This window comes from Lissotriton vulgaris, chromosome 3_2, assembly GCF_964263255.1.
Source record: "Lissotriton vulgaris chromosome 3_2, aLisVul1.2, whole genome shotgun sequence".
NCBI classification, from domain to species: domain Eukaryota; kingdom Metazoa; phylum Chordata; class Amphibia; order Caudata; family Salamandridae; genus Lissotriton; species Lissotriton vulgaris.
Genome location: NC_141690.1, coordinates 4712311 through 4784399, shown reverse-complemented (window position 1 = coordinate 4784399; position 72089 = coordinate 4712311).

Genomic DNA, 72089 nt, shown 5'->3' with positions numbered 1-72089 from the left:
TCTAACCGCTTTTGATTTACAACAATATGACGGGGCTGAGCACAAACAAATCAAATCTAAATTTCCTCATGTATAAACATAATATGTACAGGACATGAACAATCACTGTAGATCACATATAAATCAAATTCATATATATGATACAATACATATACATGGGGGGCGTGGCTAAGGCGCCGATGTAGGTGGAAGCGGGACTCCGGAGCTCCTCCGTGCCCGCCTCGCACCACCACATATCCTGCGCCCCGACGGACTCCCCGACCCCTCAACAGTGCCCAGGTGGACATCAGGGGCACGCAGGGAGACTCTGGAGGACGGGGGGCCCCTGTAGCTGCCCCCGCCGGACTTTTGGCAGCGAGCGCGGCACACGGGGATGCGAGCGCCCAAAATGGCGGCCGCCGTCCTGCTGTGACGCGCCTGGCGGCGGAGCCCGGGAGAGGAGGAGAAGCCCTCTGGCGCTGTGTTGGCGGGCCGCTGGCCAGACGAGACCCCCCGGGAGCGAGCGGAGGTGAGGGGTAGAGGCTGGCACCCTCGCGGGCGGACTCAGAGGACGGGGGACGATCGGCCTGCCTGACTTCAAAATGGCGCCGACAGAGTCCCGGTGATCGCCTTGGCAGCCGGTTGTGGACCCACTGGACCCGCGCAGAGCACTGGGTCAGCGAGGGGCACCTGACCCGCCCCCCTGGCGGTGACTTAGACGAGGAGCCTGCACCACAGGTGGTTTGGGGGCACACGAGTGTGGAAGTCGACGAGGAGAGCGGGGGATGAGGTACTGGCTACCCTCCCCCACGGGGCATTGTCCTTGAAGGCGGGAAGAGGCGCATATCTGGTCCTGGCGGCCGTTTGCTGGGCCGCGGTGGCCGCGGGGAGTGCTGGGCCTGCGGAGAGCACCTGTCCTGCCCTCCTGGCGGTGGCATAGCCAGGGAGCCTGCGCCACAGGTGGTAGGTGGCACAGGAGCGAAGAGGGCGACGAGGGAAATTCGGGATGTGATGCTGGCTCCCCACCCACATGAGGCGCTGAACTTACAGACGGGAGGAAGCGCCTAACTGGCCGGGGTTGCCCGATTACAGCGGGCCACATCGGGACTGGTGCTCAGTGGCGCACACCCTGCCGGAGCCTTCTAGGTGCCCAGACCTGGGGCGCTGGTGAAGCGGGACCTGGCCTCTGGTCGGCTCCACGGACTGGACCCCACAAGGCGCGGGCCCAGAGAGCAAGGGAGTCGGCGGACCTGAGACGGACAAAGAGCGGGAGTGTCGGCGGCCACTGCAGAGCCATCGGACGAGCGCTGCCCGCGAAGATGGTACGAGGCAACAGGAAGAAGGGCTTTGAGGCCCTGAAGCTGGACGACCCGGGACACCCTGTCGATGACGTCCCACCAGGGGAGGGAGCCGGGAGCTCGTCCCACCCGCGAGACCCCTCCCTGGGAGACATAATGCAGGCGATTGTGGCATCGCGGGAGGCTCTTGAGAAGCGCATAGACACCATTGGGTCGGACCTGACCCTACTGAAGGACGACCACAGGAAGCTGAAGGAGCGGGTGGCGACCTCTGAGGTTACCCTGAAAAGTCTCCCAGGGGACGTGGTGGAGCTGAAAAAGTCACTGGCGGATATGGCGCAGAAGGTACGGGTGCTAGAGCTCCGAGCGGAGGACAGTGAAGGGCGCTCTCGGCGCAATAACCTCCGCCTCGTTGGGGTCCCTGAAAACACAGAGGGGCGGGACGCGGTCACCTACCTGGAGGGCTGGCTGCGATCTGAGGTGGCCCCGGAGGGGCTCTCGCCGTTCTTTGCCATTGAACGGGCACACAGGGTCCCTGCGCGTCCCCCCAAACCGGGGGCGCCTCCGCGCCCGATTGTACTGCGCCTCCTGCACTTCAGGGACAGAGACCATATACTGCGGAAGGTGAGAGACGTCCCGGACCTGAGAATCGACAACGGCAGGGTCATGATTTTTCCGGACTTCACCAGGGATGTGCAGAAGCAACGAGCCTCCTTCCTGGCGGTCAAGCGGAAATTGAGATCGCTGCAACTGCCCTATGCTATGCTGTTCCCGGCGCGACTGCGGGTGGTCGATGGAGAACGCACACACTTTTTCACAACGCCACAGGAGGCCTGGAGCTGGTTGGACGCGAGGGGGGAGCCGGGCACGGCCCACACACCACGGACCCCTCCCAGGAGACACTCCACGGAAACGGCACCGGCGCGACGTTCTGGCTCCCCTTCGGGCTGGCAGCAGGAACGAGCCAAGGCGGTGCAGGCAGTGGCGGCCATCAGCCAGGGGGACGCCAGCCCCTCCAGCAGCACGTCGGAGCAGTCGAAGGCCAGTGCTCCCAGCCCTGGCTCCAGCAGTGGGCACGAGCTGTCAGAGACAGACATGCCGGTGGTGACTCCCCAGACAGCGGATGGTATCCTTGGCTGAGGCGGCTCGTGGAAGACCGGCCACATAAGTAAGGTACTGGGGCGTGCAGGCGGGGGGGGCCGCTTCCGGACGCTATGCAGTGAGTTGCGGGTGCCCCCCGGGACTTCTTACTGTGGCCTTGGGGACGGGGAGAGTCGGGGGACCTCTCCTGTTTGTTGTTAGGGGTGTTGGGGCGGGGGCGGGGGGCTTCGGGCCCGTACGGAGCCGGCATCGCTGCCTCTCCAGTCCTATTTTGTAGTGACACGCTTTCGGATACTTGAGTTTGGATGGGGTTTCCACGTTGGTTGTCTGTCCGGGGGTGTGGGTGTTGGGGTAGTTTGATTATGCAAGTTGGGGGGGGGACAAGGGTGGGACCTAGGCGTGCCGGGGGGGTTGCTGAGAGGGCGAACGGGGCTTGGTGGACACTACCATGGGATCCGACCTAGGCTACAAATGTCTCACATGGAACGTAAGGGGGATGCACTCGATGCATAGACGCCATAAGATCCACTCCCATCTGGTCAGGCGGGGCATACACATAGCCTTCCTTCAGGAAACTCATCTGCTGGACAAGGAAGGGAGGGCACTGCAGAGGCGCTGGAGGGGGCAGGTCTTTCACACCGGTTACTCTGCTTATGCTAGGGGGGTGGCCATCTGGATACGGGCGGGGGTCCCCTTTCAGTGCACACAACAGGTAATTGACCCGGAGGGGAGATTTATAATGGTGAGAGGCAAGCTGGACGGGAGGGACCTTAACCTGGGATGCTTGTACGCCCCGAATGTGGACCAAACTGCATTCCTCTCCCTACTGTCCAATAAACTAGCCCAGTTCCTAGTGGAGCCCCTGCTCCTGGGCGGCGACTTTAACAGTGTGGCCGACGTCGCCCTGGATAGATCCCATCCCCCCCTTCCGAACGCACCAGCTGGTAGACTCGCACTCGCGCGCTCAGCCTGGCAACGACAGTGGGGACTGGTTGACTCCTGGAGGACTAACCACCCGTCGGACAGGGACTACTCATTCTTCTCCGCCCTCCACGAGTTACATGTCCGTATTGATGCCTTCCTGTGTTCACAGGACGTGCACGCGGAAGTGTGCCACAGCGAGTACCTCACGCGCTCGATCTCTGACCACAACCCGCTTCTCGTGCGGCTGCGCTGGTCGCAGATCCGCCCGAGAATACCGGCTTGGAAACTCCGCCCTGAGGCACTGGAAGATCAGCTCTTCCGTACCACGATCGCCTCGGGCATCGAGGCGTATTTCCAAACTAACGCGGGCACGGCGGGCTCGGCCACGACGGAATGGGACGCCTTCAAATCCGTACTACGGGGCCAGTGCATTGCGACGTCATCGGGGGTGCGGAGAACACTACTGGTAGAAATTGAGAAAGAGGACGAGACCCTGCGGAGGCTGGAGAGAGAGAGGCCTGAACGGCCGGACATTCACGAGGCCCTGTTGGGGGCGCGGGAGGCGGTGGCGGCAACGGTGGAGCGCCTCCGATGCTTTGATTACAAGGCCTACCTCACGCGGGCGCACTCGGAACGCGACAAATCGGGGGCTCTACTGGCCTGGCTGGCCAACCCGGCCCGCCGGAGCTCGGTCATCCTTGAGCTCAGAGACCACGCGGGGGCGGCGAGATTTGATCAGCAGGGGATCAACGCGCTGTTTTACGACTACTATACAGAGCTCTACCGCAGCAGGGTCCTCCCTTCGGTGGAGGAGTTCCAGACCTTTACGGAGGGTCTTGACCTGCCGGAAATGGAAGAGGAGGACGCAAAACGACTCGGGGACAAGATCGAGGAGAGAGAGGTGCGGGTCGCCATCAAGAGCATGGCGAGAAACAAGACACCGGGCACCGATGGATTCCCTACAGAATTCTATCTTACCTACGTAGATCTCCTAGCGCCCCGGCTGACGTGGCTGTACAACGAGGCGAGGCGACTGGGCTGTCTCCCTGCGACCACGAGGGAGGCGCTGATTGTCCCCCTACTGAAGCCGGGTAAGCAGCCATGGGACAGATCGGCGTACCGCCCCTTGTCCATGCTCAACCTGGATTACAAGATCCTGAGCAAGGTCTTGGCGACGCGTTTGCTCCCCCACATGCCCATGCTGGTACATGCGGACCAGTCGGGTTTCATCCCGGCCCGCAACACGGCGCTTAATGTGAGACGACTCCTGCATATCCTAGAGGCCGACACATACGACGGCGACGAGGCAGTGGTGTTTGCTGTCGACATGGAGAAAGCCTTCGACAGCCTGGAATGGCCTTATCTCTTCCATGTGCTACGAGCTCTGGGCCTTGGCGAAGGCTTCGTCGATTGGACGAGGCTGCTCTATACAAACGCGACGGCAAGAGTCAGAACAGGGAGGGTCATCTCTGAGATGTGTGGGGTGGGCAGGGGCACCCGTCAGGGATGCCCTCTTTCCCCCTTGCTGTTTGCCCTGGCTGTCGAGCCCCTCGCGGCGCGGGCCCGGCTGGGCCGGGCATATCAGGGCCTGGACGTCTATGGCCAAATACACCACATCGCATTATACGCTGATGACCTACTGATGTTCCTGGCGGACTCGGCAGACTCCCTGCGTGGGGCTAAGACTCTCCTGAAATCGCTGAGTAAGGTCTCCGGCCTTCGAGTGAACTGGGCGAAATCTCACCTATTCCCGGCCCGCCCACGGGGAACATGTCCGCTGACTACGGAAGGCGTGACTTGGGAAGAGAGGAGCCTACGATATCTTGGCACCTCGATCTTTCATGACAGTGCCGATATCCTGGAAGGGAATATCGGTACGGCGATCAGGCACGCTAAAGGGAACTTCGACTTTTGGGGCACGCTCCCGTTGTCGCTCATGGGGAGGGTGGCGCTCCTCAAGATGGTGACCCTGCCGCGGCTGCTTTACTTCTTCGGGACCCTCCCGATCTGGATCCCGGCGAGCTACTTTCGACGGCTGCGATCGATGGTCATCGGCTTTCTGTGGGGGGCGGGCAGGCGTAGGGTGGCCCTTGCCACACTTCTCCGCCCTCGGGCGGACGGAGGTCTAGCTGTCCCGGACTACGAGCTCTACTACTTGGCGGCACAGCTGCAGTGGCTGACGCAGTGGGTGGCGCGGGCTAGGAGAGAGGCGGACGGGTCGGGGGAGCCGGCGGGTCCGGTCCAAGTGTTGTCCCGGATTGTCCTGGGACTTCCGATGGGGGATTTCCACCTCACGCAGGAGTTTGCAACGGCCCGAAAATGCTGGAACAGATACCGCCGGAGGTGCGGTGTCACGGTCCCGTACGCACCTGAGATCCCACTTAGACTCTGCGAGACATTGCCGCACGGGGGCTCGTGGCACGGGCTGGCCGGTTGGGATCAGCGGGGGCTCTCCTCCATGGGCGACCTGTACGAAAACGGGGTGATGTTGCCCTTCGATCTCCTGCAGGAGCGCTTTGAGCTGGCGGGGGGGGACTTCCTCCTACATGCGGCGTTAACGGCGGCGATTCGCAGGCACTGGGGGGCGGGCATGTCGGAGCCGACGCTGTCGCTGGGCTGCCAGTACGTCGTGATGATGACGGGGACGGTCAGGGCGGTCACGTGCCTATCTCGACGCATGCTCTCGGAATCCATCGCTCCACTGTTGGCCTTGAAGGCGAAATGGGAGGCCGATCTGGGGACTGAGATCCCCGAGGAGGCCTGGAATGGCATACTGGAGGGGGCCCGGAATGGCACGCGCAACGCGAGATTCCAGCTGGTGCACTTCTATGTCCTACATAGGGCTTACCTGACCCCTGACAAACTACATAAGTACTTCCCGGCCCACCCGGCGTCCTGTCCGCGCTGCCCGGCGGATCCCGCAGACTTCCAACACATGTTCTGGTCCTGTCCTGAGCTGGGGCCCTTTTGGGAGGAAGTAGTGGAGGTCCTGAGGGAGGTGACGGAGAGGGACCTGCAACTCACCATGGCACATTGCATACTACACTGGTTCCCACACACATCAAAGAATAAAGTCACTAGCAAGTTCCTGGACTTGGGGCTTCTCCTGGCGAAGCGGGCCATTACGTCCCAGTGGAAGGCGTCCCGGGGCCCCGTAGTAGAGCGCTGGAAGGCTGAGCTGCTTAAATGGGCCAGATGTGAGGGTGAACTTCGCCTGCGCGCGGCGCTTAGGTTAGACAATGACATGGCACTGGAGAGAGCCAGGGCGTGGGAGGGGCTGGTCCTAGATCTCACGCTCCTGGATGTGGAGGAGGAGGACTCCCCGGTGCATAGCCCGGCGCCTGCGGGACACCCGCCTGACGGGGGGACAGTATAAGCCCGCGCTGCTATTTCGCTACCCTTGCGTCCCATTGTGATGATTTACGAATGATTGCTGATAAATCCTGGGGCCTTGTTTCGGAGCTGATCTTGGTGAAGGGGTTGAGAGCTCGGTTAGGTGATACTCTGGCACGCCTGGGGGGGTGGGGGGACTGGGCAGGGGTGGGGAGCAGCTGGGGGGGGATCCTAGACGTGGGTGGCGGGGTAGGAATGGTTGAGGGGGTTACGGGGAAGGGGAGGGGGTTTTGTTCATGAAGGGTGTACGGGGACTCCTGGCTCACACTGGTCTTGGGACATGGAAGAGGGAGTGTTAGGACCCAAAAGCAGCTAGGCCATTTCCCACCCACTTGGTGGCTACAGCCATGTACAGTACGATCCAGCGCAGTATCTTTGTACCTATGACTTTGCCGCTCGACCTCCGGGGTGCGAGCTGAATGGCTGTGTGATACTGGGGTGAGGGAGCGGCGCTTTCACTGAGCACCAAGGGGAATGGCTTAAATTTACTGTCTGCATTTCTGATCTTGCTGCAATAAAAAGATATTTACAAAAAAAAAAAAATGATACAATACATATACACAATATATACAACATATACAAAGAATCCAAAAACCCCCTACTGAGAGCAAAACAATTGGAATGTACACTCCTTACTCCGAGTAGTACACTCTGGGGAACTCCCTATTGTGCCAGAGGAAGGCTCTTTTCCTTTTCAGCAGAAATCAAAATAATGGGACTCCTTCTAAATATGTCGACGCAGTTGCCATCGCTTTTCAGCCAATGATGCCTTTTGGCTTCATCAGGACAAGGGTATCAACATATCTATAATTGTAATAGGAACAATATAACTATACACATTATTCTACCGTATCTAAACTACCCCATCAGTGACCATGCAGTGCCCAGAAGGTCAGGTATTATAGGTGCAACACAGCGTAGTATATCCAGACAAGCAACCAAGAACGCGCTCACCCACTCTAAGTCAGTTAGTGCGAGAGGAGACAAGGCTACTCAATGGGCCCTATCGTGAGGTAGGAGGTGGTCCTCTTTATCTTCATAAATCATCTGCAGGGGCTCAGCTGTAAAGGCCATAATGTCACTACCTTCTGCTCCCCTAGGCACACCTCTGATGTGTGTAATATTCTTTGGGCTTCTGTTTTAAAAGTCTTCCTGCTTTGTTTGCAGCTCGATCTGCTGATCTTCTACAGTGGCCACCCTGCGCCATATCATCTCAAGATCCTCTGAGCTAGAGTCAACTGTTTGTTCTAAGTTGTCCACATACCCCCATTTCTCAGAGACAGCTCAGCGAATTTCTTGGATACAGGATTTAAAGTCTAACTGAAGTGAGCCTTTTTCAGAGGAGATTTCCTTATTGGTCCAGCTTTGCTTCCCGGCCCACGCTACATTTCTGCTGAGCCTCAAAAACCTAGGCATCTCTCATAAGCACAACACATTAGAATTCCGGCTCACCACCTCCGGCGAAAACCAGAGGCCCATTCTTGCACAGGCCAGAGACTCCACTCTATGCATCCTTTACCTTAATACCCACTCCCTAGTCAAGCATCAATTAGACATCTTTCTCCTGCTGCTATCAGATAAACCAGACATATTTTTTATCACCAAAACATGGCTGAACGCTGACTCCACCCCTGATATCCTGGCAGCCCTCCCTGACACCTATTACATCTTACATGTTCAAGTTCAAGTTCAAGTTCGGGTATTTGTGTAGCGCACTGCTCACCCAGAGGGTCTCAAGGTGCTTGGGTAAGGGGTTCATTATTTGTCGAATAGCCAGGTTTTAAGTTCTTTTCTGAAGAAGATGTGGTTTTGAGTAAAGTGGAGGTGAGTGGGGAGTGAGTTCCAAGTCTTGGTGGCAAGGAAGGAGAAGGATCTGCCACCCATGGTGGATTTTCGGATGCGCGGGACAGCGGCGAGGGCTTGATTGGACGATCTTAGTTGGCGGGTGGGTTTGTAGAAGGACAGTCGAGTGTTGAGGCGTTCGGGTCCTAGATTGTAGAGGGCCTTGTGTGCGTGGGTGAGAAGGCGGAATGTAATTCTTTTGTTGACGGGAAGCCAATGGAGGTCTTTTAGGTGTCCGGTGATGTGATCTTGGCGAGGGATGTCTAATATTAGTCTCGCTGATGCGTTTTGGATGCGTTGGAGTTTTTTCTGTAATTTTGCTGTGATTCCGGGGTATAGTGTGTTACCATAATCCAGTCGACTCATGACCAGTGCGTGGGTGACAGTCTTTCTTGTCTCGAGGGGGATCCAACGGAAGATCTTTTCGAGAATGCGAAGTACGTTGAAGCAGGAGGATGAGACTGCGTTGACTTGTCTGGACATCGAAAGAGAGGAGTCTAGGATGAAGCCAAGGCTACGTGCATGGTCGGTGGGTGTGGGTGCTGTGCCCAGAGCGGAAGGCCACCAAGAGTCGTCCCAGGCGGAGGGGGGCGATCCTAGGATGAGCACCTCCTTTTTGTCTGAGTTGAGTTTTAGGCGGCTATGTTTCATCCATTCGGCTACTTCTTTCATGCCTTCGTGAAGATTGGTTTTGGCGGTGTTAGGGTCTTTGGTAAGGGAAAGGATTAGTTGGGTGTCGTCGGCGTAAGAGATGATGTTAAGGTTGTGTTGACTCGCGATGGAGGCGAGTGGTCTCATGTAAACGTTGAAGAGGGTGGGACTGAGTGAAGATCCTTGTGGTACTCCGCAGATGACTTCAGTGGCCTCTGATTTGAAGGGGGGAAGGCGGACTCTCTGGGTTCTCCCAGCGAGGAATGAGGTGATCCAGTCCAAGGCTTTTGCTGAGGCGTTGTATAAGGGTGCTGTGGCAGACTGTGTCGAAAGCGGCGGAGAGGTCGAGTAGAATGAGGGCCACTGTTTCACCGTTGTCCAGTAGTGTTCGGATGTCGTCAGTCGCTGCAATGAGGGCGGTTTCGGTGCTGTCTTTGGCTTGAAATCCGGATTGAGATGGATCGAGGGAGTTGTTGGATTCAAGGAAGGCGGCGAGCTGGTTGTTGACGGCTTTCTCAATGACTTTGGCCGGGAATAGGAGGAGGGATATAGGTCTGTAGTTTTTAAGTTCAGAGGGATCTGCTGTGGGTTTCTTCAGAAGGGCGCTGAGTTCGGCGTGTTTCCAGCTTTCTGGAAAGGTGGCAGAGTTGAACGAGCAGTTGATGACATCACGGAGATGGGGTGCGATGATGGAGTCCGCTTTGTTGAAGATGTGGTGGGGGCAGTGGTCAGTTGGCGAGCCAGAGTGGATGGAGTTCATTAGGCGGATGGTGTCTTCAGTGGTGATTGGGTTCCAGGCGGTAAGGTTGTTAGCTGGCGGAGTAGGATCTGAGGGGGGTGGGGAGGGTTGAACGCTGGGAGTATTATCGAAGCTATTGTGGATGTCGGCAATTTTGTTGTAGAAGAACAAGGATAATGCATTGCAGAGGTCTTGGGAGGGAGTGATGTCGTTAGATGCTGCGGTGGGGTTGGTGAATTCTTTGACGATGTTGAAAAGTTCCTTGCTGTTGTGAGTGTTGTTGTCGAGACGATCCTTGAATGCTGATTTCTTGGCGGATCGAATCAGTTGGTGGTGTTTGCGGGTGGCTAGACCATTTCTTCACCTCCATGTCCCCCTTAAACCTCCCTGCAGCAGATAATATGATTATCAAACTTTACTCCAAGGCTGGCTCAATTATCTGTGTCCTAATATACAGACCCCTCAACAGATGCCCTCATTCCCCCTCTTACTGAGTGAGCAGCTGGCCTCTTTGGTCACGGATCACGGATCACGCTAAAATACTTTTACTTGGCCACCTTAATTACTGGTGCAATGATGACACTGGTGGCCCCCATGCCATTGAATTAATGGAACTCCTTCTCAACCTCAATTTTAGTCATCATATCTTCTCTGCTACCCACACTAAAGGCCACACCCTAGACCAAGTATGGTCCACCAACCTCACAGTATCCAAGCCCACTGTATCTCCCTGCATCTGGTCTGACCACCACCTAATAAACTTTACTATCTCTATCCCTACCTGTAGTAAGGCCCCAACGCCCGAAGGGGGTCTGGTCAGAAAGTGGAGCACCCTTGACACCTCGGCTTTTCTGGACATCTTGGCCGGCTCCACCCCCGAAGACACTCTGGATATGGACCTAGCCGAAGCTAACATCTCGGACTGGCTATTAGCAGCAAGCAATATACATGCTCCACTTAAAAAACAAAAAATTGCCCATCGTTCGGATGCCCAGAAATGTTTCTCCCAGGACCTTAGGGCTCGAAAATTAGACACCCGCCAAAAAGAGCGGAAATGGAGGCAGGCCTATGCCCAGGATGCTAAACTCTCATACATGGCCGCCCGCACAGACTATAAAAAAGCCATCACCTCAGCTAAAGCCACCTATTTCTCGGATAAAATTGAAAAATCAAACAAGAAATCAAAAGACATATTTGCCATAGTCAATGAGCTATGCAACTCTGAGAGAATTCTCCCTCAGACCGCGGCAACCCAACAATTGTGCGATTCCCTCAACAAATACTTCCTAGATAAAATCACCACCATCAAAGCCAGTCGCTAGTTCTAAGATGGATTTCCCCGCTACGACACCCATCATTCACACTCTTGACCACTTCCCACCCATAGACAATCACTCTTTACAGGCCCTACTGTCTAGGGTAAAGTCTGGCTCTCCCAGGGACTGTTGCCCCCACACATTTTAAAGGAAATCTTCTCGGTCCTCTTGCCTCCTATTTTGACCCTCCCTAATGAATCCCTGTCCCAGGGCAGGGTCCCCATTGCCTTTAAGGAGGCAGTCATCGTTCCCCTTCTGAAAAAAACAGGTGCAGACCCCTTAAACCCCTCCAACTACAGGCCCATCTCCCTTCTCCCCTATTTGGCTAAAGTCCTTGAAGCGCACGTAACCACTCATCTCTCCAACTTCATAGAACAGTCCAATTACCTAGACTCTCAGCAAGCTGGGTTTCCCCCTTCCCACTCCACCGAGACAGTCATCACCGCAGTCATGGACGCCCTGCGAGGAAATGCGGATAAAGGAATCCCACAGGCCCTGGTCCTTCTGGACCTCTCGGCCGTGTTTGACATGGTCGATCATACCATCCTATTGGACTCTGTCAAACAGGCCGGCGTCGGCAACTCGGCTTGTAGTTGGATCAGGTCCTTCCTCAGTGATCGCACTCCAGCGGTCCGCTTAGCCCCTTTCATTGCTCCTAAGCTCCCCTCATCCTGTGGAGTCCCTCAGGGATCCTCACTGTCCCCCTTATTGTTCAATGTGTACTTGTCTCCCCTGATCCAGTCCCTGAAGGAATTCAAGGCCACTACGTTCAACTATGCCGATGACCTTCAACTAATCTCTTCTATAGACAACTCCCCTGACTCCATCCGGGAGTTCCAGGGCACTCTGCTCCATATCCGCCAATGGATGGATCTCAGCCATCTAAAGCTAAACCCCTGTAAAACCGAGTTAGTCCTTATTGGTAAAAGCCAGACACTCTGGGGCCCACACTACTGGCCTCCAGAACTCGGCCCTGCTCCTACTCCCTTTCCCTCTGCAAAAAGCTTGGGAGTGATCATCGACATCGACCCTAAAAACCCAAATAGGCTCGGTTGTGTCCTCCTGTTTCTTCCAGATCCGCAAGATCAGGAAGATCAGCCAGATGCTCACTCAATTGGCCTTGATCCAGGTGGTAATAGCCCTGGCACTATCACACTTGGACTACGCCAATTCCATCTACTTAGGCCGTCCACTCTGCCTTATCAAGCATATCCAACTGGTCCAGAATCAGGCGGCTAGATTGATCCATCAGCAACTGCGTTGGCAATCAGCCAGGCCTCTGTTGAAAATTCTCCACTGGCTCCCAATTCCCCAACGTATTGCCTTTAAGACGGCCTGCATCATCTTCAAATCCCTTCACGGCCAAAGACCCCAATTCATCAATAACCTCCAACTCAGGTACATCCCCTCCCGCAACCTCCGCTCCGCAAACCTCCATCTCTTGACCAACCCCTCCTTCAAGCTTCATCGCCAGGGCGGGTGCAGGTTTGCGACCCTGGCTCCCAGACTTTGGAACTCCCTCCCCTTGGAGATTCGGTCCTGCAACAACCTCTTGAATTTTAGAAGGCTGCTTAAAACGAGGCTATTTACATAGGCCCACATATAATCCTACGCTGGCCCCTGTACATGCTAGACTCAGCGCCATGAAACCTTTTGGTGTACGTGCGCTCTATAAGATACTATTAACATAACATAACATAACAGGAAATGGCTATGCTCACTTGTTTTTGTGTGAAAAGCAGCAATTGTCCCGGTGGTTTCACATCTTATTCCTTCCACCTACCGTTGTCTTCCACAGCTCATTTATATGCTCCTGTAAGAAAGAGTATAATGGCGCAGTCATACATCTATCCATGTTTGCTGCCCAAAAGATTGTCTTTTTCGAATAAGCTCCTTTGTGGATGATTCCAGCTAAGTGGTGTGAACTTTTCAAGTGGGAAAGAATGGTTTAAAGGATCCGAGCGTTGATAAAAAATACCTATAAACGGGATTGTGATAAAGCTCCTCTTACTTGAACAGTTTAAAAGCTGTGGTTTATAAAAACTGCAAAAAAAGTTGGTTTGAAGTGAGCACGTATATGATGGTGTACTGGGTAGCACTATCATTTGGGGACTGTCTGTTTTGTAGACATTTATCGGGGCAGTATTATATGCTTTGCAATAAGTAGCATTTATGTTTATACCTACATTTATCTCAACTTTAGTTGCTAATGTGCTTCTCTTACATCATAGTTACCCCCATGAAGGACTTAAGTGTCCGAAATGCATTGAGTGAATGAATAACTGGACGGATGCCCAGTGAAATTGAAACATGTTGCAGGATAAGGCCTGGATCAGCATGTCTACAGCTTTAAATGATTGAAATCACGCTGCCTCCGTGTTGAGTTTAGAGTATTTGGACTAAATGGATTACTTTGAAAACATTTTCTCCACAGGTTAAGTACTATTGTCTTTTGCCTACAAAGCAGTGCATCTTAAATCTGGTGCGCGCTGTTGAAGTGGGAAATTCACATTTTATGGGCGTGCAACTGGGGTAGAGCACGCTAATATTCTACATATTTTACCATAGAGCATTAATCAAATGGGATGAAGGTTAAAGTAGGAGTGCAGTCGATCATCTACAAGTATATGTAATAAGACCTTCCAGTGGTGCCAAATTCCAGAACTGACTGAGGTTGCTTTTGACTGTTGGTGGCAGGGTATAAACTCAGACTATTTGTCGACCTCTACTGTGGTCCTACTTAAGTGTAAAAAGGGGACGGTCAAAAGATTTGTCCAACTTTGCAAGTAGATGGCAGTTCTGTAGTATGATTTTCTTGGAATGGTTATTTTGTGGGAAAATGTTAAGACACAACCCAAGTGTCCAGAAGTTGTTTTTTCTTTTTTAGTCAGTAGTGATTCCTGGGGAGTGAACCCATGTTTTTTAATGGAGTTTTTAAACAATTTTCTGTGGAACTTTTGTTCTTTCAATTTGACAAGCAACTTTGATGCCTGATGAAAATAGTCCATTTTATCAGAGCAACTGCACCTAATTCTTACAAATTGCCCTTGGGTGATGATTTGTGTAGTGAAGAGCTTTATTGCGGTCATTTGGTTTTGTATGTAGTGTAGTCCACAAATTGCCTTTATTTGGTGATCTCAATATCCAAAAATGTGATGGTTGTACTGTTCTAGTTCAGACTGAATTTAATGTCTGGAGATCTATTTATTTATTTTTTTATTTTGCAGATTTATACAGCGCGAACTCGACCCAAAGGTATTGGAGCACTTTACATGAGCAACAGTTACGTTACACAAGGACTCATTCAATCTTTTTAGTAGGCACGGGGAGATTAAGGGCATGATGCATCAAGCTATTTTGCGATCGCAAACAGTGCGATTTGCAAAAAAATGAGAGTTTGCGATCACAAAATAGCAATAAGCAATGCATCAATCGCAGAATACCCAAGTATTCAGTAAATTTGACGATTACCAAATTTGTGTTTACCAAAATCTGCCAATCCCTATTTGTGAATAGCAATTGCGAAATCGCAAAGCAACGCAAGAAAAATAACAAATTGCAAAAAATTAAGGATTCCCAGTTTTGCATTTCAAAATACCACCAAATCAAACTAGGTGGTAACAGGTGAAAAAACTCAAAACAGGTGGTAAACTTCAGGAAAGTATTCAAACAGGCCCAGAAGGTCTCAGAACGTTTTACAATGGCAGCGCTCTATGTCATGGCGAGGAGGATGAGGCTAAGAGCAGCAGCACAGAGGAGATGGAGGAAACAGGAGCGCATTTTCAGAGTGCGCGTTACTGTGTTGGGGCAGACAGAGGAGGAAATCTATGAGAAGTATAGATTGAACTCAGCAATGATATATGATCTAATTGCAGATTTAGACCCACTACTGCAGCGCTAATCTCGCAGGACACATGCCATCCCCACCCATGTGCAGGTCCTGCGTTCCCTGGACTTCCTAGCGTCTGGTAGCTTCCAGCGGGTAATAGCTAAAGCTGGTGGAGTGTCAGAAATTTAACTTTTGCGTTTCTTCAACGATTTCCTGGACGCTATGTTGCTGGGATACACCAATACAGCATATTCCCAACTACCCCAAAGGAATTGTTTGAAACTAAAATGGACTTTTATCAGATAGCCAACATCCCCCATGTAATAGGTTGCATGGATGGGACACATGTAGCCATCTGTCAACCCTCAGTGAATGAGTATATCTTCAGGAATAAAAAGTCATATCATTCACTGAACATACAAGTGATATGCAATGTGAAGTACATAATCACAGACATAATGGCAAGATACCCAGTAGTACGCATGATTCCCATATCTTTAGGCACAGTGGCATACATACACGTGTACTTGGCGGTGAATTTGGAGAAGGATTCCTGCTTGGTAAACACATTCCACTGTCTCATGCGTATCTACATTTTATGGTGAAAGATCACAGTGACTAATATATATGCTGTTTCTTCCAGGTGACAGCGCATATGCTGTGCGTAGTTGTATCTTGACACCATACCTACATCTCACCCCACCTATTGAACATCGGTTCAATGCAGCACACAGGACAACGCAAAATGTGGTAGAGAGGACCTTTGGGCTGCTGAAAAGTCACTTTCGCTGCCTCCATAAAACTGGCAGAACCTTGTAATACAGGCCAGACATCTGTTGTAAGATAGTTGCCACATCTGCCATGTTGCATAACAAAGCAACTGCCAGAGGCGTACCACTTGAAACATCGGATAGTGACCCCGATGAGAAAGAGGATAACATACACCCACAACGTGCAGTAAGTGCAGCGAGTGCAGCTGAAGGGAGAACGCGACGTGCAGAAATCACACCGAATTATTTTTTATGTGAGTAATAATCCAACACAACACTGTTACTTTCCCAACTAGATTTATTTAAAACAACTTAAACTGTTGTGTTAATGCACACTTGCATAGCCTGAATATAATGATGTCTACACATAATGGTATGTCATGGTACTTCACTTCAGTCCAGACAAAAGTAGTTACTGGTTGCTTCACCAGTAACAATTGCTGGGCTGTGGGCATGGCCACACTATTTCCTGCATTCACTCACTCCCATATCCTGTTCTGGGGGTCAAACGCATCCTTTTGTGAACTCTCTGATCCTGCTGTATTCCATGTGCTGCACCTCCTGGGGTCTGACACTGGTGCCATGCTGCTACTGTGGCTAGAGGCATTCTTACTCCCCCCCCATTAAACTACCGCCAGCAACAGCATTGGTCTGCATCTGCTCCACAGCATTTGTGACTTGGACCAGTCCCCTGGCAACATCTCCGCACCACTGCCTCATTTCCAATTGCATGGCTATTGTACGTCGGGATAGTTGTGCTTTAACAGTACTAAGACGGTTCGTGGCTCTAGTGTACCCATCCAAGCGTCCAAGTAATTGGGTGTGTCTTTTGCGATGGGACACCTGATCCTCCTTTAGAACCTTGCATAGGACCCTGAGTGCTACAGGCATCCCTCCAAATTGTTAACTGCTTTCCCTGTGACCTTCTTGCGCCGCAGTTGTTAGATACTTGATGCTGTCACTCATGTCCCCCATTTTGCATGCTAAAGTGGAAAGATTTCCCTGCATTAACCACATGTGTTTCACCTGCAGGCGCTGTGCCCTTAACATGGCCCTCTCTAGACCATCATGCGATGTTGAACTCTCGCCTTCGCCAGATCTCACCAGTGCAGCTGCCCTGCTTCTCCGAAATGGCATTTTCCCACATTGCAGCTGTTCGCGTAGTCTGGATGTGGGTGTATCCACTGATTGTGCAATTGTGGGCTCAGGTTGTCCTTCATCCTTTGTTTCCAATGCTGGCAATGGGGCTACAGTGGTCCTGCATATTTTTGGAGCTGGTGTTGTGGGTGCTGGTGAGACTGCTATGTCCTCTTCTGACTGAGACTCACTCTCTGGTGGTGCATGCCCATTCACAGTCCTCAGACTCTTGGTCACGTGCACCTGTGATGTGGAACAGTGCATGATGTTTTTTGTGGATTTTTTAAAACGTTATTAACATTTTGAAATAACCAAGGGATCTGATATGATACAGCATAATGACCAGCTCATACAAAAGAAAAACAGTCTTCAGCACATCATACCGCAGTTAGTCTCGACTACTGTTACATTATAATTTCTATTATCCACAATGACAACCAAATTTTGCGACCATGTTTGTAGTCTAAGTCACAACATAGTCACTTCTTATTGTAATTCAAGATCCCCATCCACCTCCAATGCCTGCTGCCAAAGAGACAATCAGCAGTCTGGCAGTTCGGCCCTTAGCATCCCACCTAGTGGTCTTTCAGAGTCATCCCACCTGCGCCTCCTCAACTGCGCACCTAGCAGTATCAGTCCTAGCATTATCATTGTCTTTAGTCATTAGGTATGTTTAGAGCAATGTCCAAACGTTTTTAGGATGACTGCGCAGTGGGAGTAGTTCACTATAATTCTCAATCTGCGTGCTGCAATACATCATGTCTCTATTCCATTCCCCAATGGTTGGAGTCGGGCCTTTAGACCAGCACATCGCCACTTTGCGTCTAGCAATTAACATACTCATGTCAACCAACCTTCGTATTGCCTTTGGCAGTGGTTTGAAGTACCCCAGCAAGGAATCAGGTACAAGGTATATATCTATCACGTCACCCAGCTCTTGGAATACCTTGACCCAGAAGTTTGCAATCCCAGGGCATGTCCAAGCTAAGTGGAAAAAGTCTGTCAAGCTTTCACCGCACCGTTCACACTTCGCCGTGTCATGCAGTCCATATCTGCATAACCTCTCAGGCGTGTAATATACGCTATTCAAAAATGTTAAATGAATGAGTCTGTGTCTCCCATTTAGCGAAATCCGCTTCATGTTTTCGCAGCAATACCTCCAGGTCGCATCATCTAAGTCTCTATCCAAATCAATTTGTCATGCAAGTCTATCCTTGGTGTAGAAGTTCTCCTGGTACCCCAGTGCTAATTTGTAAATGCTTGACACAATTTGGGTTTGAGTGGTAGCTTTTATCACATATGTCAGGGGCACTACTTCCAGTGGTTCCTCCAACTCACTGCCCATAATTCCTGCCAGAGTCTGTCTTGTTCGATGAAATTGAAATTTGTGCAAGAGCGTTATCTTTTGGTCAGGCTTCTCCAGCTCTTCCCATGTCTTAACTTTCCCCTCGATAAACAAATCCCCAATTGTCATTATGTCCATGGAGCTGAGCGCTCTCGTCAAGTGGGTAGCCAGCGGCACCACTCCAAGGTGGCGTGCAGTGAGTACAGTATCGCCCCAGCTTGCAGTTTCAGCATGTGTTGGCATGCATGTCTAGTCGCATTTATGGAGTCTAGAAACCCTGTCCTGCGATCTGAAAGGGTAAACAACATAGCAGGTAACGCGAGAGCTGACGCTGCCACCTTTTCAATCTGAATATGGGGAGTGTCTGGGAGCCCATGGATCCAGTAATAAGCATGTCCCCCCTTTTCCGCTCTATAACATAAGTCAAGGTCCGGGGCCTAGTCCTCCCAGACGATAAGGGAGTTTGAGGACGTCCAATCGAACCCTAGCCTGTTTCCCCGCCCATGCTAGCTTTATCAGAAGCGATGTGAGTGTGCGGAAAAAGATCCCTAGGAACAGGAATCGAGGAAGTATTTCCATTTTCATGATCGACATCCAGCCTACCAGTGACAACGGCAGTCTGATCCATTTCTCTATGTCAGCCTCCAGTCTGCTAATTGCCACCCCATAGTTCTCACAGAAGACCACCACTAGTTGGCATGTAGGACATGTTTCCTTTTTTGTACAAAGTTTTGTTTAATAAAGTTTTTTTTAATTACAGTGTGTATGTAGACTGACTTCCCTGGCACAATGGATTTGAACTTATCTTGTTTGCTAGACACCACACTTCCTTGTGGATTTTCTGACTGCAATTCCCATAATGCATTGGTGTGTCATAAGTAAAACATGGACTGGAATACTATTTCCTGCACAAGCCAGATCTGATTTACACTGTCTGTTAGCTAACACTGAAATGTGGAAATTAAGTTGCATGCATCTTACCTTGGGAGGTACTGGGTGGTGCAGAGGAATCTATTGTTGGAACTTCAACTACTGCCTCCAGCTGCAGGGTAGACTCCACAAGGTCCTCCATGGCTGTGGTACTGGCTTTGGTTGATGGGTCACCTCCAGTTTTTTTTGCTTCCGCAACCCTTTATTTGGCATGACTACGCAGGTCGTACCACCTTTAGCGCAAATCTCCAATGCTGCGGTGAGCAACTCCCACTGCATTAATTTTCCTTTGCATTGCCAGCCACAAATTTCGTTTTTCAGATTAAGGGACTTGCAGTGACAGTTTCCTAAACAATTTGTCATGGCCCCTCAACACATCTTCGATTAGTAACTCCAATTCCTTTTCACTGAACGTCTTCTACCTTTTTCTCTCCTTAAGAGGTGTTTCCTTAGCCATGCTGCTGTCTGGATCAGTTTAAAAAGCACAAACTCTTCTTAATTGCAGTTCTCCAGTAGTCTGCCTCCTCCTCCTCACTCTCAGCACACAGGTAACTTCAGGGGTGTGGCCACTTCCTGGTTTTGACATCATCATCATGGTGAATAGTATTCTGGGAATCGTTATTTGCGACTCCCAAATAGCGAGTTCGCAAATTTTGTGAGTCAGTATTTCTATATCGCAAATTACGGTTGCGGTTTTGACCAAATCGTTAAATTTGTGTGAATTTTTTAATGCATTGCATTTTGCGACTCACAATTTATGATTCGGTAAAAATCGCAACATGCGAGTCGCTAAAGAAAAGTTTGATGCATATGCCCTTAAGTAACTTGCCCAGAATCACAGGATGTGGGTCGACCACGAGATTCAAACCTTGGTTTCCCAGCTTCAAAGTTGTCAGTCTAGCCATGAGACCACATTCTCTCCCCATTAAATCTATCATCTCTCCCCATGAATCTGTCATTTAACCAGGTGAAAACTGGTCTAAAGAATCTTCTTGTCCTATCCAGGTACAAACAACTTCATCTCTATGGGCCATATGTATGAAGTTAATTCTGCGATTTTCGGCCTTTGCGAATGCTAATTACCTAAATGGTATGTATCAAACATTTTTGCATCAAAATAAGGAATCATAAAATTTGCTATTCCTTATTTTGCGATTGCACTTAAGGAATCGCAAATTTTGCGATTCCTTAAATGCAATGTATCAAAGAAAAAATATGGAAAAAATGGCATTAAGGAATCGCAAATTACCACCAACTTCTAGTTGGTGGTAAGTTGCGAATTCTTTTAATAATGCTTTTTTCCAAAAAAACAAAGGTGCCATATGACGCCCATACATGCCCTTAGGGCATGTATATGCGCCTTATGCCCCCAAATGTCTTTTTCAGGAGTGCAGCAGGGTGTTCTTGAGACACCCCTGCACCCTTGAAAAAATTCCTAATTTGCGATTAGCAAATTGCTAATCGCAAATTGCCCCTTCATTCCTATGGGCCTCCTGCCCATAGAAATGAATGGGTAATTTGCGATTAGCAATTTGCTAATCGCAAATTAGGAATGGTAAGGAATCGCTATAAAAAAGCGATTTTGTTCATACATACCATTTTGCATTTCCTAAATAGCGATTCCTTAAAATTCGCTATTTAAGAAATGCAAATTGGTTTGATGATACATATGGCCCTTTGTCTCAACTACTTTGTCACTTGATTTTAAAAATAATGTTGTAAGTAAATGGTGATCACAGTAATTGAGTTGAGTGATCATGAATATAAATCATTGTTTTGTAAATGGAAAGTCAGTACTGGTATTTGTATGTTCAAACTTTCTAAAAGTGTCATCTTAAAATCCGATTTCACCATAGGTTAGGATTTTTAATTGTGATTCTAGAGACATCAAACATGAACTGGTTATCTCTTTCCATTTGAAAGTTATACTTATAAAATATAATAAGGCAACTAATGTTATAGCTAGAGATAGGCCTTGCAGTAGTGAAAACGAATGTAAGAGTTTTTAACTAACAGGGCATGTAAAACCTAAAATTACATGTTCTAATTTTTTTAAAACATGCACCCTGCCATCTGGGCTGTCCAGGACCTATCCTAGGGATGACTTACATATATTAAGAAGAAAGCTTTATTTTGCCAGGTTGGAATGGCAGTATAGAACTGCACATACTGGCTCTATGTAGCCCCTAGTAGCATTTAATTTACAGGCCCTGGGTACACGTAGTACCACTTTACTAGGGACTTACAAGTAAATTAATTATTGCAATTGGGGATACACCAATATTACCATGTTTATAGGAGAGAGCACAAGCCCTTTAGCACTGTTTGTAAATGGCCGCAAAGTCCGCAGAGTCCAAAGACCAGCACAAACTAGGTTAAGAGAAATAGAGGATGAAGACAAACATTTCAGGGGGGGAGACCACCCTAAGGCTGAAATGTATAACAGCCCTCGACCTTTAACCTCACATGTCACAGATCGCTTTACAAAAGAAACATTTTCTATGAGAAATCAAACCCACTTAAGATCTCTACTAGGCTCAGCTAAGAACTGACCTAAAAAACGTTTTCAATCTGGTCAAAACCTCCAACAACTCTTTCATGTCCACGTCGATCAAATTTGATGACCCAACCAGGAAAGCAGAAGAATTTGCACAGCTCTTTGACTCCAAAGTGAAACTGCTTTTGCCTCAAGACCTCTGTGCTAACCTGACCACTATGTGCAAATCAAAGTATACTTGGCAACTCTTCAACTTAATTAGTGATCAGGATTTACTGAAAATCATTACGAAAACCAAACTATCTAACCACTTTGTGGACCAGATTCTAGGTAACATTGCCAAAGTCCTTTACATGCACAAGATTCCCTATTAGACTAAATAGGCAAATCTCTCACTCAGCCAGGGAATATTTCCTGACCGTCTCAAGGCTGGACAAGTTTCCCCATTCCTCAAAAAATTCTTTGCAGATGTCAACTACCTCAGCAATTTTCGCCCGGTCTCCAACCTCCCTTTTTTGGCAAACAATAATCGAAAAATGAGTAGAAGATCAACTCACCTAGCACATTCCAAGATAACAATTTCTTAGATGAATGCCAATCTCACAATAATCAAGCCCTTTCGAAACCTCATCTAATTGTCACAAAAGGGAACTTTAATTTGTTCTAACATGACACCTGAAGGAACATTATCTATCATGTCCCGCAGCAGCTGAGAGGCAGGGCTGACATATTTCCTTGTTCAGCCTATCCCCCCAAATTTCTCATCAGTGGAGAGAGTCTGTTCCCACTCTCCCTGTCCCCTTATACACTTTGTCCGATTTAAAATCTCCACAGTTGTGAAGCGTTCACTCTAACCTCAGAATAACTAGACTAAGGTCATGAACAAGTTCATGTTCTCATTCTGTGTATTTTGCATACCAAGTTCAAACATCGAATGTTTACAGAATCACCAATGTGTGTTTTTAGTCAACAGTTTTCAGCCATGTGTCCTCCTCATTCTCTTGTCAAGTCTTTCATTGACACACACACCTCCGTTCTTTAACCTGAGAATTATAAACTCATCAAAAATTGACTACTTGCATTTTTTTTTCTTACTCCAATATTCTGCTGCTGTTGTGTACACAAGATCTTCAAATATGATAATTGAACCCAAGGTAAATGTATTTATTTAATTATACAGTTTTCTACAGTTTGAACTTGGGCCAGGGGCAATAGAGCCGACCTAGGTACATGAAAAACGAACAGAAGTATTAAGAAATAAGCAAATGTACAAGTCACAGCTTGTATCTGAAAAGAATAAAAGTAGGGTATAAGGCAAGTTGCATAATTAAAGGTTGAGACCACTTCCGGATAACAGCCAACCAGAGCAGCCTATGGGGGCTTGAGCAGTTGATAAACAGGAAGTTTGGTGAAATCTATATCACTAACCACGTCTCAATCATCACACAAAATGTGGAGCAGGAGAATTTAAAGTTCCTTTTTGAAAAACGTCAACCCGCCACCTCATGATTCTTTCTGTATCTTGAGAACGTTCATTCGTTTTCAGCCCTCTTATCTTCCCTTGGCCCCTCCCCCGCCTCTAAGACCCAGCTTCTCAGCCCCTCACTTCCTCAAGTCTTACTTGATGCATTTCCTGTTCTGTGGCCTGGGGTCTGTGTGGTCTGTGTGGTTACTTTGCATCAGGGCAGGGTGACTGAAGGCGGAGAGAACGCAGCTCCAATCGTTCCTTAGAACATTAAATCTTAAGAAATGTGGACATTTGTTTAAAAAAAAAATACTTTTTACTAACTTTTTTCTTCATACAATGTACAATCCACACTATATCAATTGCAGCCTGTGGGGAACTTCGTCCAAGAATGTGTGGCCTAGTCAGGAGACCCAAAAAATGAGAACCCAAAGCAGAATAAACATTTAACATAACTTCAACTACAAAGCGAATAAGGGCGGACTAGTGGTTCGGTGAAAAGGGTGCATGGGACATCCGACTCCCATGTAGAATAATTGCCATATTGTTCTCAAAAGCCCCATTAAATTTGATTTTTGTGCATATATTTGAATGCATATGTGCATAAATCCATGCACGTAGTAATGTATACGTGTTTCTAAATATGAATGCAAATATGTATTTCGGATTTTGCAATGGCTTATACAAAGATTACTCTGTAAATAAAATCTTTGGGCGATGTAGTGTCCTGCTGGCCACGTTCTAGTGCTCAGCCATATGCTGTACCCACACTTAACACCCACCCATCACAGGCGTCACCGGTCAGGTGACTCTGATAATAAAAGGGGCCGGCACACGTTCCCAGGGTCAGTTATCAGTACCATACCACAGTGAGTGCGTGCATTATTTCTAAGTTTGTGGGCTGTAATGGAGATATAGGCATCCAATAAAAATCCAGACAAATCAGGAAACAGGAAAAATAAGGTAAATCCAAATGAGATTTATTCTTATAGGCAGATCACAGGAGTGCTGCTGTTCCCCAGAAAGTCCAACTGCTGAATGCCAGGTAAACGACTGTGGACTCAACTGGAGAACCGCATCACAAGAGATGCATCTTCAAACATAATCATGTTTGAAGATACACTCTCGCAAGTAATGTTACAAATGACATAGAATGTGGAATGATTGAGCGATGTTAAACATGAAGGAACATGTGGAAGAGTTGTGGCGCAGTGGCCAGGGCAAGTGACACCGTATGCTGGGGATCACAGTTTGATCTCTGGCACCGGCGGCAGGGGTCTGCCCAGCACCATGTGATTCTGGGCAATAGCTTGCTTAATCTACCCGACGGCCCCCAGCACCGGGAAACCTACTACAGGTAGCTGTGCGCTTTACAAATACAGGATTATCATTGTTATTATTATTATTATTATATTATAAACAGATAAAGAAACTCCTTTACATCATCTCTCTTCCTTTAAAATGAAATAAAGATCTGAAATAAAAAGGATTGTTAAGACATATAATAATCTTTGAACCTTACAGGAATAGAGCAATTGCGATGAGATTTATGTGACTCAGAAGTCGTGCTTGAAGAAGATACAATAGGTTGACTCACAGGTGACGCTTGTGAAGAAATAGATGTGACAGCGTTGTCAGAAGAAGAACCTATGGGAAAATGTGAACAGTCATAGACATTTGTAGAAGAATTTTTGCACATGAGTATTCTCTTGGCTTGTTCATGAGAAATTTTGACAACTGCTCTCTTTCTCCACCACCCTTTTCTTTCCAAGAAAAGAGACCCTTTTGAAGTTTTTACCACTTGAATGGGTTTAGAAAATTTAGAGTCCCCTTTTTTGACCTTGTTGGGAATTTTAAACAGAACCCAATCTTCAATTTGAAAATCCTTTGTGATTGAGGCAAAGGGCAAATCAAAATATTTCTTTTGAACATTCTGTTTGATGAATACATTTTTCTTAAGAATGACTTTGTCTTGACAAGCCACACAGGAAGTATCGTCTTTCTTGAGAAGTTTTATCCAATTAGGACAGATATTTCCATTTGGATTTCTGTTTTTGAGGAGTCTGAAAGGAGAAATCCCTGCTGTGGAGTGAGGAGTGACTAGGTACGACCAAATTTTCTTTCTTGCAAACAGCTCAACAGGGATGTTGCAAGCTAAAGCCGATTGTATACCTTCTTTTATAAACCTGTTAATCTTTTCAATTAGACCATTAGATGATGGAGAATAGAGAGCTACCTTGAGATGTTTAATATCGTGAGCTTTGAAGAAGTCCTACATGGTTGTTGAACAAAAATGTGAACCATTGTCTGTAACAACTTCCTTGGGAGATCCTTTAGATTGAAAAACCCTATTAGGAAACTTTATAACAGCAAGAGAATTAGGAGAATCACAAAAGTCAAAATCAACCCACTTGGAATGATAGTCAATCAGAGCAACAGTGTATCGTTCGCTGCTAGAAAGTCAATTGAATGGGCCAGCAAAGTCAATTACAATTTTAAGCCATGCTTCCTCAGGTACGGGTACCGAATGAAGAGGCAGTTTGTTGATCTTCCAATGTTTGTCGGAGAGTAAACAAATATCACAAGCATCAATACATTGAGTGACATCTCTATTTAAAGCGGGCCACCAAAAATGTTCTTTGAGTTTACTGGAAGTAGCTCCTATTCCCAGATGCCCTGCATGAGCAGATTCTATTAAGTTCATGCGGATTGAAAAAAGAGGGATACACTGATCTCCACGCATTAAAACATTGTTAACAATAGAAAGGTCATCTGAAACTTGAGCATATGACTTTAATGAAGCAGGAAGTGAATGCTCTTTGGGCCAGCCAGCAATAATCATGTTCCTGACTGCTTGCAAAATTTCATCATTATCGTATGCTTGATGCCAATCAGATTGTGACAAGGAGGGAAAAGTAGACATGGGATCATTGATGGAAGCGACCACACATTCTACTTCAGCAAATATTGGGTCAGAATGGTTGTCTTTCAAGGGAAGTCTAGAAAGACAATCTGCTCTGACGTTGAGTCCACCACAAATATGTTTAATAGTAAAACTATATTTGTGTAGCCTGGAAAGGATGCGTACCAATCTTGCTGAGGCTTTACCAGTCCTGTTCCCGTTGAGTAAATGTAATAGAGGTTTATGATCACTCAACAAAATGAAATGAGAACCTCATATGTAACTTTAACATTTTTCCACAGCCCAAGAGCAGGCAAGTACCTCTCTCTCTATGGTACTGTAGTTCATCTCAGCAGAAAGACCATGCTGGTGAATCAATGATTAATTTTTTGATAAGATTGATAGAAGTATCCAATTCAGGGGACCATGCAAACTTCACATTTTTCTTTAAGAGATCACGTAAAAGTTGTACAATCTGTGAATAGCTTTGAATGAACCTAGAGTAGTATTCAATCATACCCAAGAAGGATTTTAAGGCATCCTTATCTTTGGGTACTTCTACATTAGAGTTGGCCTGGGTGAGTGAAAATGTTGGCTTAATACCATTTGAAAATAGAATGACCTAAGTAATCTGCCTCTGACTTGGAAAATTTACATTTGTCTTGCCCTAAAGTGATACCTGCATCTTTGAAGCGTGAAATAACTTCTTTAAGTGTCTGAAAATGTTCATGTTTATTTTTTGAAAAAATCAAAACATCGTCTTGGTAAGCCTGAACGAATTTGATATTTTTAAGTAAACAATCCATACATTTTTTAAATACGCTGGCTGCCGAGGCTAAGCCAAATGGTAGCCTTAGATATTTATAGGCCCTGAAAGGGGTTATGAAAGTTGTCAAGTTGGTAGACTGTGGAGAAATGGGAATCTGGTGGTATGCACTGCGAAGGTCAAGTAAGGTGAAGTATGTAGAACCATCAATGCCAGTTAAGAGGTCTTGAATCTTGGGGAGGGGGTGGCAATCAATGAGAATATTTTAATTAAGGGAGCGAAGGTCAACACAGAGACGAATACTGAATCTTTTTTTCTGACAATTACGATGGGACTAACCCATTGAGAAGAATCCGTTGGTTCAATAATACCTTCTGAGACCATTTTGTCTAATAAATTCTTCAGATCATCTCTTACGCTAAGGGGAGTGGACCTTAGTTTAAGTGTAACAAGTATAGCACCTGGCTTAAGTTTAATTAAATGCAACAAGACCCGGAGGCCAATATTATGCACTTCCCTTTATTACTACTCAGGCAGCAGCAACAAAAAAGAATCAGAACACACAAATACTTCTAGAATACAGAACATGCATATCCTCTCAGAACCTGCAGCCATCTTCCTCTTTTGTTGCTGCTCAGGCTTGAGATAAGTCACTTTTAAAACTGTTGTTTTTAATGTGTGAAATAGTTTACTTATAGAGATGTTAATTTAGGAAATATAAATGTTTTGTGTATAGAAAACGATTTTAGAAATGGATTTGTTTAGTTCTTAAGTAATAATAAAAAAAAAGTGTTTATTTAAATCAAGAGAAGGGTCGAATAGTTTTTAACTGAAACGATTCAAGGATATGAGTGAGTTTATTTAAAAGATATAGATGGAAGTTTTTTATTATTGGTTTTTGAAACGAGAGTAAAGGGAAACTGTTTTTTATTTAACATAGTCAGGCTTGGGTCGAATTTTCGATCGTATATTGGTTGTAGCTGTATTTTATTTAAGACAGGCTGGGGTTGATTTTCGGATCGTATCTTGAGTCTTAAAAAATATGAGAAATAAAGGAGGAGTGTGAATTTACTTTCTGGTGGCAGTTGGTGTTTTGATTCATAGCACGAGGAAGCGCGAGGAGGCGCGCGTGTTGCGAACGCGCGTCTTGCCTTGGTGTAGGTTTACTCGTCGGAGAAGTCCTCTGTGTGACGTTTGTTTTGCGCATTGTGTTCCTCAAGGGCCGCCGTACTCACGCAACGTGCGGCTGCCATTTTGATGTTGGAATAGATGTGGCAGATATGCGCCAGTGGGTGCAGAGAGCAATTTGCCTTCTGGGAAATGCGAATACAGCTTTGTGTATTGAGAGAAGGAAATCTATCTTGTTCAAGATTGATCCTAAGTTAGTGGATCTGGCTGGCAAAGATCCAGGAGAGCGTTCAGAGGGTTTGTTATTTGGGGATGACTTTGTGAAGGACATGTCCCGGTATGTCAATACCTTCAGTTCCTTAGAAAAAGCGCAGAAAGACATCAGGCGTGTTTTTGGAGTGGCCGGGCGAATGCGGGGCCGGTTCCCCGGCCGTGGACAAGGAATTTCTCGAGGAAATTTCGGAAGAGGCAGGCCCTATGGTTCAGGTTTTGGATCAAACTTTTATGGTTCGAGAGGAGGACAGGGGAATTTTTTCCCTCAAAGGCAGAGAAGCAGAGGAAGAGGCATGCGCTCTGAGCGGAGAACAAGAGGGGCCTCAGGTAAGGAATTTACAAGACCATTCTTCTATCCGAATAAAGTTGGGCGGCAGACTAGGCCTATTTGTTTCGAGATGGAAGGAGATTACTCAAGATCTATGGGTCTTGCACGCTGTTGTTGGTTACAGGATAGATTTTGTAGAGAATCCTGCTCAGGAAAGAGTTCCAAATATTTTGAGGTTCTCAAAGGAGATGGAGGATATGGTTACGGAAGAGATAAATGCTTTAGAGGAGAAGGGGGCTATAGAGGAAGCAAGGTATGTAAGAGGAAATTACATAAGCAATATATTTTTTGTGGAAAAGAAGATGCGTCCTGTAATAAATTTAAAGGGTTTGAACGATTGGGTTGTATACAATCATTTCAAAATGGAAGGCATCCATTTGTTAAGGGATCTCTTAAGGAAGGGAAATTGGTTAACAAGGTTAGATTTGAAGGATGCTTATTTGACAATTCCTATGTGCGAAGTGCAGAGGGATTTTCTCCAGTTCAGGTGGAAAGGGAAGTTATGGAGATTCAAGTGCCTCCCTTTCGGATTGACGTCAGCCCCTTGGTGTTTCACAAAGGTGATGTGTCCGGTGGCAGCTTGGTTGAGATCGAGGGGAATTCGTTTGATTGTGTATCTGGATGATTTTTTGATCATGGCAGAGGAGGAGAATCTGGCAAGGGAGAGGACAGAGTTTGCGATCAGAGTGATAGAGGATCTGGGGTTTGTAGTAAACAGGGAGAAGTCATGTGTTGTCCCTCAGTAGGAGATGCAATTTTTAGGTTTTCAGATTCAGACATTGGATTGTGTTTTGAAGTTGCCAATGACAAAAGTGAAGACGATCAAGAAGGAAGTGAAGAGGGCAATGGTTTCAGAGTGGATCACATTGAGACAGCTAGCTCAGTTGTTGGGTCTGTTGTCTGCATTGATTCAGGCGATTTTTCCAGCACCTCTTCATTACAGAGCATTACAGAGGTTGAAGGGTTTTCACTTGAGGAAAGGAGCAAAATATTCTCAGAGGTTATGGTTAGATCAGGATTCAAGGGAAGAGTTGAAGTGGTGGATGATGAATTTGGAGGCATGGAACGGAAGGGCAATTTTTGGAGTAGTGCCAGGGATAGAAATAGAGTCGGATGCGAGTCTTCAAGGTTGGGGTGCAAAGTGCGGAATGGTGTCAACAGGGGGAAAATGGTCCAAGGAGGAGACGCAGATGCACATATATTGTTTGGAGTTACTGGCAGGGTCTTTTGCGGTAAAGAGTTTCATGAAGGATCAAGTAAAGTGTTGTGTGCTCTTGAAAATGGACAATCTGTCTGCAGTGAGGTATGTAAACAAGTTAGGGGGTCCACGGTCGAAAGGTCTAGCGAACCTAGCAAAGTATTTTTGGAATTGTCAGGTGAAAGATTTTTACAGTTGGAGACCAGATCCAGAGGCGAAGGGAATAGATGCTTTTCTACAGAGTTGGAGTGCAGGAAGGAATTATGCTTTCCCCCATTCTCTTTGATTCAGAGAGATTTGATGAAGGTAAGGAGAGAGAAAGCGGAGATTGTAATGATAACTCCATTTTGGAAATCCCAAGTGTGGTTTCCTGACATGATGGAGTTGTTGATGGAGGATCCGGTGTTGTGGCCGGATTTCAAGGAGATTATTCTGGATCCTCAGGGGAATGTTCACGAGTTGGTGGAAACAGGCCAGTTAAAGCTGGTTGCGTGGTTGATTTCAGGAGAGTTTGGAAAGTGCATGGATTATCGGAGGAAGCTGAGGCTCTTATCTCGGGATCGTGGTCTAAAGGTACAACCAAAATGGATAGATCAGCATGGAGAAGATGGTCTGGTTGGTGTCTTGAAAGGGATTTGGATCCCATATCAGCTTCTGTGGTAGAAGTGGTGCATTTCTTGTCTGAGTTGTATGGGAAGGGTTTAGCTTACAACTCTGTTAATGTTAGCAGGTCAGCTATTTCTGCAGGACATGTTTTAGTGGAAGGTCTTCCGATTGGGCAGCATGTCCTGGTAAGGAGGTTGGTTAAGAGTGTCAGGATGATTCTACCTCCTAAGGCAAAATATGGTGTTCTTTGGGACATTTCTGTGGTTTTGAGAGAATTAGATAGTTGGGGTGAGAATGTGTCTTTGGAGATGAATTCTTTATCATGGAAATTAGCTATGCTGTTATGTTTGGTGTCTTGTAGAAGAGTTTCCGATATTAGGGCTTTGGAGGTGGATTCTAGGTTTTTTCAGCCGGAAGGAGTTTGTTTTGAGTTGAGGAAAAGGACTAAGACTGTGTCTAGGGCTATTTTTTATCCTCAATTTGAGGAGAATAGGAATTTATGTGTTGTTCATTGTTTAAAGGAATATGAGAGAAGAACTTTTGGGTTGAGACCTATTGGGTGTTCTCAGTTCCTGGTCTCTTTAAGGAAACCTTTTAAGGGTGTTTCTTCTGATACCCTGGCTAGATGGGTGAAAGAGGTGATGTTAAAGGCTGGGATTGATACAAGTGTTTTTGGAGCTCATTCTGTGGGAGGGGCTATGGCTAGCAAGGCTTATATGAAAGGGTTTAGCTTGAGTGGGATTATGAAGGCTGCTGATTGGAGTTGTGAGTCAACTTTTAAGAAATTTTATTTTAAGCCAGTGGATAGTGTGTTAAATAGTGTTGTTGGTGAACTTTGAACATGCATAATATTGGCCTCCGGGCCTTGATGTAAAATGCATATTTTCAACATTTAGAAATGAGTAGAAAATCAATATTTTAATAAAGGCACGGAGGCTAATATTATCCCTCCGCTTTTCCGGCCCATTTTTTAATATTTTACTTTTTATCTTATTCAGGATAAAGAAGGAAAGTTTAGATGGAGTTGGTGTTTTGAAGAGTTGGTGTCAAGGAAGAAGAAAAGTTTTGGAGTTATTTGATCAGAGACTTTGGTTTTTGTTTTCTAATGTTTGCAGCGTCCAAAAGAGGAAGATGGCTGGAGGTTCTGAGAAGATATGTGTGTTCTGTATTCTAGAAGTTTTTGTGTGTTCTGATTTTTTTTTGTTGCTGCAGCCTGAGTAGTAATAAAGGGAAGTGCATAATATTAGCCTCAGTGCCTTTTTTAAAATCATGATTTTCTACTCATTTCTAAATGTTGAAAATCTGCATTTTACCTATCTTGGTATTAAATACTTCTGGAAATTGTGTAATAATGTCTTTAATCATTAAATTGGTATAATTAGAAATAAATGGAATTTCAATATCATTAACTTGAACAGGATTGTTAGATCCAGGGACAAGTTTCAAACACATTTTTGCAAGGTCTTGCCAGCCTATTATGTCTTTACCTTTAATTGCCACTTATACTTTGGTATAAGTGTGCCTACCAAGACAAGAGATATTTGACATTAAAAAAACAAGCATGTCTACATCTTTGCCTCCATACACTTTAGGAATAATGTCAAGTTTGGGGAGTGCAATGGAAGAAGACCATAACTTATCAAACAAAATGTCGGAAATTATGGTAACTGGAGCACCTGAATCAGCCATCATGTCAATTGACTTATCACCAATCATGACTACGCACGTTGGGTCTTTGGCGCGTTCAAGGTTAGACAAATCCTCACAGGAATCAATTGCTAAAATCTCTCTTTTTTCTAGATTTACTGAAGATAAATCAATGGTGTTAATATTCAAATTCTGTAATGAAGATTCAAGGGAAGCTACATCAAGAGAGGAAACATTAAGGTCAGAATGTGGAAATTCATGTGAGGAAATTGAACTAACATGAATACAAACAGAACTAAAGTGCCCAATTGCATTACAATTTGTGCATTTCTTACCTAAAGCAAAGCAGATGGGGCTATTACTAAAATGTGACCTAAAGCCACATCTGTAACACACAGTGGTTGGTTTCTTTTGGAAGGGTTTAGTGAATTTGTTCTTGATGGCAACAGCATTCACAGACATGTCATTTTGAACAAGATTAACAGGTGAAAAATGTTCATATGCAATACATTTTGATGAAATAATACTTCTTTCAATGCTTTTGGCCTTATCAATAACTTCTGAAAGAGTGGGATCTCTACAACTCAAAATACGCTCCTGTATTTTCTTATGATAACAGCCATATGCAAACTGATCCCTAATGTGCATATCTACAGATGAACCAAAATTACAAATAGATGATACATTTCTAAGTACTGAAATGAAATCTTCCACAGTTTCATTAGGATTTTGTTTTCGTTTCCTAAAGTTAAAATGTTCAAGCATAACATTTTGTTGTTTTATGAATTTTTTTGTTAAGTCTTTGAATGGCATCGGTATACATATTCCAACCATCACCATTTCCAGGAGGAGGTATCGTGGTTGCTAGATTATCAAAAATCTGACGACCAGCACGTCCCAAATGGCTATAAAGTCATGTTAATTGTCGTTTGGCTGAATACACCTCAGCATCAATGGCAACCAAATGATTTTCAAAACTGCGGAACCATGTCTTCCAAGATTCAACAGGTTTACTTACCATTAACAGGAAGAAAGTGGTTTAAATGTTCAATTTGTTTATTATTTGCCATCTTAATTATTGTCAATGTGTATAAGTTTGTATGAAATGTGTGAGAGTTATTCCCAGGAATGAATGGAAGTTAAATGAATATGAACTCTGTTTCTTTGAAATGCTGTAAGTAAGTCAATTTTAAGTTTGCTTGTTAAATTCAAAAGTACATACCATGAAAGAAGCTCACCGATGCGTGGGGCAGTTTAATATCTTGAAAGGGGCAATTGTAATTGAGCAGCGTGAGATAATCAGGCGCATTCAATGAGCGTGTGACAAAGCCTCCCTTTCTAACTGAAAAACGGCACCGCTGTGTGAAACGCGGTGAAATCACATGCAGGCTGGTGTGATAACCTGCTCTTCAAATGCGGCCTGAAGTACTTCAAATATGGCTGCCAACGTAGCGTGATGACGTCATCACATTTCAGGGTCATGGGGATGCCAAAGGACTTGATTTGCAGAATCAACCAAACCGGATAAAATTCAGGATATGCTGAAAGGAAGGTCGTTTTCTGTTCCTTGAAGAACGCTCCGGTTCTCCAAATGACGTTGAAGAAATGAGGACAGCAGAAACAAAAAAATCTTCTAAAGAAACAAATCCAATTTGTTTTACAAATTCGATGCTTGACATCAAAACAATGGATCCCGTCGCCAAATGTAATGAAGATATAGGCATCCAATAATAATCCAGACGAATCAGGAAACAGAAAAAATAAGGTAAATTCAAATTAGATTTATTCTTATCGGCAGATTACGGGAGTGCTGCTGATCTCCAGAAAGTCCAGAAAGTCCAACTGCTGAATGTCAGGTAAATGGTTGTGGACTCAACTGGAGAACCGCATCACGAGAGATGCATCTTCAAACATAATCATGTTTGAAGATACACTCTTGCATGTAACGTTACAAATGACATAGAATGTGGAATGTATGAGCGATGTTAAACGTGGAGGAAAGACTATGCATAAACAGATAAAGAAACTCCTTTACATGGGCCTAGAGCCCATTACTCATCAATGTCAACGAGAGGGTACAACCCAGCGTGTTGAAAACTGAGGCAAGACAGGGCAAAAAGAAGGGTACCCAGTGTATGTAACGGCATACGCCATAAGGCCTGCATGCTGATGCCCCTGCAGCTGTAGTAATGACTGGCCCTGCAGCGTGAGATCAGTGGAAAAGGGGGTGAGTGTCATGGCTAGCACTGCGCTCAAGGGACCTCCTGCTGCTGACCCGGAGTGCCCGCAGGTGAGTGGAGCATGGATCAGACCTGCTGCTCCAGCATTTGATTTGCAAGCCCCAGCACCGGTGTACTCTACTCACCCAGCATTATAACCCAGAAACACCCTGGGTCCATGACAGAGGGAGAAAAAAAATGATGCTCTTTATCCGGAGGACACTCCCTGCCCTGAATGGTGACGGCCGCCTCTGCAACGCCTGTGGCGATGAAGTGGCACGTGACACTGGGGTGTAAAAAGAGGCTGCTCTTTCAGTGAGGCGAGATGGAGGTCAACCCATACGGAGAAAGGCCTGCACTCCCAGCCCTGTGCTACCTGTTGTTGCCCCAGGGAAAGAAGAAGAGAACCTGTGGCCCTGCCAACTCTGAGCAAGGTCAAGGAACTGGTTGTGGCCCTACAGTGAAGTAAACTAGGCCAGCAAGAAGGAGAAACAGCCCCGTAATGTGAGGTAGACTGCCATAGCCTCCAGTGTTAAAGTGGCAGCACCACTTACCAGGGGAAAGTCGTGTGAGGTGGCCCTGATCTAAGTGCGGGCAGTGAGCTCCACTATATTGGCGACGAGTGCAAAGTTTTTTTTACTCTGCGTTCCAACTTTATGGAAGAAAGTAAACTCCGCTTCCCACGGAGCAGAGTTTACCAGCACTGGGTGCTGGCCCATGATTATGAGTGCTGCCCGACCGGGCGTTAACATTATTGTTTTTTGGTATCTGTGGATATTTAGGAGCACTTTCATGCTATATGCTATTCTATGTCTGTATTCTCATTTACATCTATAAACATTAGAGCTTCTTGTAACTACTATTTTTTCTTTTCTATTTTATTCACTTTATTCTTTATACCTATTACCTTTCTATATGGTTGGTGCAGCTATAAACTTTGATAATATTTCTACATCCAATGGTAGTCACAACGAAGAGTTACAAAAACTATTAGATCTGAAGAAAAAGTCCAGACGTATTGAGCCGCATGGCAAATACATCCTTGACTACTTAAAGGCCGGAGGTATTCCTCAGGGCCTTCAAATTAAAAACATCCCAGGACTCTTTATACAAGTTAAACAATTTTTAGAAAAATGGTCCCTCATTGCGAATAGATGTTCGAGAGATATGGTGATGCTGATAGTTGAAACGGCTAGGACAGTATTACTTGAACTACTGCAGGAAATACAGGATCTAGAAAGCAAAATCAAATCACTAGACACCATACCTGATATCAAAAAAAGACTGGAAGAGGTAGAATCAGAATTAAATTCATATTCTGATTACCTCTCAAAACGTAAACTAGATAAATTTCAAAAAGACCTGAAATATTACAATAAAAAAAAGGTATACCCTTATTTGACAGAGGGATACTATTCATACATAGATTCTACTCCATCAAATCCCCAAAATGCCCCAAATGAAATGAGGAATCGGAAAATAACCACATTTTCTAACTCGTCTGATTCAGACAGTGGTGGAAGTTCCTCTTCATACCAAAATCAAGGTTATCAATTTAACCAAAGATCGAGATCCTCTTTTTTAGGACAGCGCTCACAGAACCGGGGCAATTGGCGACCCTGCTACCGATCACAATTCAGAGGCGGATACCAACCTCGCCAATCCTACCAACAGAGGGGGCAATATCAACCCCAACATCAACCTCAATATCAGCCTCACTATCAGGACCATCAACCTCAATACCAGGAACATCAACAAATGAACCCCAACAGATATCTAGAAACTCGCAATGCACGCTACTGGAGAGAATGACAACCATTCCTATTTTTAATCTCAGTAGCCAGGCACCTGATCAGGACATATATTCACTACTATCCAAAGGACTTAGCTATGTACCACACTCTGGCCTTAATAAATTTGAGCTTTTCAATAATACCATGACTTTCTTTAGAAAAATAAGACTTATGGATTTTTTCTCTAAAAATGAATTTGAGACAAGAGAAACTAACAAATCGGGTCTAGCACCTAAGTCAATTTTTACACCAACTTTAGATCAAGTGAATCCTGAAATTCAAATCTTTGAACAGGTAGTCATAAACAAACTGAGAACAGCAACCAAATGTATCCCTAATACTCCTTACAACCTCACAATGGAAGAGTATGGTGCACTCAAATCTTTGAAAGAATCTACCTCCATTACTGTGAAGGGATGTGACAAAGGAGGGGGGATTGCTATTCTCGATACCGCCAACTACACAGCAAAAATAGTAAACATGCTGAATGACAATGTCTTCTATAAACAAATAACAAAAGACCCTACTGCTAAAACTAAACAAAAAATACAGAAACTGACATCTGCCGCTTTACACAATGGTGATATATGCCAAAAAGAATATGAATACTTAAATGTATCAAGACCTAGAATGGCTTGTTTATACGGAACACCAAAAGTCCACAAGAATGAAGTAGATCCACCCTTTCGACCTATTGTCAATACTATAGGAAGCATCACTGAACCTCTTTCAAAATATCTGGATGCTATATTAAGACCCTACATAGCCAAAACACCGGGATATGTCAAAGATACTGGCCATATCATTAATTTACTAGAGGGTACAGCTTTCAATGAAAAAAGACAGCATATAGTGATACTAGATGTGGAAAGTTTATATTCTAATATCCCCATTGATGGCGCAATTTAAGCAACAGAGTGGTTTATCGTTACATATGAAGTTGACTGTAACATGTCCTTTATATTAGACTGCCTTAATATTGTTCTACAGGAGAATGTCTTTGAATTCCATGGGAATTTATACCTACAAATCAAAGGAGTCAGTATGGGCGCATCTTGCGCCCCTACTATTGCTAATATCTATATGGCATACTTTGAAAATATCCATATTTTTAATGAAATCTCTCCTTTTTTTGAAACAATTCTTCACTGGTCGAGATATATCGACGACGTGATATTCATATGGGATGACAATGAGGACACCTTGAATGAATTCATAGCATGGCTCAATGTTTGTGACAGCAATTTGAGATTTACATCTCATTCAAGTAACATCGAGATGGAATTCTTAGATGTAATCATCAACAATGACCAAGGCCAACTCTATGTGGACCTATTTGTGAAGCCGACTGCTCACAATACGTTGCTCCACTATCAAAGTTTCCATCCTGCATCACAAAAAAACAGTATTCCTTTCAGCCAATTCTTAAGATTACGGCGTAATTGTACGAAACTACGAGATTACGATGACCGTGCCATAGTCATGAAAAAGAAATTTGAAGATCGTGGCTACCCGCACAGGCTTGTCCAGGAATCATTTAAAAGAGCACGATTTTTTGATCGTCAATCAATTCTACAAGAAAAGGATAAGAAACAAAATGACAAATTAGTATTTGTCACCAGACATTCTTTATTGAATGAGAAGCTGAGACAAATAATCTACTCCAATTGGCATCTTTTGAATGTCAATAAGCCTAAACAAGACCATATACCGAAACCAGTCTTTGCCTACAAAAGAAACAAGAATATAAAAGATCTAGTTGTAAGATCAAGACTGCCAGACAAAGTGAAATCCATACAAAGAAGTATAACCAGTGATAACCCAGTAACAGGCAATTTCAAATGCGGTAATTGCAGGATCTGTCCACAAGCGATTGAAGGTAAAGACCTTGCATTCAACAACATAACAATTACCAGCAAAACAATGACAAACTGTAAAACACATAATGTAGTATACCTAGTACTATGTCCTTGTCAAAAGGGATATGTAGGTGAAACCTCCAGATCAATTAACAAAAGAATAACTGAACACAAGTCTGCAATACGTACCAAGAAAATTAATGCACCTATGGTGGCGCACTTCTTGGAACATGGTCATTGTCCTGAAGATGTTAGGTGGTACATCCTTGAAAATGTGCAACCAAGAGTAGGACTCTGCCCAGACAAAATACGCAAAAAGAGAGAGGTGTACTGGATTTTTTCCTTAGACACTGCTACTACGGGACTCAACCTTGAGATTCCATGGGAGCAGGCAATAATTTAATGATTATCACAACAGTTCATATATAGGCCCTAAACTATATATATTACATGATTTTTCTTCATTTTTTTAGGTCTTTAATGGCAATGCTCTGGCTCTCTCTTTTTGTCTTAGGTTGATTCCAATAGCCTTACCCCTGAGAATAAACCACGAGTATCAAGACTATGTTTGTCTCAATATGCTCGGTTCATGTTGTACTAAAATAACATCACTTATTGCTAGATCAAGCAGTTGTTTTCACTGTGATAATACAATATACACGATTGCTAGTTTACTAGCCTACTTTAATGCTGTAGGTTTTTTATACAAGTATTCTAACCACACAGTGAATTATACTACACCGGAGATTACTCCATTTCAGCACTAAGTCTCGTGAGTATTACCATAATCTCGTTCTACTGTAGTTTTAATCCTAAACTACTTGTGTAGGTTCATTGGTCTATTTACATAAACCATGTCTCGCGATATCCTCTACTTCTCTCTTCTTCTTGTAGTCCACTTTTCTAACTACTCGTGGCTTTTCATTGGCTGGTGAATATAAGCCACGAAGCACATACGAGAACATGACTACCTTTGGTCTAACAACATCCCACCATAGCGCATTCTCCTATTGTTGAGCATTATGTCACGTCGTAATTAACAAATCTCGCTATTATTTAGTTTTATATCAATTTTATTTCTAAACTACTCGTAAGTCTCGGATTAGCACCAAATCTCGCGATTATTACCATAATCTCGTTCCACTGTAGTCTTAACCCTAAACTACTCGTGTATGTTGATTGGTCTATTTACATAATCCATGTCTCGCGACACTCTCTACATCTCCTTTTCTTGTAGTTTACCTTTCAAACCATTCGTGATATTTCATTGGCTGTTGAATGTAGGCCATGGTGCACATACGAGGACGTATTTATTTTTGGTCTAGTAACACTATACCAGACCGTATTTTTCCATTGCTGAACATCATGTTTCGCTGCAATTAACTAATCTCGCTACGATTTAGATTTATGACAATTTCATGTCTAACCTACTCGTAAATCTCGCGATACCCTCTAGTTCTCGTCTGCCTGTAGTTTCTGTTTAAACTACTCGTGCATCTCTATAGGTATATGCAATATATCACGTCGCACCTTGGAGGACGTAATCACTCTCGGTCAGACTAGTCTTACACATTCTCTCTTTTTCCCGCTTTTTTTATTAACACACCTGATTCACATTTCCCATTATGTAGAGATATATAAATAGCTCAATTCCGAGTCTCTTTCTCTTGAGCTGGCTACTAGGACGGACGCTTTCCAGAACCCCATCTATACCGCGCTGCTATTTTAATACAAGGTAATCTTGAACCATTGACCCTTTAGGAGCTTAGGTTTAACAAATCCCCTACTTTTCTTCTCCCCTTTAATTTTTTAGGACTGTCAGCGCCGCCAATCCTTTATTTATCCTATTTTTATCGTTTACTCACATCATGGACCATGTTTGATAGGTATGTTTCATGATCTATCTATAAAACAATTTGGTCACAACTAATTGGTAGCTTATACTGTATACATTGTGAATCTTGGTCTCTCGCTTTGTCCCTTAGTGCCTCCATGTGAGAAGGTTGTTTAGTGATGGATGTATCCCTACTACTTACCTAATAATAATCACCTACTACTAATACAGGTAACATGTAACTTCAACCTAACTCTATCGAAATATAGATCTTAGACCCTGTGACAAACTAAATAATATAGAAGTAGACCATGTACTAATAATTACATATTCATCCTAATAAAGGTCAAGAACGTTCGCTTCCTAGTGCAACATCTATCGTCCATCTTATAAAAGTGCCACTCTTACTCATCCCGAATATTGAACCATATTTATTCGTGACTATAAACCAATAAGGTATATATTCAGTGACACCGATTCTTTCTACATGCAGATAATCATGCCATTCCCTCTCCCTTTTGTAATATTATATACATATTTTTCACCTATTGCAGATCTATGCTTCACTGATTCAATTCGAATTGCTTGTCAGTTACCCTAGAAGCGCAAGAACAAGAATAAATAGCAAGTAAACCAGGTACAAATAGTATGCCTTACTACTACTAATGGTAATAAGTGTATAGGAATAATTAGTTTATATGTCTAAAATAGAACAAGAATGCAGGGCATTCGATGGTCACAGAGCATATAAACAAGGAATGAGGTTGTTGGTTTTTTCATAAATAAATAATACAATTGTTTATAACAGATTACTCTATACATTTACCCTATGGTTATCATGAGAGTAGAATGTCATACATCCAGCCCACCCTATATCTATTGGGATAACATATCTGCAATTACCAGGTAGAGCTCTAATTTTAATGCGGTTCCCTTGATTTTTTTAATTATAAAGGGTTCGGAAGCGCTACTTCCAAATTGAATAATTCACCTTGAATTCAAGCAACAAGTCAAAAGAGAGAGATATCTTACCCCACTTGTAAGTAACTACTTCATCTTGTTCTCTCTCTCTACCCCCCAATAAAACCCCCAACCACTGTTTAGTATACTTAGTATTATCGGCACACCAACCCCGCCTTTCTTCTCTTTCCTTATTTTTCCTTTTTCATCCTTTTCTTTTCTATTTACTCCTTTTTAGTAAAATAAAGCTCTAATTACTACATAGGAAACCAATGACCACATGTGACTTTCTCATCATTAAAATGATTCTCAAATAGTAGCTGTTCCCCAAAAAAAGTTATCAAATTGTGAATGTGGTCATGTTTTAGTTTAGCATCAACCTAACAGCTGCTATAGTATGATTATGTCTAGAGTAGAGCAAGTCTAAATGAAGCTCTATTATACTTGAGATAGACTTATAGGATCGAAGACAAGATCTTCAGATGTGTTCTTAGTTGCTCCTATACAATCATCAATTGTAAATACCGAAACTAGATTTAGTTTGATTATAGACAGTGTTTTTCGATATAAGTAAGACTTAGACCCAAGGTTGTTACACTGTATTAATAATTATTACAATATTATTATATTTATGACACAGTTTTTTTATATGTTTTTCAGTGTTGTATGTAATGTCCAATTGCAAATGACGGACTCCTGAAGAAGGCAAATGCCGAAACGCGCGTAGAGTCAACATCCTCCGCTTTGCTAACTCCACTAGCCCTATTTAAGATCATTGTCATTTGTATTGTCTAATTCCCTTATTTTCTTTTTTGTGACTTAGTATGTTTTCACACACCTTTTGAATTATAAATTGTATGTGATTGACTTTTTAATGCAATATATGTATTTATATATAAGAAACATTCAACCAAAATGAAGAAAAAACTGAAATAAAATTTAAAAAAATCGATCTCAATTATAACATGTTTAGTTTTTTTTACATTAGATACCATTCTACTTAATTTATTGTATGTTTTTCTTGGGTTTTTTGGCTTAATTATTAAGCTCACTACTGTTTGCTTTACAAATTATATGCTGGCCGACTGGGCCAGTCCCCAGCCCATGATGATGAGTGCTGCCTGACCGAGGCTGGGCGCCGCCCAGGCTCTGTTATCGTCAACCATTCTCCAGAAATTTTCTGTAGACTGTAACTGCAGTCTCACAGTCTATGACTGTCTCATCTGTCTCCTCTCACTTACCTGAGCCTGCAGACCATGGCCTGGTTGGAGGAGGTCGGGCAGCTGAAGCTCCTCTGCTTCTGGGTCCAGAGGTGTGGGCGGCGTTGCTCACGGAGTTATAAGAGGCGAGCACTGCCAGGATGCAGTCAAGGCCGGTGCCAGTGGGACGGATGCGACCAGGGGCTGCAGAAAATGGAACCCTAAAAACCTTGGTACAATCGCTGGTTCTCTCTAGACTGGATTATTGCAATTCTCTTCTGACCGACCTACCCAAATCCCACCTCTCCCCTCTCAAATCCATCCTCCATCCAGCTTCTCATATTATTCAGAATATAAAAGAAGCGTCACTCCTATCCTGGCTTCCCATCGAGACAAGATCTTTTTACAAAACTGCCTGCATCACACACAAAGCCTTGCACAGTTCCTTCCCTCGTTACCTTGCGAAGAAATTGAAATTGTCCAGATGTTCTCGACCCTCTCGCAATGCGGAAAAGCTTCTGCTTGATCCCCCTCCTTCAAAAGGAAAAGATCTATGGCACAATCCTTCTCCAGTATTGCGGTGAGAATCTGGAACTCGCTCTCGCCATTGCTCCGCGCCACCTCCTCTACCCTGATCTCAAAGCTGACCTCAAATCTCTTCTCTTCCAAAGACACTTCCAGAGCTAATACTTTCATTCTCAGGCCCCTCTAGGAAGTTCACTCATCATGTAAATTTGTATTTTTTCATCTACATTCCTCAACCTTGCTTGCTGTGTTGGATTTTGTATTTGTGTACCCTCCCTTTTAAGTCTCCAATTTATCTTTGTAATGTTTTAATTGTGTAATACTTTTCTCTTGTAACGTAACTGGTTCTATTGTACAGCACTCTGACACCATGAGGTAATGTCCGGTCAGTATTAAAATGTGCTAAATAAAATAAATAAAATAAATAAACCCTTGCCTCCCGAACTCCTGGGCCGTGTCCGTTGAGGTGACTCTGAGGGCCCGATTCACAGAATGAACTTAAGACAAAATCCCTAAACTTACTACCATTTTGGTATTCACAGAATGCACTTATTCACAGAATGAACTTACTACTTTTGGTATTCACAGAATGAACTTACTACTTTTGGAATTCACAGAATAGACTTATGACTATTAACTTTACATCAGCACCCGGGCCGGAATTTCCGCTTCAGGGCTGGAATTTACGGCTCTGCGGCGGAAATTCCAAATCCGGCCCGGAATTTCCGGCTTTGCGTCTGTGGCCGTTGATCATCTTAGCCAAGGGTACACACCTGTCCAAGTGCCTACCATCCCCCACCATGGATCAGCTGACACACAGCAGCCAATCCTAGCCCTGCAGTATGTATTAATGCAGAGCAGACACACATAAACCCTTTCAGCATGTTACTGAATGTGTTTGTTGCACTGCTCCTTGCCATACAGCAAACTACTTGAGGAGGAGGAGGAGAGCAGAGAGGATCTTAAGAAAGAGGAGCAACCTATTTTGAATGTCCAGCCAAGATGTAAGGGCCAGGTACCATTTCCCTCCAGAAGTCATCTTGGATATGGTATGTAAGTGGGAACAGGAACTGGACTCTGGGACCTGCTGCTCACATGCAATACCAGCATATCTCAAGATCCTTTCTGCTCTCCATTTCTTCACCACTGGGTCTTTCCAAAAGGTCTCCAGTGACCATGTGGGCATTTTCCAGGCGAGCCAGTCGAGGTGCCTGCATCAGGTACTAAGATGCATCACTGCTAGAGCCCACAACCACATACAAATGCCACATGCAATGGCCATGAGACAAAGGGCAGCAAGAGATTTCTATTTCCTTGCACAATTCCCACGTGTGCTGGGTGCAATTGATTGTCCTCATGCGGCCCTTCAGCCACCCGCCACATTGCACACATCTTCTGCAACAGACACTGATGGTATTCCATCAATATGCAAGCTGTTTGCGATGCCAGTGGAAGGTTCCTTAATGTGTATGCAGTTTTCCCAGGCAGTACCCATGACAGCTTCATATTCCGCATGTCACCTCTTGCCCGGCTGAAGGCTGCTGGAGAATTTGGCAACATGTGGGTACTGGGTAAGTACCAAGCACTAAAAATGAGTGATATGTGTCATTAAAATGTCAGAATGCCCCCAAATATAACCAATTGTACAATAAGAATCATGGCCCAACAGACACTGCATGTACTAAAGTATAGATCATGTCCTGTACAAATCAAAGAGGGAAATATAATCAACTGCCCTTTCTTCCCTCCTCAGGCGATGTTGAGTATGCACTCTCCCAACATCTCTTCACCCCTTAAAGGCGGGCAAACACTGTACCTCAGCGTAGGTACAATAGGGCACACATACGGACTCGAGCCATCATAGAGCGCACTTTTGGTCTGTTGAAGTCGCAATTTAGATGTCTCGACCATACAGTGGGTGTGCTGCTGTACTCCCCTGAAGTTGTGTGCAAGATCATATTAGCCTGTTGTCTTTGCACAACATTGCTTTAACTCATGGCTTACACATACCTCTGGAACCTCAGATAGCTCTGAATCCAGGAAAGCGGGCAATTGCACATTACCGAGGTCAGGGCATGCAAGTCCGTGATCAGCTCATTGCCACGTTTTTCGAATGAGCAACCTGTAGTGTCATGGACAAAATGTGGTTTGCTGTCTGTTGTCTATGATGAAACTTGGATAGACATGACTGTCAATAAATTCAATCCTGAGACGACTTTGCAAGCCACACTAACTGCATGTAAATCACAGCTGCTGACAGTAGTCAATAGGTGGAGCGTGCCTCAGGTCATGTGCCCATGTCAGCGATCAGTGTAGTGGATGTCCCTAAAAACAACTATTCACACTCATGACAAACAACACATGTCCTGAGAAGACCTACCTGGACCTCACGAGAATGGGTCACTTAATCACAAAAGGCCATAACCATTGCATACTCAGGCCTGTGACCTCTACAGATTTGACTCCCCCACAAATGATGGGCCCAGATCGTCAGTGATGATGTCATGGGTGAATCAGGCACCATGGGGTAGATTTACAATAACTAGCACATCCCTGCATATCAGCAGGGAAGGGCCAGTTATTGTGCATCATGGCAGACACCACTTGCACCACCATGGATGCGCCACATTTACAATGCGGCGCACCATGGGGCAAGAATAGACAGATGCGTGACGCACCTGCTGCTGTAAAGGTGACACATTGCTGGAGTTGCGTTGCAAGCGCGACGCAGCTTCAGCAAAGCTCGGGGTGACCCTATGCCTAACATGCTGCGTCAATCCTTACGCCTGCTTCAAGCAGGCGCAGGGTTTTGACACAGCATGGCTTTAAAAGTGCCTGAGTGAAATTATTAGATTGCACTCAGCCACTTTTAGGAGGCTTTCCTGCGCTGGAACGCCCCCCGCGCCGGTACGCCCACATGTGGTGCAGGGCTTTACAACGTGACGCATCTCCCAGATGTGTCACATTTTAAATAACCCGCAGCATGGCGCTGGCTTTGCGCCGCCGCTGCATCACAAAAAAGTGACGTAACAGCAGCGCAAATGTGGCGTACGGTGCTTGTAAATCTGCCCCCTTGTGTCCATGACATATCCACACTGCTCCACCCCAATGTTACGTAACACATCACACAACTCTGGTAATGAGCACTCAATATGGACTACATGTACCATGATGCAAAGTAGGAAAAAATGAAACTGGGGTTTGATGTTGTATCAGCCCCCCCTGTCCATTCAGAAATGTCATTAAATGGTCTGTTCCCCGTTTTGTTACCTATTCATGATTCTCTGCCTCACTGTCATTTCAGTTTTTTCTACAACATAACAGCAGGATGGCAGTGGATTTGATTTCTGATTGTGGATGCATCAGGATGAATACAAAATGACTGCCAACTATTTCCTGTGATTTATTTCCTGCCTCCCACTTCCTGTAAAACATTTCCTGTATGAAATAATGTGTTCAGGGTTATTTTCGGAGGGTACGGCCCAAAAACGTAATTTCCGGTTTTGAAGCGTAATGCGCCTGTGCGGACCCGACGCTCCGGAACCGGAAACTACGTTTTCGGGTCGTAATCTACACAAATAAACTGGAACACATTATTTCATACAGGCTATGTTATACAGGAAGTGGGAGACAGGAAATACATCACAGGAAGTAGTTGGCAGCCATTTTGTGTACAATCTGAGTCATCCTCTATCACTGATCAGATCCTCTGACATCCTGCTGCTCTCATCTCACTTATTTCCCCCAAAGTGGCCGAGGAGTATGAAGAGAGAGCACCCCCTTTCACAGAAAGGAAATTAGACATCTTGGTAGAGGGGGTGCTGAGTGCTGGAGAAATTTCCCCAGCTATATGGGGACCTTGAGTACCAGCTGAGCACTGCAGCCCGGGCCAGGTTAAGGGCCAAAATCGGTGAGCATTGCAGTGCAGTGGGATTCTACACCAGGAGTGCTAGGGCATGCGGCAAGCGCTGGGAGGACCTAAAACGCTGGTCCCACCACAAGGCTACGGAACTGGTGGGCCTGTCTTCCCAGCACCATGTGCATCGTCCTCGCCTCTCCCCACTGTACAGGAGGGTACTGCGAGAAGCTTGCTTGGCCGACCCTCCATGCTCAGCTGGAGGAGCATGAGCAGCAGAGACCTGGTAAGCGCATAATATGCAATATGTGTCTGGGAGTATGATGTGAGTGAAACAGTGCTGTACCATTGTGTGTCCCATGCCTCCATTTACCAATTCCGTGTCCATGCAGCAGTCACCAAGATTAAAAAGGCACACTGTGGCATATGGACTGTACAGGGCAGAGTTCATTTTGGGCGTTGTAGTTACTTCATGACAACTGGGTAAATGAGCCACACTTGTGCATTCATATTGAAGTCTGCTCTGCCAGCACCACTACCATTGAACCAAGGAAATCATAACAGATGTGTGCATTGGATGAGAAATGGTACAAACCCTGCCCAGTGTGTGCTTGGCAGCCCAAAGGGTATTGGATGCTGTGACTTGCATTGCAATTGTAGAGTTTGGGTTCCAATTGAGACAAATCATCATATGCCATGGAGTCAAGACAGACTTTGAGATCCTTGCATCACCCTGAAGTGTTCCTAAATTTGCAAGGTGTGTCCACTGACAGACGTCTCACCCTCACCAATGTTCACCGGTGCACTGCACTACCTTTTAAGTCAACAAAGCCAATATGTGGCACTGGATTGTCGGATTATGTGCGGGGATGGCAAAAGGCTAGACTCACAATGTAGCTAGAGAAGTAGCCCAGACCCTATGTGGATGTGTGACCCACATTCGGCATTTGTCTTGTCCCATACAATGCTGCAAAGCAGATGACACTTATCCAGACATTAAATAGCTGCAACTCCATATCAATGGCCAAATTCAATAAAATCTGGACTCTTCATGTTCTCCTTTGGTGGACTGGTTTTGGAACTGGCACATGTACCCATGACAGGACAAACAGATCACAAGAATGCCAAGGTTGAGGGTTGGCCAATACAGTTGTGTAAGCCACAACAATTTACGTGAGATGTCCATGTCAGACTCAATTCAGTAAATGACAGTGAACAAACATGTAATGTAAGTTCATAAACACTGACAACTGTAGAGTGTGATCAGAGGAAAACAAAGTCTGACCTAGGCTCATCTATGTATGTGTCTCGTCCTGCATGAAACAACCACCACAGCAGAATTTTGCTTACATTTCAGCAGGCACGGCTGGCAAAACAGAAGAACAGCAGTAACAGGTCCGGAGCAGGAGGCCATCAATGTGCTGGCGGCTAAACCCTCTTTCCACCAGCGAAGAAGAAGAGGATAAGGAGGGACCCTCAACATCAGGAGGCACAGGGATTGCGCCCACCCGGACTGAGAAAGAACACTACTCTGGTGATACGTCCCGGGTGGAGGCTGTGGACATTGAAGGTGGGGGGGAAGGAGCCGACACCTCTGACCATGATGTGGTGCAGACTCTCCACCAGTGGGTCCTGAAGAGGTGTCCCCGGGGCAGGCCAATACTCAATCTGGGCCTGTCATCAGCCCCTCCCTACCTTCAGCGTCCCCCCTGACATCAGGGGCTCCAGCTGCATTCCCTGCAACCTGTCCCCTTCCTCGTAGCCGCCAACTCGAATGCAAGATCTGCTCCGGACCTGAGGCACCACATCCCTCCTGTCCCCCCCAGACTCCGCCCAGGTGTTGTTCCTCCTGTGGCTGTGCCAGGAGACTTGAGTTGGATGTGTGAGGGTTAACCAGGCATGTCCGCTCGCATCATACTACAAGTGTGTCTGGAGATACGCACAATGCGAGAGGACATTGTCCGATTTCTGGACAGCATCACCACCAGCGTCAATTCGATGGCCACAGCCATGTCGTCTGTTGTCTCCCAAATCCCTTTCTATACCACCGTCAATGTCTCCCCCTGTCCTTTGCCCCACACTGTTTCTCCCCGTAATCCATGTGTGTCACAATCCCATGTGGTGACTGTTCCTGCACCAGCCAGCCGTGTGTCTGCATCGGACAGTGTGGATTTGGACATTGTGGTACTGGAGGATGACCAGAAGGACACTTCACTTTTTGACTGAGACCTCATCGTGGACAAAGATTTCATATTACCCTTGTAAGTAGACTGGTTTCCCTGACGCTCCCTGATATATTATATATTTTTTGCCCCACCCCAATCCAAGTTCCCTTCTCCATCTGCATTAAGATCATCATTTGTTTTCCTTTCTCCCTTCCAAATGGACTGTTGTTTTCTGTTCCTACATAAATATCTTTGATGAATTCTACTTACTTTAACTTTTTTGACTTCATTTTGAATGTCTGGTTCAGAATATGGACACATATTTTGTGAGTCATCTGTTAGGCACATATCAGCTTGTTGCAATGATGGGTAACACATGTAACTGTGTCTCACACATACACACACATACCTGCATCGTTATACAGGACATGATACACAACAGAATCTTACTTTTGTAGATCTTTATTTTTTCTATACACATATTCACGTGGTCAATTTGTCTTGGGGTTCTTGTCACTGGCGATCGTGCTTGTGACTTCGCAATTTTGGAGGTGATGATCGCTGTGAGGGGTCTCGTTGGGCTTGTCGCCTACGTGTAGGTGGGTGTTGTCCATGTGCCTGTCCAGGGTGATCTACATGTGCAGGGGCAGATGGTGTCTGCACATTTGGTGTTTGTGCCTGGACAAGGGCTGGTTGTGCACGTGGTGGGAGTGACTGTACAGGGGTTGGTGGTGGTTGTGCACGTGGTGGGAGTGACTGTACAGGGGGTGATTGTGGTTGTGGAGGTGGTGGGGGTGACCGTTCAGGGGGTGGGGGTGGTTGTGCACATTGTGGGAGTGACTGTAGAGGTGGTGATTGTGGTTATGGAGGTGGTGGGGGTGCCTGTTCAGGGTGCCGGTGTGGATGTGTACCTTTGCTGTGGTGCTGTGCAGTTGGTGGTACAGTTGTGTTGGTGTGCTGTCCTGCAGGCAGATCTGATGGCTCCCCTCCCTGCGTTGACTGTGAAGGGAGACTTTGGATCACTTTCAGCATGTCTTCCATCATCTTCATGGTCAAGGCATGGTGTCTTGCACTCTCTTCCCTTTGGATGGATATCAGGTCTCTCATATTCCTGGACATGCCCTGCCAAGTTCTATGCATCCTATCCAAAGCTTGGCTCACCCTGTCCATCACCTGAGGGAATTGGACCATGTCCTGTAGGGACGCAGACATGTCTGACAGGGTAGCCCCTATGGCACGAATGTCCTGCCTCACATCTGCCTGCTGTTGGAAGAAGTCCTGCTCCCACTGGCCACCATGGCCAGGTGCAGGCTCCCTCTGCAAGTGTCTGCCATGGATGGGATGAGCAGCTCCAACAGCAGAGGGTGGCAGGTGGAAGACTGTAGGCAGGGGATACCTGCACCACACAGGGCTGGCACTTCCCACAGATGGTGGAGAGGATGGCCGGGATACACTGTGTAGGGAAGAGCGGGTAAGGGAACCACCATGTCGGTCCTGGACGTGAGGGCTATGAGGGAGTGATGTCTGTATTGGGATGTGTGGTAGCTGTGGCTGGTTTGCTCTATGCTGGGGACAGGGAATTGTTTGTTTAGGAGGAGGCTGACAAATGTTGCTTGGCGGAGGATGTGATGCAGTGGCTGACTTTTGCAATCTGGCAAGATAGCTCTCATTGGCATCAGATTCGTCATCCATGGAGTGGATGGGCATGTAGTCATCATCATCCACAAAGTCAACGTCCTCAGGAACTTCCTACTCCTCTTGAGCATGACTTGCTACCGACATAACTGCCTGGAGGATCAGAGGATTCTCCCCTCTGATTTCCCGTCGGCCCGCACTGGTTGTAGGTCTGTCATCCTCTTCCTCAGCATCATCTGGAACACAGAGGTTGTAACTGGATTAGTGATTGACCTGGTATTACATTTGGTGCAACACAATTGTTTTATTAACTGTACTTTGCAACAGTAGATGAGGATCATGTGACCTGGTTAGGGTACCAGCAAAAATGACGGCTCACACCATAGCACTGAGGTGTTACACGGAGATGTACATAATACTAGCAAACTCATCAGCTCCAGCCACAACTTTCTGTCCCTTCGCCTTCCCCCCTGGTTTAACCTGTTGAACCTGTCTCCTCATAGATGTTGTAGACATAGCTGTAGAGGGTAGAGACAACATTCTCAATGATCTGCATCACCAATTGACATACAGGCACATGTGACACTCCTGATTTGTATTTTACTTTGTAAACAACAACTGTTGATTCCACGCAGAAGGGGATCTTGATCTCTGTCATGGCTTAGTAATGTAAGCTAGTGACACACCTCATGCCAGAATTACCTGAAGGACAGGTGCACAAGGGTTTCACTGCTGCAACCAAGATGTCATGCATCCCCCGGGATGGTGTCCGCTGCTATGATCACACATTGCGGATAAGCTGAGAAGCTTTGATGCTTCCCGCCTGCACTGGATTATCGTGTTGCTCTTCAGCCAAGTTATTTTTCAGGTGTAACTGCATGAAGATTCACCTTAGCAGGCCCTACACCGATCTAGGAGGTACACAACTGGCATTAGTGTGTGCCTCAGCCATACCAATTTAATTCTGATTTAACCATGTATATTTTGCTAGGGATTTATCCTATAATTGAATTGCAAGCCTGTTGTGTTTTGGTCAGTTCATATGACACATTATTCTATTGTATGTTCATTCTGCACTCACTTGGCATACATTTTGTGTCATCCTTTCATTTGCCAAAAGGGTCTGATCTGGCATGTGTTCCAATGGCATATTTGAGCATATTGTGATGCAGGACAACAGTGTTGTACAACACATACAACATACAGTGGAGGTGAAAGTCACAATTAATGAGCATTCTGACAGAAGTATTCTTGGGTTTACTTACCTTGTCCCGGCACCGGAACAGTGTGTGTGGTCCCTGAACAGATGTCACATTCAACCTTGTAGCAGAAGTCAGTGTGTGTCATTTATTCTAGGAGGACCGCATTGTACCTACAATGATAAGTGTGTTTTCCAACTTTACATTTCGGCAGCCACATGTGTTGCACTCAATTTCTGTCACAAAGGACGAGCACAAGCAGTTGTGGGCACCACCGTTGCAGAAGTTTGTTATACATAATGTCATGAGTGATCCCACATGTGACTTAGAATGGGCCCACTACCTAGATGCAACCTATATCACAATGACATGCCTACGAATCCAGAGGTAAGGTCCACTATCGTGTTTTGTTGATGCCCAACAAAAAATCCATCCAATGTAAGAAGTACATGACCAGCTGTGTGGACTATGCAATTTAATGTATATTGCAAAGATTTGAAGTTGGACAGTGGATGCATTGTCAATACTACTGAGACTGGTATCTCACTACTTGTTCATCATTACCATATTTGTGCAAATTAGATTTCTTGACTAGGTCTACAGATACTAGAACAATATAGTGGGGACACCCTTTTGACTAGTTGTGCCACTCAATTACAGGATTGAATTCCCAGGTCTGGGACTGTTGGTGGAATACATGTTATGGTCCACAATTACAAAGGTATGATGAGCCAAGACATGTTATATTTTGTATTTCGCTGTTCACAAGTGTCAATGTTTCCGTGGTTGCGCAAGGGTAGAATTGCATGTCGCATTGGTACTGGCGCATCCCTGCTAATATTTGTCTTCAGCCAGGATAGCTTGACTCCAGTGGCATAGTGAGCAAGGGACCCACGTCTGGGCATACCCTTCCCACATAGGGTGAACAGCAAAACAAACAAGATGATGGACGGAATGTTGCACAATGGCAAAACATTCACCCTCAGTCACAGACCTCAGTTTAATCTATCGTTATTTTGCTCACCAAGCCACCCCAGTTCAGACATGGCCATATGCAAATGAGTCCCTTGCTCACTTTGTCACTGGATTCAAGCAAGCTTGGCTGAAGATGGTTGTAATGCCAGAAACCGGTCCTAGGAAGCTTGTTTCCGGTCCAGGGAAGGCATGGCTTGGCAGTTCAGTTTGGACTGTTCCCATGAGGCACAGGGTCAGACTGATTTGCATATGGCCATGTCTGAACTGGGGTGGCAGAGTGGGCTAAAGAACGGTGATGGATTAAACCCAGATTTGTTGACTGGGTGTGAGTGTTTGATTGGTTCAGATGCTCCGTCCATCACCATCCCCTTTTGTATCGCTTTGTTCGCCATAAGTGTGGCAGGGTATGCTCAGACGTGAGTCCCTTGCTCACTTTGACACTGGATTCAAGCAAGCCTGGCTGAAGACAGCTGTAATGCCAGAAACCAGTCCTAAGAAGCTTGTTTCCGGTCCAGGGAAGGCATGGCTTGGCAGTTCGGGCTGGACTGTTACCATGAGGCACAGGGTCAGACTGATTTGCATATAGCCATGTCTGAACTGGGGTGGCAGAGTGGGCTAAAGAACGGTGATGGATTAAACCCAGATCTGTTGACCGGGTGTGAGTGTTTGATTGGTTCAGATGCTCTGTCCATCACCACCCCGTTTTGTACCGCTTTGCCTCACTATATACTCCACAAGCATGGTGGTCTCCTCCGCAGTGAAGTTCTTCTTTCTCCTCATTGCTTCCATTTTTCTCTGGCAATGTCAACGTTGTGAACACGAACTCGCTGTGGCCGAACCTGTTCCTTCAATGTTTGCTGCTTTTATGTGTTTTGTAGTGTTGGTCAATTAGTGTTAATTGACTGCAGCTGGAGCATGGTGGGATATGGTAGGCACTTGAAACATTCATCATGGCAAAATGGAGCTATTGTTATGTTATGTTATGTTAAATACATTTATATCGCGCTCAGCTACTCCGGAGAGTGTCCCGGCGCTTGCAAAGGAAAAGGCAGACAGAACCCACAAACGGCTAGAACAAGAACATTTTAAGATGTTTTTTGAACAATACAGGATCCTGAGCTATTGGCTGCGATTGGATGCAGTGTGTCAGCTGATCCATGGTGGGGGATGGTAGGCAATTAGACAGGTGTTTACCCTTGGCTAAGATGATCAACGGCCACAGATCGTATCTTCCGGCCCGGAATCGTAAATTCCGACGCAAAGCCGTAAATTCCGGGCCGGAAGTGGAAATTCCAGACGGGTGGGGATGTAAAGTTAATAGTCGTAGTCGTAAGTCTATTCTGTGAATACCAAAAGTAGTAAGTTCATTCTGTGAATACCAAAAGTAGTAAGTTCATTCTGTGAATGCCAAAAGTAGTAAATGCATTCTGTGAATACCAAAATGATAGTAAGTTTAGGATTTTATCTTAAGTTCATTCTGTGAATCGGGCCCACAGTCACTGGCGAACTGGGACTAGGAAGGTGAGTGCAGTGCTTCTGAGAGAGGTGTATGTGTTTAAACAAAGTGAATTTGTGCTTATATTTGGCATTCTGACCTCAAGTTAATCAAATAAGAGCTGCGGCAGGTTTGGGAGACGACATCTTCAATCCATTTCTGAACTACTGCAGAATGGTGGCTTTTTGCTAGGGCGGGGCAGAACTCTGCGGAATTTACCAGAGTTTTTATGCAACTCAGCGGAATTCCCCATAGTGCAACTCTGCAAGCTCCACCCACCCTTACCCTGACCGTGAAGAGCATCGAGCGAAGACTGAGGTCGTGCCAGCGCTGCAAACTGCCCCACACCAGCATCTCCACCCCAGGGTGGTGTCCAGCTGCAGCCAAGACTGCAGCGGCTGGGAGAGAATAAAACTGCAGTGCCACCTAGTGGTCATCTGTGGTTACTGCACCCAGGTAATGGGAGCCGTTTACATTGAAAAGGCCCACAGAACTGAGGAAAGCTGCTTTAGCTCACCATTGATGAGGCGGCCCTACCCAGGTCTAAGTTTAAAAAACCAAGCCGCCTTACTGCACCGCTCAGAGCTGAGAAAGTAAAGACTGGTAGTGCCCTTGCATACTTTGTCTGCCTGTGGCAGTGACCCAGTCGCCCCCCATCAGTGACTGTACCAATGACTGTCCGCAACAGGAAGGCAGGGAAGCAGAGACACGAGTGGAGGGCACTGCAGAGATGTCTAGTGGCAACTGCCCCCTGTAAGTGAATGAAAAGGAATGTTGCCGGACTAGGAGCCAGTAGGTGAAGTCACAACCAACTGCAGTGTTGAGGTTTCAGTGCAGTACTCCAGGAGACAGGCTGCCTGTTTAGGCCCAAAGACAAAACCAGAAGCATACCAAAGAGAAGGCTATGTAGACACCACATGCCTCTGGTGGCTCTATAGTGTTTGGAGGGGAGAGACTGGGAACCCCTGCTGAGAGAGAGCCCCCAAAGCAAAACCCCAAAGCAGCAAAGCTACCGACAGTAAGCCCTGTTGGACAGCTAGCCAAATACAAGTATCACTGTGTGCTGTACATACACACCCAAGGCCACAAACACAAGGAGAACATACATTTTTTTTATTTTATTTTTCTTACATTTGTATGGCGCGCAGCTACCCAAGAAGGGTTTCCCGGCGCCTTTGGCATAAGGAAGAACAAAGGTATATGCTGGGGATGGCTTTAGCACAGTTGTTTCTGGAAAAGCCAGGTTTTTACATTTTTCCGGAAGCTGGCGTAGTTTTCCTCTTTCCGGATATGTAGGGGAAGTGTGTTCCACAGGATAGGCCCTCTGACAGAAAACGATCTTCCACCAGTTCTTTGCAATCTAAACCTGGGAACAGCAAATTTTGCTGCAGTTTGGGAGCGCAGGTTTCTTGTTGGTAGGTAGGGGGTAGCTAACGTTTGCAGATAGGTTGGTGCCGTTTTGGATTTGATTTTAAACATATAGCTCAGGGTTTTGAAACTGATACGGTGTTCTATCCTGAGCCAATGTAGATTATTCAGATATTTTGATACTCTTGCGGTTTTTGGTATTCTACATAGGAGTCTTGCGGCTGAATTTTGGATCAGTTGGTGTCGCTTTATGACTGCTTGGTTTGAGCTCAGGTAGAGGATGTTGCCGTAGTCGATACGCGATGTTATTAGTGCGTTGACTACGGTCTTTTGTGTGGCGGGGGGCAGCATCCATATAATTTTTTTCAGCCATTTTATTATGGTGAAGCATAGGCCTGCAACTTTATTTGCCTGCTGTTTCATTGACAGTGCATTATCAATGATGACTCCTAAATTTCTTACCTGGGTTGCTGGAGTGGGGAGATTTCCCAACTCAGGGGGCCAATGGGAGGAATTCCAGAGCTCCTTATTTTTTCCTAGTAGGAGGATTTCGGTTTTATCACCGTTTAATTTTAACTGGTTGGATGTCATCCAGTTGAAAATGTTCTGGAGTCCAATTTTGAGGAGAGAAGGAGCTGAGGGATTTGACTCTGATAGTGAGAAAATGATTTGGGAGTCATCTGCGTAGGTCATTAGGGTTAGTCCTACGCAGTCCGCGCCCAAGCCAGGAGCATTGAAAGCGTGAAGTCAGAGGTGCGCAGAGGGACACACCAGCGAACCAGACAGCACAAGCAGGAGCCCAGGAGAGAGCCACCTCCCTCCAAAAAGAAGAATCAGGCATACAGAGAGCCAGCCAAGAGCACCCTTCAAGAGACAATTTTACAGCCTGAGCCTAAATGCCTACTAGGTGTCTGCGAAAACGGCGCAAAGCTAAGCGGCACAACCAGCGCTGTGGAAAAAAGGGTGGACTAAAGGATCAGTGTGACCTGAATGCAGGAAAAGAGCGACTACATCTCAACTGCAGAAGCACCGCCAGCAGTGGATCAAAGATGGCACAGAGTGTCCTGCACCACCCTGCCTCAAGAAGGAGTTGCCAATGGCCCAGACAGGCAAGAGGAGAGTTGCACACTCCAAGTGACAAGATGCCACCACAGCATGTACACTGAAGACGTGCAACATGTGGCCAGACGCTGCATCACACTGCAAGCATGAAGAAGCATGCCTGAACGGAGGCAGGAGCAACACCACAACGGTATAGGCGAGAGGTGCAAGCACGATGCCCTCGAGTGAAGAAGGTGACCCGCCATCCATGTTGAGTAGCACCCCGAAAATTCCTGAGGAGGGGATGGGGCCTACGAGAGGTCCACGAGGTGTAGAAGTATGTCCTAATGACAGGACAAAAATACTGGGGGGTGGGTTGCACTCCACAGTTCCTTCCAACTTCACTTTTTAAGTCTTTGTAACCTAAAACCAGGCGTGCTCAATGTTACCGTGCCCAGCTCCAATGGCACGTGGTAAATATTAGACACAACAGTGGGACACTATTGGAAGTGACCCTGACCATGGCACAGTTGCTGCTGTCTGCGTTTGCTGCATGTATCTTTCTTTGTAATCCATTTGTCACTTATCATCCTCATTTAATCATTTTCTCACATTTGTACTTATCATTTAGACCACATGCAAGTGCGAAGCCAATTTCCAAAGTTTCTCATATTCGAGATGGGCCATCCGTGCCTCTTCATTCAAGAATACGCAAAAGTGCTCATTTCTTCCAAAAGCAGTTTATTGACATGTGGTCTAAATGATGAGTACAAATGTGAGAAAATGATTAATTGAGGATGATAAGTGACAAATGGATTACAAAGAAAGATACATACAGCAAACGCAGACAGCAGCAACTGTGCCATGGTCAGGGTCACTTCCAATAGTGTCCCTCTGTTGTGTCTAATGACAGGACAGGCATTCAACAGGTCTGCAGAAAAAAAGAAAAAAGAAGAAAGACACCGTCAGTAGAACCGAATGCTCCCAGCGAGATACCCATGTGGAGTGAACAAGAGACATGTGGCATGACGCCACATCGGAGTGAGGAACCTGATAAGAATTAAGAAAGAACATTGCACCACATCACGAAAGAAACTGTAGCACAATATCATAGGGAGAACAACCACCACAGGTGCTCAAGAGGAAAGGAAGAAGAGTGATAAGACAGAGGATTCGTGCCAGCACAAGATAAGGGGTTCATCAACACAAGTTAGCCACAGGGGTGCAGAGACATCACTGGAGACAGCTTCATGAGAGGACCAAAATTAAGCCTGTAGCAAGCGCGACCTGCATCCAGGCCCCACGCATCACAGTGTGACTATCTACTCACTGGCTGTTTGGCATGGATTGCATCACGGCTAGCAAATGCACCAACCAAAAGATAACCGCTAGTGACCACGAAGGTTACCCAGTCCGCCTCACTCCAAGAGATGGCTTCAAGCAGGATATCGCCGCCTGTCGCCCAAGTGTAAGAATGTGATTGTACTCATGCCCAGGTGTATCATCAGAAACATCTAAGGAGCATCTCATCACCAGAGTGGATCCAAATGCCTGAAACATCCGGAGACCAACAAAACATTCCTGGCGCCATGGGAGGCTTGCCACCCGGATATCTTCTGTGTGCCCCGTGAACCTGAGGCCTGCAGAAGAGAGAATACTTGACCATTGTACTATCCACCCTTGTCGTTGCACAAGGCTTGGCCGTGTCCCAGTTGGTAATTCCGTATCTTCCCCTCTGCACGCCCCTACGAGAGGCCGCGCACAGCCCACGCAGTCACGTGGCAATCCAGGGGCAAGGGCCTCAAGGGAGTTCCAGTGACAAGGGAATCCCAACAAGAGAGATGCATCTGCAGCAGCCCCATGACAGGCACCAAGAAGCATGGAGGTGGGGGATGGAGACTGGTCACCCAAAGACTATCTGAGGAAGGCATGTGAACCTGAATCCTGACAGCTAGAGCACACATTAGACGTCACCCTTTATGGTTGCCTGGACAACTTGGCTGTGAAGCATCATCGCCTTCAAGGAAGGCCCTAATCCATGAGGTCATCCTCCGACTTTGCAGGTTTGCTGTCCACTGGAGCCTGAGTGCCTTCAAAAGTATCTCCAAATTGGTATCCACCACCGCTTCGGATAAACCCGCATTTAATTGTGGGTATAGTCACCAGCATAGTGAGACCAGGCCGGTCTAAATGACATCTCCAAGATGAACTACAACCTCACAGACATGCAGTCCAGAGATCCAGCACTGCCCAACAGATGACCCGAAGAGACTCAATTGGTGCTGTTTGTTGTTGTTTGTTTCCCCCCATAGGTTGGACTTTTTTTTCTCCAATAAAGTTTGGGAGGGATGTAGTGTCCTGCTAGCCATGTTCTAGTGTTCAGCTGAGTGCTGTACCCACACTTAACACCCACCCATCACAGGCGTCACCAGTCAGGTGACCCTGATAATAAAAGGGACCCGGCGCACGTTCCCAGGGCCAGTTATCAGTACCATACTACTGTGAGTGCGTGCATTATCTCCAAGTCTGTGGGCCTAGAACCCACTAAACAGGCAAGAAGGCAAACTCCATGCAGACTTTGGCGAGGTGACCATACTTGTTGCACTTCCAACATTGCATTCCCTGTGCCGAGCACCCCCGTGGTGGGTGGCTCTCCAGGATGCAATTTCCACAAACTCTCTTTCCAGTACATTCACCGCCACCACTGGCACCCTCCTTGCTGTGGCCGCTGAACTTCTGGATGGCGTCCACTCGCTCTTCTTTAATGGGGCTAGGGTATAGCGGCTGCTGAGCAGCCAGTCTTTGTATTGTATTGTATGTATTGTATGGCGTTTTTGTAGAGCGCGTGGTTACCAGAAGGCATCCCAGCGCTGTGATAGAGTAATACTCAAGGAGGGCGAGGGGAGAAGGGATCATTTCGGAAAGAGGAAGGTTTTCAGTGTCTTCCGGAAGTGAAAGTGGCCAGGTTCAGCGCGTAGTTTCAGTGGGAGAGAGTTCCAGTGTGAAGCAGCGTTCACCGAGAAGCGGCGTCCTCCGGTGCGTGCTTTCTTGAATCTCGGCACCGTTGCCAGGAAGCCTTTATCTGAGCGCAGGGGTCTATTGGGTTTGTAAGGGGTGACTAGGCTTCTCATAATCAGGGGTCCTTTACCTTGCAGGATTTTGTGAGTGATGCATAAGGATTTGAAGATAATCCTCTCCCGCACGGGGAGCCAATGAAGCGATTTGAGAGCAGGTTTGGCTGATGACCTGGGGGGGATACCCATTAAGAGCCTAGCAGCTGCATTTTGGGTTTGTTGAAGCTTGTTGATCGTGGCTTTGGGGGCTCCCAAGAAAACTGCGTTGCTGAAATCTAGTCTGGAAAGAATTAGACCTTGTATCAATAACCTCCTAGAGTGATGCGGGAGGAGGGGGAGGACTTTACGGACAGAACGGAGTAGACCGAAGCAGGTACCTGACGTCTTTTTCACTTGTGTCTTAAGCGAGAGGTCCTGCTCCAGCCAGACCCCCAAGCTTTTGATTTCTTTTTTTGGGGTAGGTGGATCCCCTAGACAAGCCGGCCAGATGGAAGAGGGCATTGAGGCCGACTTGTGGCCTAACAACATGATTTCTGTTTTTGATCCATTTAGCTTGAGTGAGGAGTCACACATCCAGGCATGGATCTTTGTCAGACAACGGTGGAAGTTGTCAGGGCATTGGTCGATTTGGGAAAGTGAGACGACCAGTTGAGTGTCATCGGCGTAGCTTACTATTTTGATCCCAATTGGGGCAACCACGTCCTCCAGTGGGGCCATATACCCATTAAACAATGTGGGGCTTAAGAATGAGCCCTGCGGCACCCCACACTGGAGGGGTATTAAGGCAGATCGTGAGTTGCCTTCCCAAACTTGAAAGGTGCAGTTGGAGATATAAGATGTTAGCCAGGTCAGAGCAGATCCTCGTATTCCTGCTTCGGCCAGGGGCTGAGTAAGGATACGGTGATTCACCGTATCAAAGGCCGCACTCAGGTCCAGGAGGATCACTGCCACTGATCCTCCTGAATCCAGAATGCGCCAGGCCTCCTCGATGACAGAGAGGAGGGCTGTATCAGTACCCTGGCCTGGGCGGAATCCGGTTTGAGAATTGCGCAACCGATCATTGGACTTCAGAAAGTGGGAGAGTTGGTGGTTCACCACTTTTTCTGTGATCTTGCTGAGACCAGGGAGTAAGGAGATAGGTCTAAAGTTAGCAAGCTCTAAAGGGTCGAGATGAGGTTTCTTTAGAAGGGCCTTGACAATGGCCCCTTTCCAACTGGGCGACACAATGCCCTGGGAAAGAGAGAGGTTGATAAGCTCAGTTGCTGGGGTGGCGATGGAAGTGGCTATCTGTTTCAGGAATCGCATCAGGACTGGGTCGCTAGGGGAGCCACTTTTAATGCTGGATAGGATTTTGAGAAAGTCCTCCACGGAAACCAGATTAAAGGCATTGAGCTGAGGGTCCGTGTCCAGGAGCAGATTCTTAGTGCATACATGACTCTCTGTTTGGGGTAGGGTAGATGTAATATTTTTAATTTTTTGATCAAAATAGGTGGCTAGTTCGTTACACTTGGACCCTGAAGGATCTTGGGGTAACGGGGGGTCGGGAATCTTCAAAAGTTCTTTAACGATCTTGTATGTTTCTCTCGTGGAATTAGAGGCGTTTTTGATTCTATTATCATAGAATGTTATTTTGGCATTTCTGAGGGTGACTTTGTATGCTCTGATCGAGTCGCTATATGTGTCTTTGTTAGCGGTATCCCAATTTCTTCTCCAGATGTGCTCAAGCTTCTTACAGCCTTTCCTTAAGATTCTGAGTTCAGGCGTGAACCAGGGGGCAGAACCAGCTCTGACCTGCTTTTTCCGCAGAGTTTATTTTGGTAGGACTAAGTCCAGTGAGCTAGAGAGCCAGTTTTTGAAGTTGGTTTCGGCTACTACGGGGTCCATAGCGGGGGGGGGAAGGGGGGAGCGTTCAAGAATGCTAATCCACTTCTAGTGGAACTACTAGTAGAAAACTGTGAATAGAACCTAAATCCACCTAACAACTTGCAGAATGTGGAGGATCTAACGGATCATTACACTATAAACAGTAACGAATATGGTCAAACACCATGCCACTAAAACTGAAAAGAGTCACAGAGAAGGTTAAAAATCCATGGTTCAATGGAACACTGAATGAAGACAGGCGGAAACTAAGACTCGCTGAAAGAAAATGGAGACAACACCCATCATCCCCCGAACTGAAATCCCTCCGAAAAATCAGAAACTAATACAACAAAAAGATCCTAAATTCCCAAAAGGAATTTATTAGATCTGAACTTGATAACGCCAAAAACAGACCTCGGTAATTATTCGAGATTTTAAAACAGCAATAAAATTAATTTTCCAAAACTGCCCAAGAAACTACAAAAACTCAACTAAGCTGTGAAGAATTCTCAACATTCTTCACCGACAAGGCCAACACGTTGGAAAGAGAGCTCAGGAGAGAAGCTGACAACATTGACAACACTGACAACCAAACACCCTCAACAATCAATACCACCTTGGACCTGCCCCTAATAGGGCAAAAACCAAGGCAGAATGGAATAACTTCAAACCACTTCACCAGAATACAGTCGCCAAAATACTATCAGATATCAAACCTAACAACCACTATAATGATCCATTCCCCTCAAAATGCCTCAAAGAAATCAGCCATATCTTGATTTCCATATGGACGAAAATAATAAACGCCTCTCTATCCCAAGGGATCCTTCCAGATTGCCTTAAAACAGGTCAAGTCGTCCCCATCATCAAAAAACCTACAGTGGAACCAGCAAATTCCAATAACTTTCGCCCAGTGACCAACATTCCTCTACTTGCCAAACTAATAGAAAAATGTGTGCAAAACCAACTAAGCCAACACATCGCCAATTTCTCGCTACTGGACGACTGCCAGTCGGGATTCAGAACAGGACACAGCACAGAAACAGCGATCCTACATATTGTCGATGATGCACTACAGGCCCTAGACCGCAATCAGACATGTCTACTTATCCTCCTTGACCTATCATCAGCATTTGACACAGTAAATCATGAAAAATTACTGAACAGGCTCCATGACAGGATGGGACTGTCTGGAAATGTCCTAAAATGGTTTGAATCATTCCTTCAGAATAGAATACAAAGATTCCTGGTCAACCAATCACTCTCACCTACGTGCCCTAACTCAATTGGAGTCCCTCAAGGATCTACATTATCTCCATCACTGTTTAACCTGTACGTCTAACTGCTCACAGAAATTCTCTGAAATTCTAAACTATCCTATCACATGTACGCGGACGACACACAGATATACATCAAGATTGCGTCCCTGGGGGAGGCGTGGCCAGCTGCATGGCCGGATAGACGTGCCTTACTGCAGCTCCGGCCGAGCTGCAACAAAATCCGACTTTTAACTTGCCCCTGGAGCCAGAAACGAAACCGGAGGACGGACGGAACACGGTGGCAGCGGAAGGGAGAGCTGCAGTGGCGCTCGAAATCGCCAGGAAACACAAGTGAGCAAACTGACCCGGCGATGCCCTGGGAACCCAAGATGGCGATCGCGAAACCGGACGGGCGGCAGAGACCCTAGGGGCCCGCTCACAGCCAGCAGCAGCGGTTCCGGACAGCGGAGACGTCAGGACCCACCCGCCGGTCAGGAGGTACTGTGTGGCAACGGCTGGGGCAACGGTGGAGAGATCGGGACATAGCCGGTGTCCGCCCGCCTTTACTAAGATGGCGGCCGGCGGAGAACAGTGATGAGTGTCCGCCTCTATGGTCTTCCACGCACTACTCTGGGACCGGAGGTCGGCAGGAGGGGGTGCGGCGCTGTGTTGAGGCACTGCAAAGCTGAGCCCGAGTAACGCGGGCAGCCGGGACGTCTGCGGTACCACGCCGCACTTCACCAATGTGGCGGCGGGAGGCCGGGGACGCCCAGTAACTCTGACGACAGCAGACCCGGCCTGGAAAGTGCAACGCTGGGGTCTGGCAAGCGGAGGAACGGCCCCGCGGTGGTATGGACACTTGAAGCGGTAATTCCTGGAACGCTCACACCACACTTTGATAGGGCAGCGCATCACCTGCTGAGTAGGGCGCCGGCTCCCCTCTAAACAAGGAGTTGACTGAGGAGGCGAGAGCCAGAAACAGGAGGGGGACGAGGAGCCCCTCGGAGGAGCGCAGGGGAAAATACTACCCAGAGCCTCTGCATAGGGTGACCAGCGTTTTCATCCTCCAAAACCGGGACATTGCACAAAAAAGTGAAAGGGCTACAATTTTACCTCAAGCACTGACTGCGCTCCTCAGCAGAGAATTACAGACCAGGCAGTGAAATCATGCATAACATGTAACTTTCAAACCCAGTAGCTTCCCTGTTAATTCAACTGCGTTCTTGAAACAGCTGCTGACTCTCCCTGCTTTGTACAACAAAAAAGAAAAAAAAAAGAAAACACCCCCCACCGTTTTCAGTCGACCCTCTCAAATACCGGGACTGGAGCAGTATTTCTTGAAATTTGCTGAGACAGCTGAATAAAACGGGGACCGTCCTGGCAAAACGGGGACGCCTGGTCACCCTACCTCTGCACCCGACTACAGACCACACTTGCCTGCCCCACTACCGCAGCGAATGGTGAGCCTCCAGTACAAGGGACAAGCAGCCATGGGGAAAAATAGGGACCCGGTGCCCAGATCTGCAAAGCAGGGTCCTATGGACAACTTCGCGGCACCGCACCAGGTGGCGGAGCAGCAGTCCGTGCCGCCAGGATCAAGGACGGATATGGCTTTGCTGATGGAGGCCATCCAGGCGTCCAGGACGGACATACAGGCATTGCGAACAGCCATAGAGATGAAAATTGGAGAGGTGGGCTCTGAAGTAACGTTGCTGCGGCAGGATTTTCGGAACCTAGCAGAAAGAGTGACGGCGACGGAGACTAGAATAACAGACAATGAGGAATCGATCTTGTCACTGAAGAAAGACATGGCGGAACTACAAGCGTCCCACCAGCAGCTGCTCTGGAAGGTAGACGACGCAGAAAATAGATCAAGACGCAACAACCTTCGCTTTATGGGTTTTAGGGAAGGAATTGAGGGAAAGAATTGAGGGAAAGAACATGTTCCTCCTCACCTGGCTGAAAACTACCTTCCCAGCGGCGCAGTTCTCCTCGTGCTTCATCATCGAGAGGGCTCACAGGGCCCTTCTGGCCAAACCACCGGAGGGAGCAAAACCGAGACCGGTTATAGCAAGATTCTTAAACTTCGCAGACAGAGACTTGATATTACGAGAAGCCAGGAAAATGGGGGAGATCCGCCTGGAGAATTCCACCATTATGATTTTCTCGGACTACAGCCAGGAAGTGTCGAAGCAGCGCCGTTCGTTCGACTCCGTGAAGGCAAAACTGAGGTCCTTGAACATAACGTATATGCTCCTTTTTCCCGCTAAACTCAAGGTGATATACAAGGACAAATCCATCTTCTTCACGCACCCCGAGGATGCTTGGCTGTGGCTTGGGGAACGCCCCATCTTAAATAGGAGAGAGGCGGCGGGTCGAGCAGCACAAGACAGAACTGTAAGGGAAAGGCCGCGCTGGGAGTTGCCGAAACCACAGAGGCGGAAAACTCAGAGAGCAACACAGAAAACCCCGGTGACACCATACCGAACCCGAGCCACGGAGGACAGGAGAGGAGGCAGATCGGCCTCCCCTGGCACCGATTCAGTGGCAGGCTCTAGGTTCAGCTGCCTACGCAATGGGATACGCTCAGAGGGTGAAGAAGTGGAGGACTCGGAGAGCCGCGCGTCCGGAGGAGAGGAGGAAGTCGAAATGGGCGATTCGATTCACCCACTGGTCAAGGAAATCCAGCAGTTGGAGCAGGACTCCTCGGAGCAGGAACCGACTATGGAAACACAGGACTCGCACTCCTGAACATTGGTGTACAGGGCTCGAAGAGATTGCAGCTCGGCAGCACGGAGCACGCAAGTTGACACGCCTCCAACTGTTAATTGAGTTTTTCTTTTTGAGTTTCTTCAAACTAGTTATTGTCTAGTGTGGGGAGGGATGTGTGGGAGGGCGACAGACCTACTCCCGCCGATAGTTTGGTCCCAGGTTGTGACGCAGCTAGAAGGAGAGGGAGGTGGGGAGGGGGGTGCGGGGGGGATTTGGTTCTGGTATTACCTCATGTTGGGGTTCCGGGGGGTTGTAGGGGGGAGAGGGGAGTTGGGGGGGGGAAACAAGTTGAGAAACAGCGGCTGCATGCCACTACGCACCTTACACCACGTCACCTCGGGAGCCCTACCTGGAAATATGAAGGGAACGCACAATGGCAGATCCACTAGATCACACTCCCACGGGTGACTTAGGCGTCACAATATTATCTTGGAATGTGAATGACCTTGGGTCAAAGATCAAACGGGGCCTAGTTAATGCATATCTAAAAAGGCTAGCGCCAGACATTATATTACTCCAGGAAACCCACCTAAGAGGCACTCAGTGTGCCTTTATAGCAAGAGGCAGGCACGTGGTGCTTGCGCACTCCGGTTACACGGCGGACTCCAGGGGGGCTGCAATCCTAGTAAAAAAATCCACGCCGTTCACCGTCACTCGTACATGGTTGGACCCTCAGGGGACGTATGCAGGGGTACAGGGAACATGGAGAAGGCACAGGTACACAATCGTCTCAGTTTATGCCCCCCCAAAACTCCAGGCACGCAACCTCACTGCAGTTACTGCTATCCTTCTAGACACAGCAGATACGATCCAGATAGTGGGGGGGGACTTCAATGATGTGATGTGCGCCACAAGGGACAGATCGGGGACCACACGTACAGCGGGACACGACAAGGCACTGGCTCGACAGATGCACACTTTGGGCCTAACAGATGTCTGGAGATGGCTCCATCCCACACAGGAGGTCTACTCCTTCTACTCCGGAGCACATAGGGTCTTTTCCAGGCTAGATTATATCTTTACCTCCAGGCAGGAAATTACGGTCAATGACTTGGCGGAATATAAAGCACGGGGAATCTCGGACCACTCCCCCCTGTCAGTACACTTGGGGCGAGGGAGGAGGGAAAAGGCTGTGGAGTGGCACCTTGCGGCATGGGACCTGCAAACACCAGATCTATTGAAGGGAATTAGAGCAGACATAAAGGTGTATGTGGCCGAGAATGAGGGATCAGTAGAATCAGGGATCACACTCTGGGAAGCACTTAAGCCAGTCCTTAGGGATCGTATAAACAGCAGACGGGGGGCGGCCAGGAGGGAGTTACTACAGACGGTTACGACGGAGGAGGTCTCGATCTTAGCCCTCGAAGCAGAGTATCACCATGGGAAGGAAGAAAAAATACTTAGGAAATTGCTAGACACACAAAGACACTATAGAGAACTTGTCACTGGGGAGGCGCGCACGCAGGCACTGGCGACACTTCACCGCCTATACGACGTAGGTGATAAATCTGGTAAACTTCTGGCGTGGCTGAGCAAGAGAGAAAGGGCGGCACGATGGGTAGATAGGATTGAAGTGCCGGGGATCCGGTCGGCCTGTACGGATGAGACTATAGCAGAGGCCTTTGCTACGTATTATGAAGACTTTTACAGAGCTAGAGACTTGGGGGACGAGGTTGAAGCCAGCCACTATCTGGGCGACATGGAGGTCCCGACGCTGTCCCTGGAGGACGCCGCGGACCTGGAAGCAGAGATTACACTGGAGGAAATCACAGACGCAATAGCGTCCCTGAAGCCGGGGAAGACGCCGGGACCCAACGGTTTCCCTGCGGAATTCTTCAAACGTACGGCGGACCTGTTGCAACGCCATATTAAAAAACTCTTTGTTGTAGCACTCCAAACGGCGAGCCTGCCACCGGATCTGGCCACGGCCACTATCGTCCCTATACACAAGGAGGGTAAACCAAGAGACATATGTGCCTCCTACCGCCCGATCTCTCTCCTCAATATGGAGACGAAGATTCTGGCTACTGTCCTTGCTAGGCGCCGACGGAGGGTAATCTCTGATTTAGTACATGCGGATCAGTCCGGGTTCCTGCCGGACAGAGCAACCAAATTAAACCTCCGCAGCACACATAACTGGCCGCAGGAAGTCCGAGAGAGGAGCGAGCCCCATTGGTTCCTCTCATTAGATGCAGAAAAGGCCTTCGATGCAGTTCACTGGCCCTTCCTGTTTGAGACGCTGCGGAGGCTCGGCTTTGGCCCTAAGTTCTTACAATGGATAAGACTCCTGTACTCTGCCCCAAAAGCACGAGTGAGGGTGAATGGAAGACTGTCACGCGAATTCCACATTCACAGAGGAACGCGCCAGGGGTGCCCACTGTCCCCCCTTCTGTTCACATTGACGATAGAAATACTGGCAATCCGGATCCGACAGAATCAGGGTATTAGGGGGTTCACTTGGGGTGACTCGGAGGCTACCCAGGAAAAAATGTCACTATATGCAGACGATGTCCTGCTGTTTGTGACGGAACCGGATGCCACGATCCCGGTCCTGTTCAAAGAGTTGGATGACTTCGGAGCGAGAGCTGGCCATACTATTAATTGGCATAAATCGATTCTATATGACCCACAGGGCCGAGAGCGGAGGGATTGCCTACCGGAACTCCTCATTCACACCGCAGAGGGATTCCAGTACCTGGGGGTATTCACAACACTAGACGAGACACTCTCCCTTAATAAAAATGTAACCCGCATCATGGCTAGTGCGAAATTAGAAATGGACCGGTGGAGGCAACTCCCGCTCACCCTATTGGGGCGAGCGGCACTGTATAAAATGGTTTTGCTGCCAAAATTCCTCTATGCACTCCAAAATGAATATTACCCGCTCCCTCCTGCAACCTTGCCTAAAATCCACGCGGACCTGCGAGCTTTCTTATGGCTGGGGAAACACCCGAGAATAGCCTTGGCCACACTACAACGCCACCAGTACAGTGGTGGGATCTCCCTTCCCAACCTAGAGGCATACTATTGGGCGGAACACCTTACCCCGATAAATGAATGGTTGCATGCGGCATTGGATCACCCTACTTATGCACTAGAAAGAACGAAATGGTCTCACACAAACGTCCTGCACTACCTATACGGAGCCCCAAGGGGGAATCACCTTCTACCGGCTACTAGAATCACGTTGACTGCATGGAATAGGGCGACCAAACGCATGGGCTGGGACAAACGGCCCACCCGACAGACGCCACTATGGCACTGTAAGTGGCTAGGTGAACTTAACAAACTGACAGGCTTTAGGCAGTGGGATGACATCGGCATTTCGACCATAGGGGACGTGATAGCTAGGGGAGACCTGAAAACATTCCACGCCTTACAAGGGGACTTTGGCCTACATAACACTCAGTATTACAGGTACACACGGCTAAGGCACGCCTGGAGGGCGCAGAACATCATTCTGGCAGACATCCCTGAGTACGCCCCGTTGGAGGGTAGGTTACTGCAGGAGCAAATAGGGAGGGGTGCGGTGTCCTTCACGTACAGAACACTGACCAACAATACATTGGGTACCCTACAGGATTTGAGAACAAAATGGGAAGCAGACACGGGGGAGATGGAAGACCTGGACTGGGAGATGGTTCTTATGCACCCTCGCGAGGTAGCGATTAAGTCTAGACTCCGTCTCATACAGCTGAAGGTGTTGCACAGAGCCTACTATGACAGGGTGCGACTGTACAAAATGGGGAAGGTCATGGATACTGCATGCCTTCGGTGCCATCAACCAGAGGGGAATTTCTACCACATACTTTGGGGCTGTGAAATCATACAGGAATACTGGGAGAACATATTCGGGGAATTGGATGAGGTCCTGGGAACTTCTCTACCACGTGATCCAAAACTAGCTCTGTTGGGGTTGACGACTGAAGTCGACTTGGCCCGCCCCTTGATCATATTCCTGGTGCTGGCATTGGTGGTGGCCAAGAGAGACATTGCCAGGCGATGGGGAGCGGCCGAACCGCCAGACTTGGAGGAATGGAGGAGAGCGCTGGACCTCTATATGGCGGCTGAGAGAGTGACATATAAAGCCAGGGGTTGCCCCAAAAAGTTCCGGAGAGTGTGGACTAAGTGGAGGCAATATCACGGACTAGAGTGAATTCACAGGGGCTCTGAAGGGGAACCTTGTCATACTTGATGTTTGGTACACACCTAAAGGTGGAGACGGAGAATGGTCCTGTTAAAGGTCTTACTGTGGAACCCGGTTCTCGTCCGGTGGATGTAACTTTACCGGTAAAGGGTAGACGGGCTTCGGGTGGGGGAGGTGGGCGGGCATGGTAGGAGCTGTTTCTAGGGGTTGTTTTTCTCGTTTTTTGCATTTGTAACCAGCCTTGGTTAAACTGTACTGTTATTCTTGATCTGTGATTAAGCCTGAAGAGCAAAAGAAAAGTTGCGGAACTGACGGATACTGGCTGAATGTTGACGCCAGCCCGTGTCCTCATATATTTTCAGATGATACGCCCAGAGCAACAATAAAAATTTATTTGAAAAAAAAAAAGATTGCGTCCCTGGAAGACATCAAGATAATGAATGAGGCCTTAAAAATGTCATTACAATGGCTAACTAACATCCATCTGAAACTAAATGCTCAAAAAACAGAATTCTTACTAATCTCACCACCAAAGAACCACACAGAAGTGAAGGAATGGTCCAAAATAATCACAGCATTAAATTACACCCCTTCGCTAGTTGTCTCAGCGAAATCACTAGGAATCACGCTAGATGAGAACCTAGACATGAAAGCTCACATCAAATCAATGGCAAAAAACGCACGCTATCACCTGAACTACATTAGAAAAGTGAAACCATTCATCTCTAAGGCGGATCTCAAACTGGCAGTCCAATCACTAGCTATCTCGAGGATTGAATATGGATGTACAACTCTAGCAGGTCTACCAAAAATTTCAACAGCACCACTAAAGGCATGCCTCAATGCTGCTGCAAGACTTATCCCTGGATCAAGGAAATCCGACCACATCTCCCCTCACCTGAAAGCATTAAACTGGCTACCTTACGAAGCCAGAATTCAGATAAAAATGGCATGCATAACCCACAAAGTGCTCCACTACAATACACCAAGATACCTTGCTCCGAAAATTGAATTATCTGGAGGAAACAGACTGGCCAGGAGTGCCAAGGAACTGGTGCTGAGACCATCCATCTTCCGGAAGAAGAAAACATATGATAGAGCTTTCTCAGGAGCAGGCCCCAGAATCTAGAACTCACTTCCTCCAAACATTAGAAAAATTCCAAACCCAGCAACCTTTAAGAGGGAAACTAAGATCTTCCTAATGAGTAAGTTCCTTCCATAGGCAAGACAGTCTTCAATAGCACCGAGACATAGATGTAACCTAGACAGAACAACAAGAGAACATCCCCAACTTTACTGGGGATACCCCTGGCTCGGGACTACACAATCCATGACCAAGGATTGTAATTGTAGAATGCACAGGAAACAGACACTTAAGATCTATCTTTTACCAGTACATTTTCTGTATAACCCTGAATTGTTGTTACTCTCTATGGCTGTATTCGTACCTAGGTCAGACCACTGTGAACGTTATACTATACAAGGCTTGTCTATAACCTACCTCATGTAATGTGAAGCGCTCTGATACCCAAGGGTCATGTTCGGCTATAGAAAACTCCTAAATAAAATAAATGTTACTAAAAATACACAACTCTTGTAATGAGTACTCATTATGGACTACATGTATCGTAGTGCAAAGTAGGAGAACACAAAACTGGGGTTTGATGATGTGTGCGCCCCCCTGTCCGTACAGAAATGTCATTAAATGGTCTGTTCCCCCTTTTATTACATGTTCATGATTCTCACCTGCACTGTCATTGCAGGTTTTTCCACAAAAGAACAGCAGGATCTCAGAGGATTTGATTAGTGATTGTGGATGGATCAGGATGAAATCAAAATGGCTGCCAACAATTTCCTGTGATGTAGTTCCTGTCTCCCACTTCCTGTATAACATTTCCTGTATGAAATAATGTGTACCGGGTCGCTTTCGGAGGTTACGGCCCAAAAACGTAATTTCCGATTTTGGACCGTAATGCACAGATGCGGACTCGCTGCTCCGGAACAAGAATCTACGTTCTCGGGCCGTAATCTCCAAAATCGAACCGGGAAAGGGAATTAGACATCTTAGTTGAGGGGGTGCTGTCCAAATATCCTCAGCTATATGGGGACCCAGAACACCAGCAGAGCAATGCAGCCCGGGCCAGGCTATGGGCCAACATCGGGGAGCGCTGCAGTGCAGAGGGAGTCCACACCAGGAGTGCTAGGGCATGCCACAAGCGCTGGGAGTACCTAAAACGCTGGTCCCGGCACAAGGCTGTGGAGATGGTGGGCTAGTCTTCCCAGCACCATGTGCATTGTTCTCGCCTCTCCCCATTGTACAGGAGGGTCCTGCGAACAGCTAGGCCGACCCTCCATGCTCAGCTGGAGGAGCATGAGCAGCAGAGACCTGGTAAGTGCATCATATGCATAATGTATCTGGGAGTATGATGTGAGTGAAGACAGTGCAGTACCATTGTGTGTTCCATGCCCCCATTCACCTATTCCGTGTCCATGCAGCAGTCATCAAGAATAAAAAGGCACACTGTGGCATATGGACTGTAAAAGACAGAGTGCATTTTGGAAGTTGTAGTTTCTTCATGACAACTGGGTAAATGAGCCACACTAGTGCATTGTTTTTTATTTGCTCTGCCAGCACCAGCACCACTACCAGTGAACCAAGGGTATCATAACCGATGTGTGCACTGGATGAGCAATGGTACAGACACTGTTCAATGTGTGCATGGCAGGCCAAAGGCAATTGGATGCTGTGACTTGCATTGCATGTGTTGAGTTTGGGTTTTAATTAAG